This window comes from Platalea leucorodia (assembly GCF_965183815.1).
Source record: "Platalea leucorodia genome assembly, contig: HAP1_HAP1_SCAFFOLD_344, whole genome shotgun sequence".
NCBI classification, from domain to species: Eukaryota; Metazoa; Chordata; class Aves; order Pelecaniformes; family Threskiornithidae; genus Platalea; species Platalea leucorodia.
In genome coordinates this window covers 1-69,204 of record NW_028121234.1, presented here as the reverse complement: position 1 = coordinate 69,204, position 69,204 = coordinate 1, and the positions used below count along the sequence as shown (strand labels likewise).

At 53.3% G+C, this 69,204-nt stretch overlaps 1 protein-coding gene and 1 pseudogene across 2 annotated transcripts; both read right to left on the bottom strand.

Moving 5' to 3' along the window:
- Positions 1-28,210: 28,210 nt before the first annotated feature.
- On the bottom strand, positions 28,211-29,158 carry LOC309604097 (olfactory receptor 6E1-like; annotated as a pseudogene). Its single transcript has one exon. The product of its transcript is annotated as an olfactory receptor 6E1-like (transcript).
- Positions 29,159-40,777: 11,619 nt separating this feature from the next.
- On the bottom strand, positions 40,778-48,869 carry LOC309604096 (scavenger receptor cysteine-rich domain-containing protein SCART1-like; the record flags this gene model as incomplete). Its single annotated transcript, XM_082339013.1, has 5 exons — positions 40,778-40,862; positions 41,969-42,290; positions 42,377-42,680; positions 43,363-43,598; positions 48,539-48,869. 5 exons carry the CDS (start codon positions 48,867-48,869, stop codon positions 40,778-40,780), a joined length of 1,278 nt encoding a protein of 425 aa, XP_082195139.1.
- Positions 48,870-69,204: the final 20,335 nt, after the last annotated feature.

The window sequence follows — 69,204 nt, the reverse complement described above, 5'->3', positions numbered from 1 at the left end:
GAGTATGGAAGAGGAGGCAATGGGAGAAAGCAGGAGGAGGCAAAGGCAAGAGGCCGTGAGAGGAAGGAGTAGGAGGAAGAGGAAGAGAAGGAGGCAAAGGAGAAGGCAAAAGGGTGTCAGGTGAAGAAAAGAGGAAGAGGAGGAGGAGACTGAGGCAAGAGGAGGCAAGATGTGTGTTAAGTCCCGGCCTGATTGTCAGGCTCGGGGAAGGTTTGTAATTATCCAAAGGGCGAAATTAAGACCTAAACGTGGTCATATGCTGCCAATCAGACATTTCATTGGGTAAATATGAAAGAGTAAAGCGATAGGAAAGACAGGAAATATTAGGAGGAAATTAAGCAAGCATTCAGAGAGATAAGCAAAGGATAGTCACCACCATGGATCTAGCGGCGTCCCGTTGGTCCTGTCTTCAGTTTTTCGGTGGTGGATGGCCACACTTAGGTTTCGTTGTGCCGTCTTTTATCTGGTGTTGGAGAGGGAGTTTGCCCTCTCATTTCCGTTTGGTTACCCAGGGCAACATCACGTACCCAACACATGCACATCTACTGGTGGGGCAAGCGGCCTGACTGGATACCAGTTGGTGTCCTCTTCTTGGTGGTGCCCGATAAGCCAAAGAATGGCCTGCTGCTTCAGCAAGTTTGCAAAAGTTTCCTTGCCAGATGGTGCTACCTGAGAAGCCAAAGAATGGCCTGCTGCTTCAGCAAGTTTGCAAAAGTTTCCTTGCCAGATGGTGGTACCTGATAAGCCAAAGAGTGGTCTGCCCTTGGGTCTTGTCAGACAAAAGAGTGGTCTACTGTTCTGGTCTTATCAGATAAACACACACAAGCAAGCTTTGAGACAATTGTTCTTAACACTTCAGTCTGTTACACCACCCCGTGGCTCAACAATTGCTGTCTTGACTCGCAGATCTCTGCCTTCATGGCCCATGGTGGTGATAGAGGGAGAGGATAGTAAGGTAAGAAGAGAGCATTTGTTTACACAATTTTTACAACTAAAGGATTTGGTTGGTACACTGCACGGATATATTTAACATTGTCTGGTGATGGGGCAGCAACAAATTGCATGTTAGTCACAACATGTTGAATTAATTGAACAAAACATGGAATGATACATGGTAAAAATAATAGCATTGCTAATCCACACAACACATAGAACAAGATACGCTTAACCCAAGGGGTACCTGGAAGCCATGAAAAGGGATCAAAATTCCCAACCTTTCCAGGTCTGAACAGGAACATGGGCTAATTTTCTTATTCCAGAGGTTATTTGTTTAACAACTTGACCGTTATCATCAATTTTTAAACAGCAATTAGAATCATTTAATTTACCACAAACACCTCCTTCTTCAGCTAGCAGTTAGTCGAGAACCATACGATGTTGCAAAATTGCCTTTGCATTTGTGTGGTTTGATCTGCCAATAGGTCCAAGGCATGAGCGGTTTCATTGGTAATAATTTCTAAAATGGCTTGTAGTCAAATAGTGCGATGTAAATTACAAACAGGTTCTCGAGCACCGCTAATCACTTCATTGGGGTTCCAGGTGGCAGGCCCATAGTGTTGGATCACTCATTCTGGGAGCCACTCATCCTTTCCCCACGATTGGCTACTACCACCTGCTATAGCAGTATTAATAGATCGTTTGCTTCGTGTAAGATCATCATACAACCTAACACCCAAATTATTATCATCATTCTTGGGAAGCAGAAAAAACAGGGGACGAATTATTCCAACATAACATATTCCAGACCACTTTGCTGGTAACACTTTGTATGCATGGTGACCACACACCCAGCAGTGACCCTTTAAGGCTCGATGGCCAATAGCAAAAGGTCCTTTCCATTCTTTTGCTGATTTACCAGCATGTCCATTGGATTGGAAATATGTAGTGGTTTTTGGCCCCAAAGGATTACCATTTACATTACAATTCCAAGTGTTTGAATCATTCCTACACCACTTACACCTCCATGCTCCCGAATAGGGACTCCAGGTACAGTTGATGCCAGTGGCTTCCTCAAAGATAGTATTGTTTGTAGGAGACCAGAAATAAGGGAATCCAGACCCATATCTAGATGGGTCATACCACCCCCAGTGCACATGGCGGCCAAGTTTTGCCCTGCGATAGGTCCAGGTACAATTACTTATTCCTACAAAGATACCATTCTTTTGAGTTCGATTTAAACAAAACTGTCCCTGAGCTGGGTATTGTATGGGCCAGGGTGGTGGTGACTTTTCTTCCCAATAGGTATTGTTTTTTACTTCGCTGTAATTGCTCACCAGCCATTCAGGCAAAAGGGGGACGGAGATCCACGGCCAGCTTTCCAGGCCAAATGGTCCTCCACGCACCCAACAATTTGTAAGATTAAATGCTTGAGCCACAGAATGACCTAGAGTCACAAACTTGTTTTCCCATTCTCGGTTAACACTTAGGGAGCCAAAGGTTACCCTGGAACCAAGGGTGAAGAAAACTTGTCCAAAATAATTTCTGTGATGACGTACAATACATCCTAAAAATACCAACAAACCAAATGAACAGAATTAGAATTTGTGTGGGGGTCTTCAGTCGCAATTCAGGATATTGTTTTCCACGAGGTTTGCCTGCAATAAAAAAAAGAAACATTCTCGGCTCGTTTTTTTTTTTGGAACCGGAGGTAAAAGGTTACTATTAAAAGGATGGGAAGATCCATCAAGTGTTGATTTTGTATTCCTTCCCATGGGCATCTTTTGCTTTCCAGGCATATTTGTTTAACGGGGTTTCAAGCACTAATGGGACATTTCCCACAGTAGGGAGGCCCACTAAAACAGGTTGGCCAGGAAAATGGGAGGGATTTTTAGGGTGGTCAGGGCCTGTAGGGGCTGGAACTATGGTTGAGGCTTCTGGGCAGAATGCTGTAGGTTTTGGACATCCGTTTATTCCCCATCGGGTGTTAACATGGTAAACAGCTTTTTGCAAGCGTTCTGCCCACCCAGGTCCATGGGGTCTGAGGAAGCGTTTGAGAAGACCATTAGTTCTTTCCACTATCCCGTTAGCCTGTGGGTAGTAGGGAGTGTGAAAAATCCATGCAATTCCTTCTCCAGCTGCCCAATCTTGGACAGTTTTGGCAGTGAAGTGAGTGCCATTACCTGATTGAATTGACTGGGGCTTGGGAAAGGTGCTAAACCACCATTTTAAAGCTATTACTGTATTTTCCCTGGTTGCCCGAGCAAATGCTTTTGCTTGCACCAGCCCTGATATTATTTCTACTCCTACCAGGACATACATACATAATATTTTCCCTCAGATTTTCGAAAAGGACCAATGTAATCCACTTGCCAAGCTTCCCAAAGCTTTTTCCCTTGTCTAAGGTGTAGGGGGGTTTCTTCTAAGGGATGTCTGTCTAAGCGACTGCGGCATTGGCCACAGGCTGAAATGCAGGTTTGACAGTTTTCTCGAGTGACCGGCCAGCCTTTCACTTGAGCTTCCCGGTAAAGATCTTTGGCTCCAGTATGTCCCCTTTTTAGGTGCAGCCATTCTAAAAGTCATTCCCAGTCTTCTGTCACTGGTTCATTCTGCAAAGGGGCGAGTCGGGCTAACTCGTCGACTCTGCTATTCCATCGACTGGTTGGGGTGTCATCAGTTTGGTGAGAGGCTACCCACGCTACAGCAAAGTCTCCTTGTCTAGCAATAGCCAAAATGTCCTGCCACTTTTCCTTTTGCCACACGGGTATTCTGTTGACTTCCCACCCATTTTGTTCCCAAAACGGGAGCCACTCTGTGCATCCTTTAAAAACAGCAAAAGAGTCAGTGTAGATATAGACCGGAGGAGTAGACTGAGCTGCATTTTGAAAAACACTCCACACAGCCACCAGTTCTCCTACTTGCGCACTACCTTCTCCTTCAGTAATTATTTTTTGGTCAGTTTTTATTTGTAGCGCAACAGCACGATATTTCCAAACTTTACCCTCTCGCTTAGCAGAGGCATCAGTAAACCAGACATTTTGTAATTGTTCTGAAAATGGGGGGGCTACTTGCACAACAGCAGGAAGCTCATGCTCCTCTTGGTTTGGAACTATTTCCTCTTGGATGACTAGATTTCTAGCAGCACCTTCAGATACTTTAAAGATGTCACAATAATGTTCTATTTGTGCATACCATTTCCGCACTGAAGCTCTTTGTGCCACCCCGTCAGGGGGAGGTGTCCCAGTTAAAACAGCTTTAATGACCTTGAAAGGACCTCTAAGCACTATGGTTTGTCGAGGAATGGTGCGCTCTGCCTCTCGCAAGGCTAAGCTGACCACAAATAGTCCCTTTTCCCATACAGTATATCGCTTTTCTGCATCCTTAAAACTGCGGGAATAAAATCCAATGGGTCAAGTGGGTCCTTCGGGGCCTTTTTGCCAGAAGTGTATCGATAAACCCGACTGGGCAAATCCCCATTCAGTCTGAACTGGGTCAGTGGGATGGATTGGGCCAAGAGCCTGGTAATTAGCTGCCTCAAATACCAAAAGCTGTAAAGCCTCTTCGTGGACTGGAGTCCAGTCCCACGACACACCTTTTCGCAATAAATCATATAAGGGCCTAGCAATAATAGAAAAGTTTGGAATGTGTTTTCTCCAAAATACAAGGATTCCTAGCACATGCTGCAATTCCTTCTTTGACTCGGGCGTTTTTATCTGATCTAGTGTGGAGAGGGTATCCTGAGGAATACACGTCATTCCTCCTTTCCGCCAAATCCCTAGAAATTTAACTTCATTTGAAGGAGTCTGAATTTTCTCAGGTGGGATCTTTAACCCTAGGCTTTCTAAATGAATGATAATGTTATCCTGTGTTGTCTGGACCTTTTCCGTTTGACTCCCTGCAATTAGCACATCATCAATGTACTGATAACCTTTAACTCCTTCCTCTGATGGGATTAGTTCTAATTCTCCTGCTAAAGCGTGGTGGGCTAACGTGGGGGAATGTTTATATCCTTGAGGGAGCCCTGTAAAAGTAAACTGTTGCCCCTCCCAGGTAAAAGCAAACCGATCTTGGTCCTGCGGTTGCAGAGGGACCATAAAGAACATATCTTTAACATCAATAGTTGCCATAATAGGATGTGCTTGTTCCTGAATAGTGGCTATGAGTTCAGCAATGTTTGGTACAGCAGCTGTTAACGGGCCCGTGTTTGCATTGAGCCTTCGGTAATCGACTGTTAGTCTCCACTTCCCATTTGGTTTTTGGGACTGGCCATACAGGAGAATTAAAGGGAGAGTGAGTAGAAACTACAACCCCCTGTTCCTTTAATTCCTCCAGTACTGGGGAAATCCCCTCTCGTGCCCCCAGGGGCAAGGGATAGGGTTTAACATTTGTTAATCTTGAAGGGGGAAGTAAAGGTGCAGCTTGTAAAAGCCGTATGTTTATCAGTGGCACACCAAAAGACCAGCTTCCCCCTTTATTGTCTGTCCACACTTTACCCTTCAGGACATCAAGCCCTAAAAGATTAAGAGGGATCGGCCCCACAACCATTTCCACTGGAGTGGCTGTCTCCGCCCCTGGTAGCTGTAAATTGACCGTAGCCAGTGCCTGTGCTTGAACATTACTGAACGCATCTGCCACAAACATCGCTTAGACAATGATATACCTCCGCGCGCTGCATCTTCTGTCTTGATGGCTGAAATTTGAGCACCCGTATCCACTAAAAATGTAATGGGTACTCGTCTAAATCCTACAAGGCAGGTGATTAATAAATCACCTCAATGACCTATAGTGAGCTGTCTAATATACACCCACCCTTCGCACCCCCGCTCACTACAAACGGGCGAAGGAATTAGTTTCCCGTCAACCTTTGGGGGGCAGTCGAGTCAGTCAAATTAATTGGGGTGGGGGTGCACTAGGAACCGGACTCTCAAACATTTTTACTTTGGCTGCTGGCTTTTCCGGCCACTCTAAAACTAATTTTTCAAGCCTATCAGTTGGTAACCCATCCATAAGATCTCGAGGAACACCTTTCTGACACCCTATGGTCCATAAGCTAACACGCTTGTTTGAGATGTTTCTTCCGCCAGAAAGTTTAACGAAGGACACTCTTTTTTCATTTTCAAGATGTGAGGGAGTCTTCATTTCAGTACGTCTTAAACCCTTCAGGTCTGATTTTGGGGACGGGCTGCTAATTGGGCCATATTTTCGCCCGTAATTGATTAATTCTTGAGCAACCTCACCCCAAGTCCATACTTTAAAATTTTGGTTCCTGTGATCAGAAGTCGCCAGTCCAGCTAGTGCGGTTGAGACCTTTTCGCCCTGGGGCATTGCGTTAATTGTACTTTGTAATTGTATGCCCAGAGGTTTTAAAGATTCAGGGAGGCCCCTTATCAGGGGGGTCATTCGTTCAGGGTCCACCGGCATCATCATCGGGGACTCCTATTTGAGCTTTAGCTCACGATCATACATCATTTGCAAACACGCCGCTTTCTGTATATTTTCTACCAATTGATCAATTGATCCTGTGACAGCCAGAGGGTCTCCTCGTTCCAAGGGATTGAGGCCTCCAGCCCAGTAAGCTGCCCTTTGGGTTAGGGCCCAGGGAGCGCGGTGATCACCGGTAGTTAAAAACACTCTGGGCCCCCAATATCCTTCAGCTTCTTTTTCACTTAGTAATATCTGGTCCCCACCTGACAATGACACCCTCCATACATATTCTGTTTCGGATTCCTTAGGGGTACGGCCAAACTCCCTTTTTTAATTTAGCTAATTCTGTAGCGGTATACGGCACTTCTTTTGTAGTAATTTGAGGGGAGTCATCCTGGTCATTGTCATACGTGAATTCAGTTTTAACCAAAGGTCGGAGAGAGTAAGGAGGCATCTCTAATTTGTCTAATCTTAATTTCATCTCTTCTAACTCTTCGCAAGGATACACAATTTTCTTTTTGGGGGGCGAATGGCTGTCACCACTCTCGCCCGTGAGGAGTTGATCTTTAAGAGCAGATTGCAGATAGTCTGCCTGGGCTCTCTCCTGCTCTAATTGCTCTTTTAAGTTTTCAACTTGTCCTTGCAAAGATTGGACAAGGGCTTGTAAGCACTGTATGGTCTGAGACTCGGCACTACACTGCCGGTCTCTTGCCTCCACAGCTACAACTAAACTGGCACCCAAAACGGCGCATATAATTGATTTTCCTTTTCCGGCCCGAAGTTTAGCGTCCTTTTGCAGGGTGCTGATTCGGTCGGTAATACTTTGCAGATTATACCAATTATCTCGTGCCCAATCAATACCTTGTACTGAAGGGCGTGCATTATGTTTTTCCAAAAAGTTATACAGCACCTCCCTGTCCACAGGGATAGTGTTATCATCACCCATTTTCTACAACAGCACACTTCAAGCAGGTTTAGTATTCAACAAGTGAGGGTGGTCGTCCCAGGGAGGCAACACGTAAGAGTTAATTTTCACAAAGGTTTCACCCTCTACTTCCCTGAGAGGTGCACATGTAAGACAAGTAAGTTTAAAGGTAAGACAAATAAGAGGTGCGGCACTTTCACTCCAAGGGATCCTGTCCGTGATGCCAATAAAATGTTAAGTCCCGGTCTGATTGTCAGGCTCGGGGAAGGTTTGTAATGATCCCAGGGGTGAAATTAAGACACAAACGAGGTTATATGCCGCCAATCAGATGTTTTATTGGGTAAATATAAAAGAGTAAAGCGATAGGAAAGGCAGGAAATATTAGGAGGAAATTAAGCAAGCATCCAAAGAGAGAGAAGCAAAGGATAGTCACCACCATGGATCCAGCGGCGTCCCGTTGGTCCTGTCTTCAGTTTTTTCGGTGGTGGATGGCCACACTCAGGTTTCGTTGTGCCGTCTTTTATCTGATGTTGGAGAGGGAGTTTGCCCTCTCGTTTCCATTTGGTTACCCAGGGCAACATCACGTACCCAACACATGCACATCTACTGGTGGGGCAAGCGGCCTGACCAGATACCAGTTGGTGTCCTCTTCTTGGTGGTGCCCGATAAGCCAAAGAATGGCCTGCTGCTTCAGCAAGTTTGCAAAAGTTTCCTTGCCAGATGGTGGTACCTGATAAGCCAAAGAGTGGTCTGCCCTCGGGTCTTGTCAGACAAAAGAGTGGTCTACTGTTCTGGTCTTATCAGATAAACACACAAGCAAGCTTTGAGACAATTGTTCTTAACACTTCAGTCTCTTACAGTCCTTCCTGTCCCCTCTCTCCTGGCAAGACACCTAGGAGGAAGAAAATTCCTTTTTCTATGCTAGTTGCTTAAAGGAATTGTGAAGGAAGTCCAGAGAGGTGAAACATGAAGGTGTGTGTGCCTCTGAGTGTATTCGTACTCCCCAGATGTGCTCTGTGCCTTCTGAAAGGTGAGAAATGCCGCCGTCTAGATGGCAATGCTGCTCATGCTAGCAGGAATACTTCTGACTGCACAGGTGAGATACTCCACAGGCGAGCTTCTTTCATACTGTGTATTTGAAGGCACAGGCCAGAAAGGCCAGGAAGGGTAATGTAGAAGACCAGGAACATTTGCAATGAACCTATCCGAGGCAGGTGAGATGGATCTCACTGTGACAGTGGGAGTTGTTCCTGGAGTAACACAGAGAAAGTTCAGGGGTCTGTCAGGTGTCCACATCTGAGCTGGCCTCGTGCACTCCTCATACACACATGGGTGTTCAGAGACAGGAGCCCTTCCTTTGCAGACGTAGAGGCAGTGAATTGCAACAGTGGTAGTGCCTCCCTGGCCTCCTGTTGCCACTCCCAGAGGCTGGGAAGCACCTAAGCACTGCAGTGTATCACCCTGCTTTGCACGCCTTAGAGACGCCCCAAGGCATGTGGAATGGACACAGGAACCTCGGGCCAAGGCAGCGCATCCCAGTGCTGCAATCAGGTGGTTTCCCAGGGGACATTCCTCTCAATGTGAAGTGACCTCAAGACACTGTCTTTCCCACAAGCCTCCACAGCAACCCCAAGAATAGCTGATGACACTTGTGCTCGCTCAGGTTCATCTCACCACATGCACACCATGTCTTCAGACTCATCCCATAGAATGAAAAACCAATTTGGGCTAGAAGGCACCTTTAAAGATCATCTAGTCCAAACAGACTTCCATGGGCCGAGACATCTTCCACTAATAGCTCAAAGCCTCATCCCGCCTGACTTTGCACACTTCCAGGGATGGGGCAGCCACAACTTCTTCAGGCAACCTCTTCCAGTGTCTCACCACCCTCATCATAAATAAATTTCTTCCCCATGTCCAATCTAAATCTAGCATACTTCAGTTTAAAACCATTGCCCCTTGTCATGTCTCTACAGGCCTTCATATAAATTCTCTCTCCATTTTTCCTATAAGCCCTTTTTATATACTGAAAGGCCACAAGGAGGTCTCCTCAGACCCTTCTCTTCTCCAGGCTGAACACCACCAACTCTCTCAGCTTCTCTTCATAGGAGAGGTGTTTCAGCCCTCAGATCATTTTCGAGGCTCTCCTCTGGACTCGCTCCAACAGGTCCATATCTTTCTTGTACTGGGGAACTCAGAGCTGGACGCAGTGCTCCAGGTGGGGTCTCAGAAGAGTAGAGTAGAGGGGGAGAATCACCTCCCTCAACCTGCTGGCCATGCTTTTATTTAGGCCGCCCAGCATACAGCTGGGTCTCTGGGCTGCAAGAACACATTACTGGCCCGTGTCCAACTTTTCACCCACCAGTATCCCGAAGTCTTTCTCTGCAGGGCTGCTCTCAATCCATTCACCTCCCAGTCTTTACTGACAGGGGAGATTGCCCCGACCCAGGTGAATGGGCTTGCACTTGGCCTTGTTGAACTTCATGAGATTTGCACGGACCTCCTACTCAAGCCTGTCCAGGCATCCCTCCCCTCAAGTGAATCAACTGTCCCATGCAGCTTGGTGCCCTCTGCAATCTTGCTGAGGGTGCACTCAATCCCACTCTCTCTGTCATTGATGAAGATACTAAATAGTACTGGTCCCAGTACGGACCCTTGAGGGACACCCCTCGTTATTGTTTTCGACTTGGGCATTGAGCCATTGACTGTAACTGTTTGCATGCGGTCATCTAGCCATTTCCTTATCCAGCTAACAGTCCATCCATCAAACCCATACCTCTCCAGTTTAGCGGCAAGAATGTTGTCGGGGACCATATCAAATGACTTAGGTTAGCTCTGCCAAAGAAGTGCCCATTGCCTGTCACTGCGTGCAATCACAGGACTGCCACACAAAAGGCCTGTGACCAAGATGCGAGAGCAATCCTTCCTTACAGCAACGCAGGGGCTCAGAGAGAGAGTGTGGAATTTAAAAGAGAACGGCTCCAGAAAGACCAAGCGCTGGTGCTCCCTGGCAGTGCTGCTGTGCCAGGACTCTTTTCCCCTCCACCTCTGCACAGAGGCACTGCCACTGCGGCACCAGAAGAAGTCTCAGAAAAAGGATCTCAGATAAAGAAGTCGCTGCAGGCTTTTTTTTTTTTTTTTTTATTGCACAGAGAACATGGCTCTTTTTTCAACAGTCTTTTCAACACTCTCTGGGTAACACTAGAAAGGTAGATAAGGAATTAGAAATGGTATGAATAATGGCATTTCTTTCTGCACAACATTGCACTCTACGTTGGGTTAAAAACTGGCTGGACGGCCGAGCCCAGAGAGTGATGGTGAATGGAGTCAAATCCAGTTGGCGGCCGGTCACAAGCGGTGTTCCCCAGGTCTCAGTACTGGGGCCGGTCCTGTTCAACATCTTCATTGATGATCTGGATGAGGGGATCGAGTGCACCCTCAGTAGGTTTATAGATGACACCAAGTTGGGTGGAAGTGTTGATCTGCTGGAGGGTAGGAAGGGACTACAAAGGGATCTGGACAGCCTGGATCGTTGGCTGGGGCCAACTGTGCGAGATTCAACAAGGCTCAGTGCCGGGTCCTGCACTTGGGTCACAACAACCCCATGCAATGCTACAGGCTTGGGGAGGAACGGCTGGAGAGCTGCCTGGCGGAAAAGGACCTGGGGGTGTTGGTTGACAGCCGCCTGAACGTGAGCCAGCAGTGTGCCCAGGTGGCCAAGAGGGCCAATGGCATCCTGGCCTGTATCAGGAATAGTGTGGCCAGAAGGACATCGAGGTGCTGGAGCGTGTCCAGAGGAGGGCAATGAAGTTGGTGAAGGGTCTAGAGCACAAGTCTTACAAGGAGCGGCTGAGGGAACTGGGGTTGTTTAGTCTGGAGAAGAGGAGGCTGAGGGGAGACCTTATTGCTCTCTACAACTACCTGAAAGGAGGTTGTAGCAAGGTGGGGGTCGGTCTCTTCTCACCAGTAACAAGTGATAGGACGAGAGGAAACAGGCTCAAGCTGTGCCAGGGGAAGTTTAGGTTGGATATTAGGAAATATTTCTTCCCTGTAAGGGTAATCAGGCACTGGCACAGGCTGCCCAGGGAAGTGGTTGAGTCTCCATCCCTGGAGGTATTTAAAGAACGGATAGATACGGTGGTCGAAGACATGGTATAGATGGACTTGGCAGTGCTAGGTTAACGGTTGGACTCGAAGATCTTAAGGGTCTTTTCCAACCTTGACAATTCTATGATTCTATGACTCTATGATTATCACATGTAAAACAGAGCAAAAAAACCTCCACCACCACCACTAAAACCTCCAGAAGACAGGCTGAGCCTGTAATGAGCTACACTATGACCGATATGCATAAGATAATGGACAGTTTATTGCTTCAGAAAAACATCCAGTCATCAGTTTCCAAACTGCATCCTTGAGCTCCTGGTTCCTCATGCTGTCTGATCTGATCTGAATTCTCTCAGTGCCAGGAGGCACGCAAGGCGCGAACATCGTTCTTCCACTTCGATCGGTCTGTGGCTGCGTGCTCTGGAGTCCCAAGGGCCACAGCGCAGTCTTCTGTTGGTTTTTTCCTCAAGACATGACCGATCCAGTTCCATCTCCTCCTCCTCACTTCATTACTGATTTTCTCCATCTCTGCCATTTCGTTTTTTTTTTTTTGAAAGTTGATGCTCAGATGACAGAACTGCCATCATCAGATCAAGGGATAGGGAGGAGATAGAGAGGGGCTTCAGGTAGGCAAACATGGCAGTGCTGAGAAACAGGTATACCATGGCCAGGTGAGGGAGGCATGTGGAAAAGGCCTTGTGCTGTCCCTGCTCAGAGGGGATCCTCAGCACGGCCCTGAAGATCTGCACATAGGACAGCACAATGAAAACAAAACAGCCAAATGCTGCTAAGAGACTAACCACAAGAAGCCCCACTTCCCTGAGGTAGGCATCTGAGCAGGAGAGCTTGAGGATGTGGGGGATTTCACAGAAGAACTGGTCCATGGCATTGCCTTGGCAGAGGGGGAGTGAAAATGTGTTAGCTGTGTGCAGGAGAGCATAGAGAAACCCACTGCCCCAGGCAGCTGCTGCCATGTGGACACAAGCTCTGCTGCCCAGGAGGGTCCCATAGTGCAGGGGTTTGCAGATGGCAACGTAGCGGTCATAGGCCATGACAGTGAGGAGAAAATATTCTGCTGAAATGAAAAAGACAAATAGAAAAACCTGTGCAGCACATCCCAGGTAGGAGATGGCCCTGATGTCCCAGAGCGAATTGGCCATGGCTTTGCGGAGAATGATGGAGATGGAGCCCAGGTCGAGGAGGGAGAGGTTGAGGAGGAAGAAGTACATGGGGGTGTGGAGATGGTGGTTGCAGGCCACGGTGGTGATGATGAGGCCATTGCCCAGGAGGGCAGCCAGGTAGATGCCCAGGAAGAGCCAGAAGCACACGAGCTGCACCTCCCGCATATCTGCAAATGCCAGGAGGAGGAATTCAGTGATGGTGCTGGCGTTGGACATGTGCTGCTTCTGGGCATGGGAACCTGTCCAAGGAGGAAAAGGCAGTGAGAAGTTAAGGCGGAGTTCTCTGAGCAAAACCGACTCCAGTTCTCATGGAAACCCCCCAGGCTTCCTTGCCCCTTTCAGGTAGACCTTTGTCATGTCCCTTTTATGAGCTCTGCATGGTGTTGGCAGAGGGTGCCATTGGGAGCAGGGAGCTCTGCTGTGGACTCTTGAAGTGTCACTCCTGCCCTACAGCAATAGGTAAATAGGAACACAGGATGATCTCAGATTAAACCCACCTCTGATGCCAATGAGCTTTTCAGCATTGTTGTTCCCATTTCACCCGACAGCAGAGCAGAGCTGTGGGGATTTTGGTTTGTGTATTTTGTTCTAGTTGCCTCACCGCAACTGAGGAGTGTTTTTAGGCAGAAAGCTTTGGCATTCCTGTTGCACTCCAGGTGAAACCTTGTGGGTGCTGACAGGCAAAGGGAGTGTCCCTCAGTGCAGGGGATGGAGAGCTGGTCCGTCCATAAGCACTGGTCTCAGCTGCCCTTTCCTTGCAGCTCTTTGAGCTGAAGCATGATCACGCCCCCATGTTCCCCTGAGAGGAAACTGGACACTGCTGAGAGCAGAGGAATCCAGTTTCCAAGTGCAGCTCTCCAAACCCCTCCCTGCCATCTCATCGTACCAGAGGAGGATCTCAGCTCCCCCTCCCAGCCAGGGACATGCGGGGCTCACTGCAGCTGCCCATGCAGAGATGATGAGCAGCATTGCCATGGCCTTAGCACCAAATTTTCTTCTCCATGGAGATCCTCTCTGGGGCCATCAGAGATGCCAGGAGAGAGCTGTGCCCTTGTGGGAGGCAGCCTGCAGCCCAGCAGGACCCCCTGGGAAACCGTTGAAAATCCTAAAGATGGGTGTCCTGAAGTGAGGGTCAGCTCATTGCCAGCCCCACACATTGCAGTGCCCAGAGCCCCCAGATAAGGCGGGGACAACGGCAGCAATGACAGGAGAGGAAACACAGGGAAATGCCCCAATGCTCCTGCCAAGAGAGGAAGGACAGGGACAGACAGGCCCTCAGGTCTTTCTCCCTGTTGGGGGTCAGGCTGCCAAGAAGACTCATCTCCTGGGGCAGAGGCTGTGCTGGATGGGACAGGAAACCAGGGGATTGCTCTGGGAAAGTGTTTGCGCTGCAGGGGAGGTCAGGGAAGTGCCCAAATCCCCCCTCCCACAACAGTTCTGGCAGCAGCTCCCTCTCCCTCCCTGCCCATGGCTCTGCTGCCTGGAGCTGGCTCTGCCGGGAGCCGCTTCTCTGTCCACATGTGTCCTCCCTGTCTGTGCTCACAGACCCCATCCCACTCGCCGTGTTCTCCTCTCTGCCCCGCAGACACCTCCTGGCAGCAAGGCACTGCCCAGGGGCATCTCTGTATGTGCAGGGGCTCAGGAGAAACTCAGGGAAGTCCTCATAAGAACTGGGGTCTGAGTGTCTTCTCCAGAGCGGAGACATAAATTTCCATCTCCCACTGCCCACCCACTCACCCAAGAGGAGAAAATTCAAAGCACCGACTCCTTCCATTTAATGTAATCCCCATTTTGACCTTCCTCTTGAAAAGTCCCCTTGGAAACGCCCTGGGCGTAATCTGGAGCTGTGAGCAGCCCTGGTCCATGCAGCACCCTCTCAGCAGCAGGACCCTGCCTGCCCTGCCAGGAGTTGCTCCTTCCACACAGAGCTTCCCCCCACAGCGCCATGGGGAGCTCCCTGGGCAGGCTGAGTGCTGACCCTGGCAGGCGGCAGAGTCCCTGCCCTGGCACACAGCCCCCTGGGGTGCAGGGACCCTCCTCTGAACGACAGACCTGGGCACCCTGGCTGCACAACTGGCTTCAGAGCCCTGCAGCCATCCCCAGGAGAAGGCAGCCATCGTGCCCTGTCTCTCTGACCGTGCAGCAGGGAAGCCCTGCCCTGGAGTATGTCCTCCGTCTTCACACCAGGGAAGCCAAGACAGACATCCTGACAGGTCCTAGCAGTCATGGGATGTGCCAGCTCTGGAAGACCTGTCCAGGATACTCATCTGCATTGCCCTGCTGCCAGAGACTTACCGTGTCAAATGCTGTGAAGATTTCTCTGGGAACAAGCTCAGCTCTGTCCTCCCACCCCAGACTGCCTTGAACCTCTCTCCGCCTCACTCATCTCCCCTCGGTGCCTGCGGGCAGTGCCCTCAGCCCTGCTGCACTTTGTAGAGGAGCTGCTCCTGGGCAGAGCTGTCTCTCAGCAGTGCTGCCCACTTGCCATGAGCTCCCTGCATCCCAGGAGCCTGGGCCACCTGAGCAACAGAGGACCAGCCCAAGGCGGCACTTTGTCTCCACGCTCTGGGCTCCTTGCAGGTGTCCCTGGGGCTCCAGGGGAACCTACTGTGAAACAGGCTGAATGTTCCCTCCCTCAGCTGGGGAGAGACACTTCTTTCCTGCAGTGTCGTTTCTCCTATCTGAGGCAGAGTTAGGTCTAAAAATCACCTTTGTTGTCTTATTATTAGGCAGGACACCCAGACAAAGACAGGCAGGGATCTTCTTTACTCCTGCTGAGGGAAGGGATTCAGCTGAGTCAATTGAGGCATCTCATCCTGCGTTTCTATTGTTAGCGCTGGAAGGGGACTGAGCTCCCTCCCTTGCCTGTCACAAACCCACAGGACGTGGGATTCCTCTTGCCTCAGTTCAGGCGTGGGTTAAATAGGCACCTGCGTGTGAGTTCCTTGTCTCAGCTCCCATGGTAATTGCTGAAGATGTAGGTCAGGAGTTGGCTGTTCAGGTGAAATAGCTGGTGATGTTTGAGGTACCAGAGGTTGTCCGAGGCATGTGCAACACAGCTGCACCTGTCCCTATTTACTATTTCCTTGGCAGCCTGCGCTGCCATCTGACCAAATACTGTCCTGTATCACAGGGAGAGCTACGTTTCTCTGTCTTTTCCATCAGCTGGCTTGACTAGATCTCCATTGACTATAATGATGGTTTCCATCCCCATGTTGCCCAATCACATTCCGGACAGCACTGCAGACAGGTTCGGTGCCTTTGTGCAAGCCACTGACAGCCACCACTGCACTGTGGCAAGGTCTGTCCCTTCTCTATCCAGCAGATGTAGGGCAGTCCAGGAACACAAGGCACATCACACTGGGCTCTCCACTTGGGCGCCTACATTCTCAGGCTGCTGGTTTTGCTCTGCATCAACCTTTACTCACCCCCTTGATGATACAGCCAAGGAACAGACCAACAGTTTTCACAGTGGGCCTGTCAGCAGCACCTTGTCATTCACGGAGATCACCTTCACGTCCACTGAAGGCCCTCAGGGGCAGCAGAGGCACCACTGAAGTAAACCCATTTCTTTCCAGGGCTGCATTTCCCAGCCCTGTTTCTCTCTGTCCCTGGGACAGCAGGGTTTGCTCACTCTCTTGGCATCCAGTTTCAGCTTTATTTTTCCATCTGCTGTCCACTCTGGCATGTCTCTGCTCTGATGCACAGACGTGGTCTTGGACGCTTGGTACCAGGTTTCCCTAAGACAAGTCAGAGCTTGGCCTGGTGCTGCACCTGAGGTGCTACAGCCCAAAGGTGCACCGATGCCCTCAGCCAGAGGCATAGCCAGGATGAGCTGGAGCCTGTGCTTTTTGACATCGATGGAGTAACTGCCAAGGCGTGGTAGAACAAGTCACGCAGCTTGGCGTGCTGCAATGGAAGGGTACAGGCTTTTTAGGACAGACAGGATGAAAGGATCAGGAGTGGGGTTTCTCTCAAAGTGAAGAAGCTACTTGGATGTATGGGGATCCTGTATGGGGCCAGTGAAAACTCTGGTGAGCCCTTGTGAGTGAGGATCAGAGGAGGGGCCAGTAAAAGTGACATTGTGGTGGCAGATGAGGAACCTATGGTCAAGGTGAAGAAGTGGGCATAGTCTTTTCTAAGCACCCCAAGGAAGTCTCTGGATGGAGAAGCCTGGGCCTCACTGGGGATTTTAATGACCCTGGCAATTTCTGGAAGGGGAACACAGCAGCATGCAAACAGTCCAGGCAGTTTCTGGAGTTTCTTGGCACAACTTCTGAGCACAGCCGCCAGATGGGCCAACAAAGGTAATGCAAAGCTGGATCTGGTACTTGCCAGCAAGGAAGAGCTCATCAGAGATGTGAAGATCATTGTAAGTCTTGGCTGTCATTACCCTGAAATCATAGAAGCATAGAATCATAGAATTGTTTAGGTGGGAAAAGACCTTTAAGATCATCAAGTCCAGCTGTTAACCTAATACTGCAAAGCCCACCACTAAACCATGTCCCTAAGCACCACATTTACCCGTCTTTTAAATACCTCCAGGGATGGAGGCTCAACCACTTCCCCGGGCAGCCTGTTCCAGTGCCTGATTACTCTTCCAGGGAAGAAATTTTTCCTGTTATCCATTCTAAACATCCCCTCCTCAACTTGAGGTCATTTCCTCTCGTCCTATCACTTGTTACTTGGGAAAAGAGACTGACACCCACCTCACTACAACTGCCTTTCAGGTAGATGTAAAGAGTGGTAAGGTCTACCCTCAGCCTCCTTTTCTCCAGGCTGAACAACCCCAGCTCCCTCAGCCGCTGCTCACAGGACTTGTGCTCCAGACCCTTCACCAACCTCGTTGCCCTTCTTTGGACAAGCTCCAGCACCTCCATGTCCTTCTTTTAGTGACAGGCCCAAAACTGAACACAGGATTTGAGGTGCGGCCTCACCTGTGCCAAGTACAGGGGAACGATCACTGCTGGCCATACTATTTCTGATGCAAGCCAGGAAGCTGCTGGCCTTCTTGGCCACCTGGGCACACAGCTGGCTCATCTTCAGCTGGCTGTTGACCAACACACCCGGGTCCTTTTCCATCAGGCAGCTCTCCAGCCACTCTTCCCCCAGCCTGTAGCGTTGCTAGGGGTTGTTGTGACCCAAGCGCAGGACCCGGCACTGAGCCTTGTTGAACCTCATACAACTAGCCACGGGCCATCAATCCAGCCTGTCCAGATCCCTCTGTAGGGCCTTCCTACCCTCCATCAGATCAACACTCCTGCCCAACTTGGTATTGTTGGTTAGTTGATTCACTTGAGAGGGATGCCATCCAGAGGGACCTGGACAGGCATGAGTAGGAGGTCCGTGCAAACCTCATGAAGTTCAACAAGGCCAAGTGCAAGGCCATTCACCTGGGTCAGGGCAATCCCTGCTGTCAGTAAAGACTGGGAGGTGAATGGATTGAGAGCAGCCCTGCAGAGTGTCCTTGTTTCAGCTGGGATAGAGTTAATTTTCTTCTTAGTAGCTGGCAGAGTGCTGTGTTTTGGGTTTAGGATGAGAACAATGTTCATAACACACTCGTGTTTTGGTTCTTGCTAAGTAGTGCTAAGTTGTTGCTAAGTAATTGCTAAGTGGCTCTCACACTGGTCAAGGACTTTTCAGCTTCCCATGCTCTGCCCAGTGCACAAGAAGCTGGGAGGGGGCACAGCCAGGACGACTGACCCAGGCTGGCCAAAGGGCTATTCCATACCGTATGACGTCATGCTCAGTATAGAAACTGGGGTTAGAAGAAGGAAAGGGGGGACGTTCAGCATGATGGCATTTGTCTTCCCAAGTAACCGTTACGCGTGATGGAGCCCTGCTTTCCTGGAGATGGCTGAACACCTGCCTGCCGATGGGAAGTAGTGAATGAATTCCTTGCTTTGCTTTGCTTTGCTTGTGTGCGCGGCTTTTGCTTTACCTATTAAACTGTTCTAATTTATTTTACTTCAATTATTAAACTGTTCTTATCTCAACCCACGAGTTTTCTCCCTTTTACCCTTCCGATTCTCTCCCCCATCCCACCGGTGGGGGGGAGTGAGCGAGCGGCTGTGTGGTGCTTAGCTGCAGGCTGGGGTTAAACCACGACAGTGTAATTATTTTTACTGTTTGCGCTTCTCATGTGCCTACAGAAATATTTGGATTCCTCCCACTGCTAATGAGGAATGAACCTCTTCTCTCTCACAGAGCCCCTATAAATGGCTGTCTAAGAGTGGGTTAGTGTGGATGCTCTTATAGCATCTCTGTAATAAAATGGGATCACCCTAGTGCACTGCCTCTTCTAAATCTGGTGCAAAGAATAGCCCCAGAGATTTTCTTCCCAAAAGGGACTGTTTCTCTTTGGTTTCAGGAGCAAAAAGCTCATTGTGACATTGCGCCCTGTCAGAGACCAAGGCCTGGATGGTCAATGGGCACGGCATTACATACCCAGGCTGTCCCACAGGTGACATGCAGATGCTGTCCTTAAGGAGATGCATCTCAAGCTGACTGGAGAGCCTGAGGGATCTCCAGGGACAGCATGTGCTTGGGGCGTGAAGTGACTGGAGCCCCACAAAGTGGGAGATCTCCTAGGATGGAATCCCCCAAGAGAAAAGCATTAAATGCAGGTATCTTCAGGCAAACAAGGACTCTGTATTCCCAGGAGAGGCAGTGGGAACCCGCCAGGCACAGGGAAGGGAAGCTGGGGAGGGATTCAAGTCACCGTTAGTAAACTTAGCAGGATCTAGAGGTACACCAGGACACATCTACAGTCACTGGAAATGAACCATCGTCCCTACAAACACCCGACACATCCACAGACCCCGGGGAGGGGGATTAGCAGCAGTCATCCCCAGCTGGCTGGGTCTGCTTCCCACCTTGACCAGTATGGCCATGTGGAGTCGCCCCACGGGCACCACGGCCCACTTGCTCCGCAGAGCAACACCAGCAGCTCGGGGCCAGTGGGGAGCACGAGGAGGGCCATTCACCACCGTCCAGGGGTGAGCTGAGCTTTGAAATCTGCCCAGCCCCATCCTCCTGCCGGAATCTGTGTCTGTCCTGGGGGAATCATAGAATTATAGAATGGATTGGGTTGGAAGGGACCTTGAAAGATCGTCGAGCTCCAGCACTCCTGCTGGGAGTCCAACACCGACCAGGGACATCATCCACATGATCAGCTTGCTCCAAGTCCTGTCCAACCTGACCTTGAACGCTTCCAGTGATGGGGCAGCCACAGCTTCTCTGGGTAAGCTGTTCCAGTGTCTCAGTACCTCCATTATAAAAAAAGTCTTCCTTATGTTCAATCTAAATTTACCCTCTTTCAGTTTAAAAACATTGGCCCTGTTGCTACAGGCCTTGGCAAAAAGTCTCTTGCCATCTCCTTTATAAGCCCCCTTTATATATTGAAAGGTCGCAAAATGGTCTTCCCGGAGCCTTCTCTTCTCCAGGCTGAGCAACCCCAACTCTCTCAGCCTTTCTTCCTAGCAGAGGTGCTCCAGCCCTCGGATCATTTCCGTGGCCTCCGCTGGACCCGCTCCAACAGGTCCACGTCCTTCTTGCACAGGGGGCCCCACAGTTGGAAGCAGTGCTCCAGATGAGGTCTCACCAGAGCAGAGTACAGGGGCAGAATCCCCTCCCTCAACCTGCTGGCCACGCTTCTTTTGATGCAGCCCAGGCGACGCTTGGCTTCCTGGGCCGCAAGTGCACATTACTGGCTCATTGTCCAATTTTTCATCCACCAATATCCCCAAGCGCTGGTTGGCAGGGCTGCTCTCCATCCATTTATCCCTTAGTCTTTATTGGTGTTGGGGATTGCCCTGACCTCACACTTGGCCTTGTTGAACTTCATGAGGTTCACATGGGCTCTCTCCTCAAGCCTGGCTGGGTTTACACATGCCCAGACCCCAGCAGACCCTGGACTTTTCCCCACCCCTCCATCACAGCGATGACTTTGGGGACCCACGAGACATGCATGGAAGGATTTACCAGATGGCCAGCTGTGGTGGGTTGACCTTGGCTGGATGTCAGTCCCCACCAAGCTGCTCGATCACTGCCCCTCCTCAGCTGAACGGGGGAGAGAAAATGTGACGAGAGGCGCATGGATTGAGCTAAGGACAGGGAGATCAGTCAGCAACTACCATCACGGGCAAAACAGGCTTGTCTTGGAAAAAATAATTTAATTTATTGACTTTGACAATCAAATCAGAGTAGGATAATGGGAAATAAGGAGAAATCTAGAAACAACTTACCCCCACCCCTCCCTTCTTCCCAGGCTCAACTTCACTCACAATTTCTCCACCTCCTCCCACCAGCAGCGCAGGGGCACGGGGAATGGGGGTTGTGTTTAGTTCATCACACATTGTCTCTGCCACTCCTTCCTCCTCAGGGGGAGGACTCCTCACACTCCTCCCCTGCTCCAGTGTGGGGTCCCTCCCATGGCAGACAGTCCTCCATGAACTTCTCCAACGTGGGTTCTTCCCACAGGCTACAGTTCTTCATGAACTGCTCCAGCGTGGGCTTCCCATGGGGTCACGGCCTCCTTTGGACATCCCCCTGCTCTGGCGTGGTGTCCTCCGTGGGCTGCAGGCGGATATCTGCATCACCATGGACCTCCATGGGCTGCAGGTGAGTATCTGCTCCAGCGTGGACCTCCATGGGCTGCAGGAGGACAGCCTGCCTCACCATGGTCTTCGCCACAGAGGAATCTCTGCTCTGGTGCCTGGAGCACCTCCTCCCCTCCTTCTTCACTGACCTTGGTGTCTTCAGGGTTGTTCCCCTCACATTTTCTCACTCCTCTCTCTGGCTGCAGTTATGCAGTTTGGTGTTTTTTTTTTTCCCCCTTCTTAAATCTGTTATCCCAGAGGCGCTACCACCGTCACTGCTGGGCTCGGCCTTGGCCAGCGGCGGGTCAGTCTTGGAGCCGGCTGGCGTTGCCTCTGTTGGACATGGTTCTCACAGAAGCCACCTCTGTAGCCCCCCTGCTACCAAAACCTTGCTGGTGCCTGGTGGCCAAGACCCCTGCTTGCTCTAGTACCTGCACTGAGAACCCTCACTCACTCCAGTAGCTGCACTAGGACCCACACCAGTGCCTACACCCCCTGGTTGACTCCAGTAGCTCACACCCACCCCACCCACGTCAGCCCCCCAGTAGCTGGCACATAGTCCTTCCACTTCACATACACAGAGGACAGAGTGAGATCACACAGAGAGATCATTAAGAAAAGATTTAATAAGATATAAGAAGACAGGACAGACATCATCTGTGTCCTGCTACCAATTGCTTGTCTCCAGAGAGACTCTGATGTCATCAGGCTGACCGTCAAGATTGGAGGGGACGAATCCTCCAGGGAGACAGATAACACAACAGCCAAGGGCTAATTTATGGCAATGTGTCTACCTCACCGCAGTGCTGGTCAGTGTCCAGCTCAAGCTAGATTTGGAAGAAACTAACATACGGAGTTGGTATGTGAATAGGACTAGGAGTTAGTCATCTTACCCCCATAAATAGTGAGCAGCCCAAGAGCCCTTTGAGCTCTCCTGCATGGCAGCAGGCTGCATGCCAGGATCTCCCCTTGAGCAGGGACGCCTCTCAAGGTTACTCCTTGAGGTTGAGAGATTCCTTGCCGCAACAGATCCTCGGTAAGTGACTAACAGCATGCTAAACTTCGAAATCTTAGCTAAGTGATATAAAGGATTGATTGCACATATATAATCCTTTAGACATAAACCGTTGACCAATCTGGGACTAGGACTGGATCCAGCCGCACCTAGACTCCTCTTTGAGAAGGAGTTTAGAAAGCAAGGGGGTCCTCTCTTAGCCTCATGACTCAATGGGAGGGTCTCCCTGACAGTCTTGTCTGACCCTGTCCTCTAGGCAGCAAATAATCAAGTGTATCTTCCCATCGAATCTTGTTAAACCACTGTCGCATTTATTATCAAACTTTCTTATCAATAAACATATTGCTCTTACAAGTGCACTCTCACTCCAGCCGCGACAGAGCCCTCTGCAAATATTCACCTTCCTCTTCTTTCCTCTGGAGTGCTACCTTTGCCTCCTCATCTTCCTTCTCCAGCTTTTGACTTCTTTCTGCCTTTTCTCTCACGGCTTTCAGTTCATGCTTTGCCTCTTCCAGCTGGCTTTGAAGACGGACGTTCATTCTGATGGCAGAATTGTGCTCCTCTGCCGCTTGCACTGGTGAGTCTCGTGAGCTAGACATCCCAAGCAGCAGTATCTCAGTAAAACTCCTCTGAACCCTTCCTTCCCCACCCCACCTTACCTCAGCAAAGAAAGCTGTAGCTCTCACCTGCATTTTGTCAGGCTTGGCGACGTGACTACCTCCCGGGGGAGCTTGTTCCAATGCTCCGCTACCCTTTGGGTGAAGAACCTTTTCCTAATGTCCAACCTAAACCTCCCCTGCATATCTTCCTGCCGTTCCCTCGGGTTCTATCATTGGTCGTCAGGGAGAAGAGATCAGTACCTGCCCCTCCTCCGTCCCTTGTGAGGAAGCTGTAGACCGTGATGAGGTCTCCCCTCAGTCTCCTCTTCTCCAGGCTGAACAGACCAAGTGACTTCAGCCACTCCTCATATGGCTTCCCCTCTAAACCCTTTACCATCTTTGTGGCTCTCCTCTGGACACTCTCCAGTAGCTTTGTATTTTTTTTTGTACTGTGGCAACCAACACTGCACACAGTACTCAAGGTGAGGCCGCACCAGTGCAGAGTAGAGCGGGACAATCACCTCCCTTGCCCGGCTGGCAATACAGTGCTTGATGCACCCCAGGACACGGTTGGCCCTCCTGGCTGCCAAGGCACACTGTTGGCTCATGTTCAACTTGCCGTCGACCCAAACCCCCAGATCCCTCTCCGCGGGGCTGCTGTCCAGCCTCTCGTTCCCCAGTCTATATGTGCATCCAGGATTGCCATGTCCCAGGTGCAAAATCCAGCACTTGCCCTTGATAAATTTCATACAGTTGGTGCTTGCCCAGCTCTCTAATTTCTCCAGATCCCTCTGCAGGGCCTCTCTGCCCTCGAGAATGTCAACGGCTCCTCCCAATTTTGTGTCATTGGCAAACTTAGATAGTAGTCCTTCAAGTCCTGCATCCAAATAATTTATGAAGACATTAAAAAGCACTGGCCGCAACATGGATCCCTGGGGAACCCCGCTAGTGGCTGGTCACCAGCCCGATGTAACCGCATTTACTATAACCCTTTGAGCCCGACCCATCAGCCAATTGCTCACCCATTGCATTAGGTGTTTATCCAGCTGTATGCTGGACATTTTGTCCGGGAGGATACTGTGAGAGACAGTATCGAAGGCTTTACTGAAGTCCAAAAAGATGACATCAACTGGCTTCCCTTGGTCAGCTAGGTGGGTAACCTTGTCAGAGAAGGAAATCAAGTTTGTCAAGCAGGGCTTTCTCCTCGTCAACCCATGCTGGCTGGGACCAATGACTGCGTTGTCTTTCAGGTGTTTTTCAATAACTCCCAGAAGAATTTTCTCCCTCATTTTGCCGGGCACAGAGGTGAGACTGACAGGCCTGTGGTTACCAGGGTCATCCCTGTTGCCCTTCTTGAAGACTGGGACAACATTTGCCAGCTTCCAGTCAACTGAGACCTCCCCAGATTCCCAAAAGCATTGATAAATCATTGAGAGAGGTCTCGCTATGACATCAGCCAGCTCTTGAAGTACCCTCCGATGAATCCCGTCCGGCCCCATTGATTTATCCAGCTGGAGCAGCAAATCCCGCACAAGTTCGGGGTTGGTTGGGAGTTTGTCGTTCTTGCAGTCATGGTTCTCTAGCCCAGAGAACACTTCATCGGTGTTGAAGACGGAGGCGAAGGAAGCATTAAACGTCTCTGCTTTGTCTATGTCCCTGTTTGTGAGGTGACCCTGCTCATCAAGTAATGGGCCAATGTTATTTCCTGCCTGCCTTTTGCTATTTAGATATTTAAAAAAGCCCTTTTTATTGTCCTTGAGCTTTGAGCTTTGGTACTTTACCTTTAAGTACTGAAAGGCTGCAAGAGCATCACTTTTCCTTACATCAGACTTCTCCACTGAAGTCTGCAACTGGGTGTTACAGCTCCGTTGCACCATCTCCCACCTCATCTCCTTAGACAACTGGCTGCACACAGGCAGAGAAGGCTTTTTCCTATTTGCAAGCAAAGTAAAGCATGATAAAGTTTCAGAAACAATACAATACACTCCTCAAGCATATGCTACTTACAAGCTACCTGTAATGAGGTTGCCTTTCTACAAGGGATAATCTTATGAGAAATGTTTTAGATACATAGTTACAGAAAGTTAGAGATAAACATAATTAAAGAATTGGCTAAACAGCCACTTGTCCTACTGAAGGACAGGGAAGCTTTTAGTCCCTGAAGCTCAAAGCAGCAGCATAGGTGAGAGGTATCTGAATGAACAAAGAGTAAGGGGAGGAGAAAACTGGAGAAGAATGGAAAGGGCCTTTGTCTAGACAGTCTACTGGTAAGATGACTTTATTGTATCAGGAAATTGTAAATAAGATGACTTATTTACTGTATCAGGACAGGTGAAAATACACGAACAATTAGAGAAATTAAATACAGCATATAACAGGCAGAATAGTGGTAATGAAGTTACAGGGGAAGACTGATATTTCTGTGGAATATCCCTTTTGAAAGGTCATGGGATTGGTAGAGGTCTCTTGTGAGTGAGGACAAAGCAATGTTGCACCCATCTCTGAAAGAAGGCAAAGGAGCAACCCAGGGAACCCCAGGCTGTACAAGCTCACTTTGGTGAGGAGTAAGCCATCAATATCTCTTGGGTGGTATTTCTGGGACCTTTAAAGAGAAGAATGTGTCCAAAAGCAGTCAGCATGGACTTTCAAAGGGTAAAGCATGCCTCACCAGGCTGACTGCCTTCATGATGAAGTAACTGCATTTGTGCATGAGGGGACAATAGTGGATGTTGGTCACCTCAACTTCAGCAAGATTTGTGACGTGTTCTCCCTCACTATTCTTGTACCCAGGTTAGGACATTACGTTCTGGAAGGGCAGACAAACAGATGGGTGAAACACCAGTTGGATGATCGGGCTGAGAAAGCAGTGGTGAAGGGGTCATACCTTACCTGAAGGCCAGTGGGACATACTGGGGCATCATGGGGCAGCACAGGGAACACTCCTGGGCCCTGTGCAGTCTAACAGCTGTATCCATGACCCAGAGGAGGCAACTCTCACCATGTTCAGCAAGAACAAATGCCGGATTCTGCACCTTGGATGAAATAATGCTGGGCACAAGTATAGACTGGGAGAGGAGTGGCTGGAGAGCAGCCCTGCTGAGAGGGATCTGGGGGTGCTGGTTGGCAGGGGGCTCAACAGGAGTCAGCAGTGTGCCCTGGCAGCCAAGAGGGCAAACCGCACCCTGGGGTGCAGTATAACGAGGGGCTGAAAAGAGAGGATGTTGTGGTTTAACTCCAGTCTGCAACTAAGCACCACCCAGCCGCTCGCTCACCCTCCCTCCCACAGTGGGATGGGGGAGAGAATCAGAAAAAGAAAGTAAAACCCATGGGTTGAGGTAAAGACAGTTTAATATGACCGCAGAGGAAGGGGAAATAATAATAATAATAACAATAATAATAATAATAATAACAACAACAACAACAACAACAATAATAATAGTAGTAATAATAATAATAATAATAACAACAACAACAATAATAGTAGTAGTAGTAGTAATAATAATAATAATAATAATAATAATAATAATAATTAAAAAAGAATATACAAAACAAGTGATGCACAATCACCACCTGCTGACCAATGCCCAGCCCGTCCCTGAGCAGCGATTCCTACCCCTGGCCAACTCCCTCCAGTTTCTATACTGAGCATGACGTCATATGGTATGGAATAGCCCTTTGGCCAGTTTGGGTCATCTGTCTTGGCTGTACTCCCTCCCGGATTCTTGTGCACCTGGCAGAGCATGGGAAGCTGAAAAGCACTTGACTGGTGGAAGCACTACTTAGCAACAAGTAAAACATCAGTGTTTTATCAACATTGTTCTCATCCTAAATCCAAAACACAGAACTATACCAGCTACTAGGAAGAAAATTAATTCTATCCCAGCTGAAACCAGGACAAGGGATTATCCCGCTGTATTTAGCAGTGGTGCAGACTCACTTGGAGTACTGTGTGCAGTTCTGGGCCCCACAACTGAAGAGGGATGTAAGGTACTTGAATGTGTCCACAGGAGGGCACCAAAGCTGGTGAAAGGGCTGGAAGAAATGTCCTCCGAGGAGCTGCTGAGGACACTGGGCTTGTCTAGTTTGGAGAAAGGGAGGCGGAGGGGTGCCCTCATTGCCCTCTACAGCTTCCTGAGGAGGGGAAGTGGAGCGGGAGGTGTTGATTGCTTCTCCCTGGGATCCAGCGACAGGAAGCAGGGAAATGGTTCAAAGCTGCACCAGGGGAGGTTTAGACAGGACATTAGGAAGCATTGCTTTACCAAGAGGGTGATCAAACACTGGAACAGACTTCCTAGAGAAGTGGTTGATGCCCCATGCGTGTCAGTGTTTAAGAGGCATTTGGACAATGCCCTTAATAACATGATTTATCTTTTGGTCAGACCTGAAGTGGCCAGGTATTGGACAAAGTGATCATTGTAGGTCCCTTCCAAATGGACTATTCTATTCTATTCTCTTCTATTCTGTTCTATATATGTACCTGTACAGGGTGGATCCCTCCAGCAGCTGGGCTCAGATGCTCAGTCTCCTCAGTAGCTGCCCCCGATACCAGCCTCCCCAGGTGCACGCACCTGGACATATGAGTCCCCTGAGGCTCCAACCCCATTCCAGATGCTGCTACAGACCACCCCAGTCACACACACACGCACGCACGCACGCACGCACACACACAAACTCTTAAGTCCAGTCACTCTGGTCTCTCGGTTGCTGGCACTAATGACATACGGGCTGTCTGACCCCCTGGTCCTTCTCCAGTTGCTGCACTCACCCCCTTGTGCTCACATGTTCACGCAGAAGAGAGATTCCCCCCCACAGGAATGAGCCAGAAATTAAGTTTAATGAGGAGACAGGACAGACTGCACTGGTCGGGGTCCTCCCCTACACTTCCCGTAATAAGTCCTGTGCAATCCAAAAATGCTCTTCCCCTGCCTCCCATAATGTGTCCTACGCCCCTAGGCGACAATTCCCTTAGTCCAAATGGTGATCCAGAGAGCTGCTCGCAGTGACTCCTCTTGGTGGGTTTCACACCTGGACAACGGGGCTGACGGCTCTCCCAGGGCAGCCCTGGAAGGAGCTGGGACAAGATGTTCCTTCCTCAGGAGCCTGTCCTTTGGGTTCCCACCTGCCACTGTGCCTCTGTGCTCTTCTCGCTTTGTGGAGATGGGCTCTTGATGAGCTGGTGGCTCTCCCGTGATGGCTCTGGGAGCAGCTGGGGCAGGGTGTTGACTGAGTTACTCCTCCTGCCATCGGTAGTGCCTTCTTTGTGTGTGCAGATGAGCTTCTTCTCACTTAACCTAACACAACCCAACAAGAACACGCATCTCCTGAGGCATCGGTATTTGCAGGTTACATACCTATGCACTGGTATTATTTAGCATATTTAACATAGCAGCTCATTGGAATTGCTGTCCAGAAATGCATCAGGATTAGGGGAAAAGCTGTGTTGTTGCACGGGCAATGGCTTTGTTCGGGGCCAGTATCACAGTCTTGTTTCTAAGACTGTAGATGAATGGATTTAAGAGTGGGTACAGGACAGTGTTCAGCAAAGCCACAATTCTGTTTGTCTCAAGGGAAACACCTCTGGAAGGATGCACATAGAGAGCAATGCAGCTCCCATATGCAATGGCCAAGGTGGTGAGGTGGGAAGAACATGTAGTAAAAGCTTTTTTCCTCCCAGCAGCTGCTGGCAGGTGTAGAATACAGAAAAGGATGCCCATGTAAAATGCCAGAGTTAAACATAAGGAACCCAGTATGACAGCTGAGGATAAAACAGAGTCTGTTTTCCAAAGCAGGCTGGTGTCAGAGCAGGACAATGTGAACAAGGGGGAGTTGTCACAAAAAAAATGGTAGATCTTGTTTGAGCCACAGAAAGTCAGCTTGTAGAGGAGGACCAGATGGTAACTCAAGACTGTGATGCCAATGATCCAAGCAGCAACAACCAGGTGGATGCAGAGCTGAGGCTTCATGATGGCAACATAACGCAAAGGCTAGCAGATGGCAACGTAGCGGTCAAAGGACATGACAACAAGTAGAACAAACTCTATACAGCCCAGGGCAAAATAGAAACAGGACTGGGCAAAGCAGCTGATAAGTGAGATTGTTCTCCTAACAGAACTCAGGATTACAAACAATTTGACGCTTGTGGAGGATGTGAACCAGATTTCCAGGAAGGCCAGATTGCTGATGAAAAAGTACATGGGGGTTTGCAGGCGGTGATCCACATACACGAGGAAAATGATGGTTGCGTTCCCCATCATTGTTGTCAGGTATATGAGCAGAAGGAGCAGAGAGAGAAATAGCTGTAGGCTTTGATGAAGCCCTGAGAAACCCTCTAGGATGAACTCAGTAACTGCAGTTTCATTTTCTGCTCCCATGCTGAATTTCAGTTCACCCTGCCGAGACAGGAAGATGGCAAAACCCAAGTGTGATTATTTCACAGTCTGGACGAAAGGAATCCTTCCTTCTCTGCTTCTTTCCTTTCTTGCGGTCTTCCTCCTATATAGCACAGAGAGAGAGAGAGACCTTCAAGCCTTTCTCACGCCCTGATTTTTCTGTTTTACATTTCAGTTCAAGCCCTCAGAGAATTTGTTGTCATCTTTCTACCTTTCTCAAACTCTCCCAAAGGATTCTTTCTCCAGAACAGAAGATTTTAAAGAGGCTGCGAGCTATTTCACCCCATTCCTGGCAAATTCCACAGTCACTCAGACCTATTGCAAACATCTGTCACACCTATGTGCCAAACTCATCTCTCTTATCAAATAAATGAAATCAAATAAAATCAAATATATATGTTGAAAGCTATTCTTTCTGCTTTTCAGAGGTACTTGCCTTTTTGCGCTAGGAATCCCTGAGAGTCTCATGTTTTCAAAATAAGTAATATCCAGTATCTCTTTTGTAATCCCCTGCTTCCTTCCACACCTTCTTGCTCTCTGTTTCTTCAGGAGAGGGGGAGGGGGTGGAATAGGGACTAAGTATAACTTGTCTTCTTTTGTACTCTAAATAATGACTGAAAGGTACGATGACTCCACACGGTCTGTCACACAATCTCATCTGACATCCGTCTGCACCGAAACACGGTTGCTTCCAAACAGTTACTCATTGCTATTGCCATCAAATATCCTTACCTAAATGCAGAGCAAGAGACGAGCATCTGGAAGAGATTTGTAACCTTTCTTTTGCATGCCAATTATAGGCTGGGAGGAACGAGCCTCTAGCGTTTTCTCTTGTTTCCTTTGACTCTAGAGGGAGCCTGGGGAAAACCAGTTCTCACAGGCACCTGCAGCCAAGTAGATGAAACTCGCTATTCAAGTCTCAAATCACTGATTTATTAAGGGTTTGTTGTTTGTTTGGTTTTTTTTAATCAAAATAGACATCTAACAGAAGGAAGCACAAGAAAACTATATGCAATAAAGACTGACGTTTTTCCCTTCATCTTTGTATTTGTTTTTAGACATGGAAAGGAGCAGAGCAGATGACTCCAAAAGAAGGATGATTCCAAGTGCAAGGGGAGGAGAGGGAGAGGAAGAGATGGTGGGTTTGAAGCAGTGAAACAGATCTTCAAACAAAGCAGCTTCTCTTCAGGCCCCGCATTGTCAAGCATGCAGCCAGCATATGCCATAGTGAGTGAAGAAAGATAGGGTATGCAGGTGAAGGGTATCCAGGTGAAGAAGGCCTTAGTGTGGCTTTGCACAGAGGTTATCCTCAGGACAGTGCATATAATGTAGGCATAAACCACAGTAGTCAGTGTGAAGGAGCTCAGCAACACAGTGGAGAAGAGAGCAATGCTCATGTTTCATAGTAGCTGGTGCCCACGCGGGCTGCTCTCAGCAAAGGGATGATGCCGGAGAAGCAGCAGTCTCTACAGTGGGCACAGAGGGTCTAATGGCATACAGGATGGTGGGGCTGAGCATGGAGAGAGATGCCATTCCCCAGCAGCTAAAGATGAGCATGGGGCACAGCCAGGAGTTGGTAAGGACAGAGTCGTGTGAGGGGCTGCAAATGGCCCTGCAGCAGTCGAAACACATCACAACACATAGGTTAAACTCAGCTGTGCTGATGGAGAAGAAGGGACTTGTAAGCAGCTTCAGAGATATCTTGATCTCCAGCATGAGACTGACAAACATGTTAGGGGGAATGACCAGAGTGAACCAAATATCCAAGAAGGACAAGGTGCTGCGGAAGGGATGCCTGGGGGTGTGGCACTAGTGGTGGAGCCAAAGGATGGCAATGGTGACTGCATTCCCCATGACAGCGAGCAGAGAAATCACCAGCAGCAGTGTGAAAAGGAGGGTTTTCAACTCGTAAAGGACTGAAAAGGCCTTCAGGAAAAATATTCTCGCTCTGGTATGGTTGTGAGAATCCATTTTGGTACCCGGTCAGCTGAACGTGTGGCAAGGGTAACTAATATCGTGCTTGGTGAAATTTGTCTTGTTACCTTTGTCAACCTTCCTTTACCTTTTCTTAGTTTTCCTCGTCCTTCTTTCGTGGGCCTCAGAGCAGATGCATAATTTCTCCAGCATGGCAATCTGCTATACCTCCACTATCCTGCCCAGGCTGCTGGCCAGCTTCCTAACCAGGGACAGAACCGTTTCTGCTCAAGGTTGCATGACACAATTCTTTTTCTTTGCCTGTTGTGCAGGTACCGAGTGTCATCTGCTGGCCACCATGTCCTAGGATCGGTACTTGGCCATATGCCACCCCCTGCTCTATGCCAGCCTCATGCAGCAGAAGCTCTGTCTCCAGCTGGCGGCTGGGTCTTGGCTAGCAGGATTACTAATGTCTACCAGAGTCACCAGGCTACTTTCCAAGTTACACTTCTGTGGTCCCAATGCAATTGATCACTTCTTCTGTGACTTTGCCCCATTGCTGGAGCTCGCCTGCAGTGACACCACGGTGCTTAGACTGGTTACTTTCATCATCTGCTTTCTGGATGTGGTCTTCCCATTTGTGTTCACCTTGGTATCCTATATCTGCATCACAGCTGCGTTCCTGAGGATCCCAGCCACCACGGGGAGGCCTTCTCCACCTGCTCCTCTCACCTCAGCATGGTCACTGTTTTCTATGGTACCCTCATTATTGTCTGTATGATACCCAGAACAGCCTCACTGAGGCAGCTCAATAGAGTGCTATTCTTTTTCTACACCATCCTCACGCCCATGGCCAATCCACTCCTCTACAGCCTGCGGAACAGGCAAGTCAAGGGGGCTCTTGGAAATGCCCTCAGAAAGACTGTGGCCTGCATCGAGAGCTCCTACTAGTTGTGATCCACCAAGAATAAACAGGTTGTGGTTGTGTCAAGTGTGGACAACTCAGAAGTGCATATTTTGTGTACCAGGTATATCTTTAGAAGTGCAGAATCTGGGGACTGTTTGGGGAATGAGAAGCGGGAAAAGAGAACTTGTGTCTTAAGGAAATACAGGTCTGGTGCTGAAGAGTGTAAAAAACTTCCCTGGCTTGCTTCTTTCTTTAAAGTAAGCACAATTGTGGTCCTGCAAGTGGGAGCTGTTGAAATGCCACACCTGCCCAGGAGTGGCAGAAAACTTACTCTAAACAAGTTGTTTTCTCTTCCATTACCCAGTCAAGCTGAGGGTGGGGTTCCTGCGTGTCTGGGATTCCTCAGGACATCTTCATATTGACAGTGAGAAGGGGGAAGTTGAATCAAGCCCTTCCACTGGACATGTCTAAATCTGAGTAGATGAATCCCATCCCTCCTGTTCTCTGCGCTGTCTAGCAGAGGAGAACTGTGAAAGCTAGTCTGATAGGGCCAGCCCCTCTGAAAAAAAAAAAAAAAAAGTAGATCCTTCTTCAGAAGAAGGATACCTGAGCTGGGTCTCAGCTTCCCAAATTTTTTAACACAGAAATCATTACTTCCCACTTCTTTCCTTCTCCTAATCTGACGCCCCTCCAGCCCCCCTCCCCCAATGTAATTACTTATTTGTTTCCCACTGGCTGACTTAGATATTGCAACCTGAGTCCTCCTGTTTTCTTCTTTCTTGCAAAAGAGAGCGAGGTCATGCTCATGGGGCATGATTGAGAACATCCACCCCCAGCAGCGGGCTTTCCCCATTTCCTAGGCTGAGGCATGCGCACAAGATGGAAACGTCTCCATCGTCCCTGATTTGCGCAAGGGCCTTCAGCCCTGACATACTCCCACAACACACTTATTCCTCTGCCACCCACAGTCATAAATCCCTTCCCACTTCCAGGCTCAAATCATGGTTGCAAGAATTTGATGCACTTGAAGAACTGAGAAGTGAGAGTGACTGAAGAAGTGAGAAGACGCATTGAGCTTCTTGGATCTTCTTGGTGCTTATGGCAATGTTCCTGGCTCCCTCCAGATTTGATGGACTTGCTGTCTATAACGAGGGCTTTATGACAAGCTTTTATGAAATGTTTGGTTTTCTGTCATTCCTGTGTGTGGAAAGAGTAGCCACAATAAAAAAAGAAATATCCACCAAAACGGATGCTGAGTGAAGTGCCAGTAAGAACCAGGTGAGGCACCCCCCTGGCTGTGGCTTCCTGGCAAGAAGTCTGTCCTGAGAAGGGGATCCAGCCTCTGCCACTCTGGAGTGGGGAATCAGCAGCATCCATGCCACCTGGCAGAGACTGTCTGTCCAAGCAGAGTTACTGTCTTGTCAGCTTTGAGCGTGAGCTTGAAAATGCTTGGCTGCAGGGGTAGTGCCTGTGGGATTATCAGTGCTCCAAAAGAGCAGTCCTTCCAGGTCTTTCTTCAGCAAGAACGGGAGAGTCATTACTGAAGATGGGCTTTGGGGCCATGTGGACAAAGCAGAATCGATGAGCAGCCCATCCCCTTAACTCCACTCAACGACTCCAGAAGGTCACAGTGACTGTGCTCTGGTTTTGATTCCCCTAAACCCTCTCTGCTAGGCAGGGGCTCAGCAGGGAAAAATCTATGGCACTGGGCAACACAAGTACCCCAGCTGTACCACCCTGAGGACACCATCCCTGCGTGTGGTCCAACCATCAACCTCTGGGTTAAGAGCTGAGCACGCTCACCCACCCTGCCACAGGCACCCCAGCCAGGGCTGTCCCCGGACACGGCTTCGCTGTCAGGACAGACCTCAGTGCTGAAGGAATGGGAAGGTCCCTGAGCCCAACGCCCATCCCCAGCCCCATGGAGATGGAAGCCTGCTGTTCACCTCACCTGCAGGGCTGCTGGGGAACAGAGGGGTGCAGGGGGAGGCCCGGTGTCTGGAGGAGGGGGTATAAGATTTCTGCCTCCATGTGCCCTCCATGGCATGCCCTGGGATGCCATTGGAGGCTGGGGGCACACCAGTCCAGGGAGGGCATTTCCCTCACCCTGTTGCACATCTGCTGCTGCAGAGTTGGGGACAGATGTGGCATAGACGGCTGTTGCTCTGGGTGGCAGAGGAGGCTCCTCTCCATTGACCCATCCCGGAGTGGGCCAGAGTGTGGGAGCAGCACCTGCAGCAAGAGCCTCCTTCTTCCCCATTGCCCTGCAGAGACCTTGAAGGGCAGCGCTCTGCAGTGCAGCCCTGTGCCAGGATCAGGCCCCAACTTCCCCCATCTCAGAAGGATTCAAGTGCCCTTTACTGCAGAGAGTCCCTGGGCACCCAGGGGAATACAGGACTTGTCATGGGCACATCACGGGAGGAGAGTGCCTCCCATGCTGGCAGGGGTCAAGGGGATGTAGCTCAGTGGCAGAGCACCTGCTTTGCATGTGGGAGGTCCTGGGTTCAATCCCCAGCATCTCCAGGGGTACTTTTGCCCTGACTCCCCAGACTCAGGCAGGTGCAGGCTGGATCTCGGGCACTGGTCCTCTCCAGGCCCTGTGGGTCCACCCTGCCCACCCAGGGCTTGCCTGTGAGGTGAGGAGGGCTGTGGGAGGGCTGTGTGCGCTGCCTCTGCTGAGCCCCCTCTTGGAGGAGAAGCAGGCAGCTGTGCTGGACCTGAGCTCAGGTCACTGCCCTGCACCACAGACCCACCCCACCGCCCAGGGACAATGCTTGGCAGCAGAGTGTGGGGAGACTTCAGGGAGGGGAGAGGTGTCAGCAGCACACTAGGAATCATTTCTGGCTACACTGAGAGATGTGGTGTGAGGGTGCTGGTCCAGCCCAGGCGTCCTTTGGGATCAGGGCCACACTGCCCTGGTGGCTTTCCAGGGATAAGGGTCTGACATTGTCCTGTCTCCAGCTGGAGATCCCATACCACATGGGAAGCACTCCTCTGTGCCAGCAGGGAGGGCTGTCTGAGTTGGACGAGCCTGGGCAGGGCTGTGGGACTCCCAGCTTTGACATTTCTTATCCTGACCCTGTCTCCAAGTGCTTCTGCTTCCACCATCACCACTGGCTTAAGCAGAGCCTCAGCTCAGGGCATGTGGAGCTCCTGAGGTCAGACACAGCTCACAGACATGGGGCTGGTGCCCACCTCTTGTTCTTGGGGTGTTTGGTGTCTCTTTTGATGCTGCGCTGGTGGGATCAGGGAGGCACAGGCCTGTCCACAGCTGTGCAAAGGTGGGAAGGGGCAGATGGTGCCTTGGCTGGTCCCGCAGCTAAAACACCCGCAACCAAAACAGAGTGTGAGACACGGCCTTTCACTGCAGGGTGCTCAGCCCCGGGAACAGTGAGCCCAAACTTAGAGAAATAAGGCTGCTCTCCCGGGGGCTTTCCACAGCCGTGCTCTGCCCAGCGTGGGGCAGCAGTGCTGAGAGTCGGGGGTCTCACTGTGACCCCCCTCAGGTAGGTCCTCAGGAGCTGCAGGAGCAAGCACAGATCTGGGGCACAGTGACAATCCTGCTTTGCTGCATAGAATGGACCCAGCCCACAGGGCCAGACTGTTCACGTCCAAGAATGCCAGGGCTGGAGCTTATCCCAGTGGGAGTTTTCCAGGGGATGGAGGCTGTGCTTGCAATGCCCATGTTATGTCACCCATTACCGTGGGAGTCTCGCCCTGGGAACGCTGCTCTCCCATGGGGGCTGCCAGCAGGAAGGCTCCAGAGTATGGAGCAGAGGGATGTGTGAGCCTGGGCTTCCTCCAGATCCCTCCAGGGTCCCCCCAGGGGTGGAGGAGCTCCCAGCAGGGAATGGGGCAATGCGGAAGTGGGAGAGGATGTTGGTGACAGCCGCCTCCTGCCCTCTTCTCCTCTAGGGCCAGATCCTGCTGTTGGCAGCAGTACTGAGCTGCAGCAACTCCCCACAGGGAGCCAACCCACCTTCCAGCCTGCAGCAGAAGAGCCTTTTAGGGAAGAGCTGGAGGGGTGTGGAGACCCACCAGTGGGAGCAGGGAAGGCAGTCTAGGCTCCAGGTCCTGCCCAAGTGTGAAACCTTCTCCCCGCCTGTCTCCTGTGTAAGAAGTTTTTCTGCCCATGGGCGCAGGGGCTGGTGAAAGCCCCAGCCAAGGGAGAGGGACCCGGGCTCAGCTCCCAGCAGCACCTGTTTTAGGGGAGGGACACAAAATCTCCTCTGCCATGGAAACATGCCCACATGAGCATCCTCCTGCATGGGCCCTTCTCCAGGCCAGGGGCTAGACCACGGCTTTTGGCTGCAGCACACATCTCATGGGGATCCTTTCTCCATCCCCCGGCCCTCCAACAGCGCTGAGGGAAAGATGCCCCCATCCCCCCTGTACCTGCACACAAGTACTGCCCCGACACAAACCAAAACTGACACCCCTGGCGAGGCAGCAGGAGGGCAGGGGTGGGGGCTGGAGGGGAGCAGGAGGAGGGGGTCCCAGGGCTGCCATGGGGCCTTACAGCCCCTGCTCAGGAAGAAGGCAGCTCTGTGGCTGTGACAAGAGTGCTCGGGGGTCTGTGAGGGCCCAAGAGAGCAGGAACAGCCCATGGAGACTGGGGTCCTGGCAGAGCATGAGGAGAGGGAATTCCAGCCCCTCGTGTCCCGGAAAGTGGCTCTGCACCCTGTGCTGGGGCAGTGTGGAGCACAGCTGCCTCCTAACCTTTATGGGTGGTAAGCCATGGGCCATGATCCCCGTTGGGGCTGGCTGGGGTGTTCAGGGCACTGCGGCCACCTTAGGGCTCGCTTCTGTGGGGCAACAACCCAGGGCTTACCCTGACATGGCAGCTCTGTCATGGCCTCTGCACTGTGGGGCCAGTGTGGCCCAGGCAGGGCCTGGGGGAAAGAGCAGCTGGAAACCCCAGGGTGAGGAAATGGGTGCTCCCGCTGGGGGGCATCATGGCACCTATCAGAGAGCCATTTTGACTAGAAACTGCCTGTGGCCAGCAGGATGGAAATGGCTCTGTCAGCAGGATCATTCCCCAGGCACCAGGGGCTCTTGCAGCCCCACAGCCTGACCCCGAGCCTGCTGTCCCTGAGACGCACCCCTTCCCTACCACTGTGTCTTTGTTCTCTGCTCCCCCTGATCAGCCTCAGGGAGATGACCCGACACCTGGGCAGGCAAGCAGCAGCTCTGGGTCAAAGCCCCCAGAGACTTTTAATAAGAACCAATATGGATGCACAGTGTGAAAATGGGAATAAAAATAGAGGAAACTCCCAGCCATTTCTGCTGCCCGTGGTAAAGGGAGACGGTTCCCTGGTGCTCACAGCTCTCCCAGCTGCACAGGCCTCTCCTCCCTCCTGCCTGCACCCAGCTGCACAGCAGGGATGGGCTCTCCTGGCCTGGGGCTCAGGGACTGTTGGGCAACAAGCTCCGCTGTCACAGCCTTTGTGTCCTCACGGGGATGTGCCAGAGACACCTCTTCAGCATCATCATAGCCCATGCTCCCCAGGGACACGGACGAGGTGTCTCCTTCAGCTCCAGGGACCCCAGCACTTCTCCGGGAGTGCAGGCTGCCCCCTGAAAGCAGCAAGGCAGGGCATTGCAGTTCACCCCATGGGGTCTGTACATCACCTTCCTCCCCCCTCCTCACCACATTCAGCTCCTTCTCCCACCCCTAGTCCCTCCAAGGACTACTCCTGGGTCAGGTTCCCCCTTCCCAGGAGCTTTGGGTGTCAGTACGGTAGCGACGTGGGTGGCACCAGGGATGGCACCCCAGGAACCGGCAGCGCTATCTTTCCCTCTCACCTCCGAGTGCATCCCTGGGCCCTGCTCCCTCCGCTGGTGCCCTGGGCATTTCCCAAGCTCCCTGCCCGGGGCAGCATCATCCCCAGGGTCAGAAACCTCCCTGGCATCATCATAACCATCCACTGGGTCACCTCCGGGCAGGACAAGAACATCTGAAAGGAGAGGGCAGCTGGTGACAGTGAGAAGACACGTCCTGCAGAGCAGAGGATGGGAGGATGCGCAGGGACACAGGGCTGACACACTGGTGGTGGCAGCACCACAGGAAGCCCCCATGTCCTCCCCATCTCTGATGGTGACACCTTTAGTCCATCACATGGCTGCAGGGACATCAGCCCCTTCCTGCCTCCGTTACCTGGTGCTGATCCCACACCATCCTCCTCCTCGCTGTCCGCAGGGGAGGGCTGCAGCTTCGTCAGGGACTCCTCTGAATAGGAGCCTGGAGAGAAGCACAGCGGGTGTTAGGGAGCGAGCCCCACGGACCTGTCTCATGGTCAGTGCTGCTGGGGAAGGGGGACCCACAGAGCTGGGGCTGCATGGGGAGGAGGGCTGGGAATCACCCTGCTCCCCCTGGACAAACACCGTCTCAAAGGTGCTCCCAGAGCTGCCCTAGCGCAGCCCCTTCCCTCACTCCTCGGGTGTCACATGGGGTGCAGGGGCAGGAAGAGAGGGGCTGTCCAGCTGGGATGGGCCAAGCTGATTGGGAGGAAGCTCCTCGTCCGGGCCCAGGACCTGGATGCTCTCCCCACAGACCACACGGCCCCAGCGCTGCAGGGACCATGGGCTGGGAGGCTTCAGGGGATCAGCCCTGTGTTGGGGCCAGGGGAAAGGGTCCTGCAGATGGGCCTGCAGGGAGGACCCACACCCACCTGAGTGACCAAACCTTGCCTGCTTCTCCCACACTGGGCTGTAACCAATCTCCTCATACACGGCCTCGGGGAACAGCTCCTGAGCCCTCCTGGAGCCTGGGGACAGAGGCAGGGCTGGCACAGGGACAGGCAGAGGGGCAATGGGACCCCACTGTGCTCCCCCAAACCTGTTCCTTTGGCCAGCCCAGGACTGGTCTGACAGCACAGCCCCATTGCACTGTCCAGGCACGACCGCCACATCCCCAGTGAGGGCAACATTGCTGTGGAGATTATCTGGGGCAGCGTCACCCTTGCATCATCCTTTTGGAGACAGAGCTCATGCCCCTCTGGCCCCTGGGCCATTCTCTGCCTTGTCTGACCTTGGAGCAGCTGCCATGTTTCCTCGCCACCTGGAGCTGCCCCTTATCTGCCCCATGGGTCTATAGCAGGGCCCCTGCCCTGCCGGGGGATGGGCGAGGATGGGCAGGGCTGGGCAGAGGGACAGCTTGGGGACCTGACACCATGGAGATGGACTCTACTGCCCCATGCTCCTCCTGCCATCTGCCTTGCCCCAGAGCCCCCTCCAGCACTACCCAGAGCACTGCCAGCCTTGGCCATCTCCACTCTGCCATCTCTCTCCTCGCCCCATCACTACCTCCCCCCGCCTCTGGGCTCTCTCCACCCCTTGCTGCTGGTGCCCCATGGCCAGGCAGTCAATGGGGCGGTGCATAGGACAGGTGGCAGCACACAGTCTCATCCCCCCAGCTCTGCCTGTGCCCCTCAGTGACACCCCGCAGCACCCCACAGCCCTTCCAGGAGGCATGGTCCCGGGGACTGCTATGGAAGGACCCACCTCTGCGCCCAGCCCTGGCGCTTAGCACTTGCCCAGCCAGGAGGGCAAGGAGCAGGCAGAGAAGGGCCCCCAGGATGATGCAGATGATGACGGGCACTGAGACTCTCCTGCTGCTGGTCAAACGACCCTGGGAAGGATCTGCATGGGCAAGAACATGGAAGGGCAACACCAGGCCTGGGAGAGGTGGGGGCAGCACCAGTCCTGACTCCCATCACTCAAAGCAGCAGAGGGTGGAAGACCCCAGAGGTGAGTAATGGGGAAGCTTCCACCCTGCTGAGGAAATTACAGCCCTCCCCAACTCTCCCACCACCACCCCAGTGCCTCCTCCTGGGAGCTTCACACCCCAGCAAGGAGCCCCTTCCATCCAGCTGTGGGTCACAGCCTGGTGCTGGGGATACCCAGCCTCGGGCGGGAGGACGAGTTACCTGCTCGGGGTGGGGATGCTGCTGCCCTGGCTGGAGCTGCAGAGGAGGAAAAGGAGAGCTGGGCTGAGAGGACAGGTGTGTGGGTACTGGGGAGCCTCCTTCCCAACACGCCCTCTGTGTGTCTGGAGATGTCCTTGACACACCCCACCCAAATTGCCCCTCCAGTAGTGCTAGAAAGGGAGGCCGGGACAGGGCCCACGGCCTCTGCTCTGGGCGGCAGGCAGGATGGCACAGGCAGCCCAAGGGACAGCCCTGGGGCTGCAGGGCCCAGCAGGCAGTGGCCTGAGGACACCCAGCTCCACTGAGGCTGCTCCCCACCTGGCGCCAGGCTCCTGCAGTCTGCAGGAATGGTCTCGCTCCTGGGAGGTCAGGGGCAACGCTAGGACCAAGTGGGCGAACGGCCTTCTCTAGCTCCCTGCCAACACCTGAACAAGAGGTCCCGGCCCTGCCACTCACCTGAGCAGCGCACAGCAGCGTCTTCCTTATGCCGGCAAGCACCGCCATCCCCGGGCCGGGCCCAGCAGTGCTGCAGGGACAGCTCCGTCCCCCGGCACTCCACCTGCTCCAGCCAGATGGGGCCTTGCCCCATCCCAAATGCGGACTCATTCAGGGCAGACACCGCAGGGCCACAGCCCAGCTGCCTGCACGCCACCTCGGCATCCTGCATGTCCCAGGAGTCGTCGCACACCGTCCCCCAGGAGCCACGGTGCCAGACCTCCACTCTGCCCGAGCACCCGTCCTCGCCTCCCACGGCACGAATCTTCTCCCTGTCTGGAGAAGGCAAAGACCTCCCATGGCACCCAGACAGCAGGCAGAGCCCTGCCAGACAAGAAGGGTACACAGAGGAGCAGCTCAATACCTGTGCAGCTCGTGGCGTTGGGGCATGGGGCCAACGGGGCCGGGGACATTTCTGGGCGTCGCTCTGAAGAAAGAAACCCTGTAGGGAAGGGGGCTGGTTCAGGGGATCGTGCAGAACACAGCAAGGCTGAGCTCTACTTGTGCCTCCCTGTACCATCTTGGTCATGGCAGCATCTGAATCCCAGTCATTCAGGGGACACGCGCAGGTCTAGGGGGACCCTGACTGCTCAGCCCCTAAAGGTCCCTGGTTCACAGAGCAGCAGTAGTGTGTCTGTGGAGGGGAGGCTCTTCTGAACCCTGTCTGGTCTCTTCTGAGACCTCACCTGGAGATGCCTCTGCCTTCCCCAGGCTCGGCTGGCAACCTGGGTGGCAACTGCTGCTGGACGTGTGTGGCTGTGGTCACGTTTGTGCCACCGGCAGGAGTAGGGTCTGACACGGAAAGAAAAGCCCCTCCAAGCTCTTTTTCACATTTGGCTGTGCCCAGCGGGGAGCAGGAGCTGGGGTGACACTGGTGCCCGAGTGGCTCAGAGTTACCGTTGCAGGTGATGTGGATCTCGTCTCGCAGGTCTTCACATGACTGCGCGTCCCAGGGAGTGGAGCGACACTGCCAGAAGGAGCTGGTTTTCTCCCCACACTGCACGTTATCCAGCCATGCAGGGCCAGACAGCCTGCCATAGGGCAGCCGTGTTTCCAGGGATCCTCCATCCCCGCAGCCCAGCTCCTTGCATGCCAGCGACACCGTGTCGAGAGTCATCGAGTTGGAGCAAATGCTCCCCCACGTCCCGTTGTAGAAAACCTGCAGGCGCCCGGAGCAGCCGTCGCTGTTCTCCAGCCTCAGGGCCACGAACTCTGGAAGGAAAGGCACCAAGGGAGAACAGGCTGGTCTGGGGCTGTGGGAGAGGGGACGCCTCTGCACCCCCAGGCCCTCAGCCAGGCAGGGGCATGGCCAGCACATCCCTCTTGCACCCAGGAGCAGAGAGAAGTCCCTGATGCACTGACACCCCTGCCCTTCCCGCTAACACTGGGGAACAGCTGAGCTCCCCAGGGACCCCCAGTGGGACTGAGGGTGCTCGTGCATGGGTGTCTGCAGCATGGGCTCAGGCAGGAGTTCAGAGGCAGCCAGGGACACTTTGGACGTGCCAGGCTCTCCCCACATCCCAGCCTCCCCAGGAACCAGGGTCCCACCACAGACCTGAGCAGATGACTCCTGCGTCCTCTTTGTGCCCGCAGTCGTGCTGCCCCCAGGGCCTGGCAGGGCAGTCCCAGAGAGCAGCTTCATCCCCGGAGCAGTTCACGCCATCCAGCCAGATCTGCCCAGAGCCTTTCCCAAACCGAGCGGAGCCAGCCGCCTCCACTGCCCCTCCACAGCCCAGCTGGTGGCAAACGACGGCAGCATCAGACAGGTCCCAGCCATCGTCGCAGACGGTCCCCCAGCTGCCCTGGTGGTAGATCTCCACTCTTCCCGCGCAGCGCCCAGCTCCATTCACCAGCCGCACCTGCCGGCTCCCTGCAGTGGGGAGAAACTCCAGTTGCTGTCAGGGGCTGGCTGCCCACCCACCCCATCACCTGGGGGGCCTGTGCAGTGCCGCTCACCCCAGCAAATGACTCCCACATCCTCCGCAACCCCTGCCGCCAGTGCACTCTCGGGCAGGGAGGTGTTGCATTGGGTCAGGTTGGTCTCCTGCCCAGTGCACCGGACCCCTCGCAGCCCTACGGGGCCCGTCCCTCGCTCAGGCTTTGGGGGGTTGTAGGCTGTCTCTGCCTGTCCGCACTGCAGCTGCCGGCACACCACGTTGGCCTCCCGCACGTCCCACTGGTCATCCAGGACTCTGCCCCACGTCCCACGCTGGAAGATCTCCACTCGCCCGTCGCACCGGCTCCCTCCACCCACCAGCCGCAGGGATGCAAAGCCAGCTGAGCCTGGGGAGAGCAGAGATGCTACAGCCACTGGAGGCACCGGGGAACATGACACCCTTCAGGGAGGAGGGCAAGGGGGAATTCTCCAACCAAACAGGACAAGATTGAGCCTTGTGTTCACAAGAAGCAAGGGCAGAGCCCAGGCCCACTCTTCAGCTCACACCCAGGTCTGCTGCTGCTGGGGGCACCCAGGCAGCTCCTGCCTGGGTGGTGGGAGGAGGCTCTGCAGGGCGCTCTGTGGGCATGGGATGCGGTTGTCTGCAGCTCGAGGGATGGAGCAGAGCCCTGCAGCCCTGTCCTGGGCTCATCCCACAGCAGAAAAACACAGGAGCCCAGGCCTGGCAGTGGCACCAGGGCCTAAGCCGCTGCCCTGGGGGCACATCCCTGCCTCCGTTCAGTCCCCTGCTCTCCCACAGCAGAGCAGTCACTCTGAGCAGGCAAAGCCCTCCAGAAGGCTCCTGGGGAAGCAAGGGTTTCTCCAGGGAGAAGTTCAGCCTGGTACTGCCATGGGACCCCTGCTTCGGGTGGCTGTGTTGCACACAAAGGGCAAATGGAGTTAATGCATCACTTTCCCAGCACTCACCTGAGCAAATGACAGCGGCGTTATTCCCATGGGAGCACGGTGAGGCCCCCAGGGTGACCACTGGGCACTGTCCCAGGTGGGCTTCAGTCCCGTCACAGTGGAATGAGTCTCTCCAGACAGGGCCAGTCTCTCTCCCAAAATGTTCTCCTCCAGGAATGGACTCAGCAAACCCGCAGCTGAGTTGACGACAGAGAACATGGGCATCCGAGAGATCCCAGCGGGAGGCACAGAGGGTCCCCCAGGTCCCCAGCACCTGGACCTCAACCCTCCCTGCACACACCGTGCTGCCGTTCACCAGCCTGAACCCTGTGTACTCTGGGGACAGAGAAGGAGGACTGAGCGTGGATTGGTGCTCTTGTACCCTCAGTAGCTGGCGCAGAGGCCAGAGGGACAGCATGCCTTTCTTCTCCTGCAGTATTTTCATGCTGCAGACAACCCATCACCCCTCCTGTCCTCACACCTGGCCCAACACGGTCCTTGCTCTGTTCCCCGACCCCCGGCACAGCTCAGGTGTTCAACACCCCACCCTGAGTCCTTACGTGTACAGGTGACTATAGCGCTGTTCGCATGGGTGCAGGGCTGGTCCCTGGGAGACCCCCTGGGGCAGGAGGCGAGGAGGGATTCATTCCCCACACACTGCAACTCTCCATCCCACATGGGACTCATCCCTTCTCCAACGTGAGCTGCCCCAGCCACAGGCAGGGCCGCGCCACACTGCAACTCCCTGCAGACCACGTCAGCAGCTTTGGGACCAAAGTGGGAGCCACAGACAGTTTTCCACTGGTGCCCGTCATGGATCTCCACACGTCCTGAGCAGTGGCTCTTCCCTTCCACCAGCCGGACAAATCCTGGAAAAAAAAAAAAAAAAAACAACTGAGAACTCTCTGGCAGTTCCCACATCACCTCCAAGCAAGCCCTGACCAAATGGCCCAGTGCACATCCCAGGGCAATATGTTGGGGGAGCGTTGGTGACACAAACACATTCAGGTCCCCCTGCACTTCTTCTCTACACCATCACAGCACTCAAGGCTATGTGTCTGTCCCAGACCCACAGCAGACCCTGCCGACCATGTTAATGCCTTTGGGACCAAAGCATGAGTCACTGACAGGTTTCCAAGGGTCCCCATCATGGATCGCTATATGTCCTTAGAAGGACCCTCTGACCAGCCAGCCAGATCCCTCAGCAACCAAAGACCCCTGAGAGTTCCCACAGCCCTCTGGCACTCCCCTGACCACATCCCACCTCATCTCCAAGGTGGCCAAAGGCAAAAAGCCGCACGACCACCCCAGCTGCTCTCACAGGGTGCTGATGGCACAAAGAGAGCAGGGCCAGCCTGCCGCTCCTCAGAAATCAGCCCAGCCCTTGTGGGCTTGCTTCCCTCCCAAACCCACTGCCACAGGCACTGCTCAGACAAACTGCTGCTACCCCACAGACCTTGGGCTGCCTGGCACTGGTCCCTGGGCACTGCAGCACCCAGAGCACTTGGGGTCCAGGGAAATGAGCCCAGGCGCTCTTGGCTGCTGCAGCTCGCTCTGCCCCGCTGAGCTCAGGGCCAGGCATGAGGAACCTCTTGGTGCCACCAGAAACATGGCCTGTTCCCAGGGGGGTCTTGGGCTGTTGGGGCACTGCTGTTAGATGGGACATGTCACAGGGCACAAGTGTAGTGAGGCTGAACCTGCGGTCGGTGTCTGTGCCAGCCCCCTGCTCCAGCACCTGCCCAGGAAAAAGGTCCCCAGTCATGGCCAGAGTGCACCGCTGGATGCTCATGTCCCTGGCCAACAGCCGGGCAGAGGGCAGGAGAGTGGACAGAAGAGCAGCCCTGGGCTTACACAAGCTCCCAGTGCAAGGGCAGGCACAGAGGAGAGCCAGTCAATGCTGGCAAATCCAGAAGTGCAAGGCAGGCAGGGGCTGGGACAGACATAAGAGGCTGGGCAGCAGGTCAGCACTCCTGGATGGGGCCATGTCTGCACAGGCAGGCTCTCATGGGGTGACCCTGGGAGAGGAATGAGGTGCCACATGCCACCCTGCTCCGCAGACCAGGCCAAGTGCTCCTCCTCTCCGAGCAACCCCTTTGCTTCAGCCAAGGGACTTGTGCCTGCCAGGGAGCACAACCCCAAAGCAGCTACCATCCCATGCCCTTCCCCGGTACCGTGGGTGGCCACATGAGTCACTCTTGGTGCCCCTGGCATAGGGGGTCCTGGCCCTTGGCACTGCCAGGCAGGTCCTGGGTGAATAAGAGGAGAAAGATGGGAATCAACAGACAATGCAGGGCAGGGTGGGGGATTCATCTGGGCCAGCTCAAGGGCCAGGCAGGGTGTGGGCACCCTTGGGCAGGTTCCCACCGGAATTTCCTGAGGGGCCGGGGACACCAGCAATGACAGTCCAGCTTGGCAGTGCGACTGGCCACATTGGGCAATGCTCCGGTACCCAGTTGCTCCCTGAGGTCATAGCCAGGTCTCTTTCCCTGTCCCAGCCCCAGAAGTGAGGAATAGGTTGTCCCCTTACCTGAACACATCACTCCAGCGTCCAAACTATGATCACAGTCATGTTCACCCCATCCTCCGTGTGGGCAGTCAGAGAGGGCAGATTCGGTGCCATTACAGCCAACATCATCCATCCAAATGGGGCCAGATCCTTGCCCAAAGTGTCCATACTGAGGAGCTCCAACAGCAGACCCACAGTCCAGCTGCTTGCAAACCACTGCTGCATCATTCATGTCCCAGTAGTTACCACACACTGTCCCCCACTTGCCCTGTTGTTTCACCTCCACTCTCCCAGCACAGGGTTTGCCTCCATCCACCAGCCTCACCTCTGCAGCACCTTCAAACACTGACACAGGACCAGTCAGGACAGCACCGAGCCCCGGCACTGTGAGTCTGGGGGAACCCCTGCCCGGGTGGAGTCAGAGGTGCCAGGGTGGGAGCCCTCTCCCCTCCAGGCTGTCCCCGGGACACTGCAGGGGCCCCTTCTATCCCCATGGGCTGCGCAAGGCTGAGGATGCCCAGCTCCTGCCCTGCTGGGTCATTTGTGGCCCCACAGACTTTGGCACCTCCTTCCATCACAATGGCCCCCTGCAACCTGCCCCTGGCCCATGACCATCCAGGGCACCACCCCTCCCCAGACAGCACCCTGAGAAGAGACCTGCCCCCACCAGGGCTCCCCCAAGCCCACACTGCTGCTTCTCCCCAGGGCCCTGAGATCCCCTGCACCACAGCCTGCCCTGGGCATCTCCCAGCTCATCCTCCACCCGCAGTCCTTTCTGTGTCCCCTCTGGTGCAACATGATGATCCCAGTGAGCTCTCCCAACCCATGCCCCCTCTTTGTCCTTGGGCACCAGCCCAGCCCTGCCCTTGTCTAGGATTCCCCAGGAAGGTCACCTCTCTGCCAGCCTGTGGGAACAGACACCCCAGTTCCCTTGTCTCCACAGGCACAACCTGCCCCCCCTCAGGCTGGAGCTCTCCCCAGTGCTCAACACCCCACCCTGAGCTCTTACGTGTGCAGGTGGCAACAGCGCTGTTCGTGTGGGTGCAGGGCTGGTCCCTGGGAGACCCCCTGGGGCAGGAGGCGAGGAGGGATTCATTCCCCACACACTGCAACTCTCCATCCCACATGGGACTCATCCCTTCTCCAACGTGAGCTGCCCCAGCCACAGGCAGGGCCACGCCACACTGCAACTCCCTGCAGACCACGTCAGCAGCTTTGGGACCAAAGTGGGAGCCACAGACAGTTTTCCACTGGTGCCCGTCATGGATCTCCACACGTCCTGAGCAGTGGCTCTTCCCTTCCACCAGCCGGACAAATCCTGGAAAAAAACAAAATAACTGGGAGTTCCCAGAGCCCTCTGACAGATACATGGCCACATCCTACATCACCTCCAAGCAAGCCCTGACCAAATGGCCCATTGCACATCCCAGGGGAAGCTGTTGGGGGAGTGTTGGTGACACAAACACATCCAGGCCCCCCTGCACCCCTTCTCTACACCATCACGGCTCTAGAGGGTACGTGTCTGTCACAGCACCAGGCACCGCTCAGACAGCCTGCTGCTGCACAAGGCACCCTGTGCTGCCCGGCATGGTCCTCCCAGCACCGCAGTGGTGCAAGCAGTATGGGTCAGAGAGAACTGGCCCACATGATAATGACTGCTGCAGCCTGCTCACCCCCTCCAGAGCTTGGGACCAGGCAGGACCATCACCTTGATGCAGCCAGAAACGTACCCCTCTCCCGGGGGAGTTCTAGGGTGTTGGGAGGTTCCTGTTAGGGGCAGATGTCACAGAGCACAGCAATGGTGCGACTGTTACCATGGCTGCTGCCTGTCCAGACCCCTCCGATGCCTGCTCAGATAGGGTGTCCTCAGCCAGGCACACAGTGCTCTGCCCAGAGGTGCACAGGTCCCAGGCCAACAGCCAGGCAGAGGGACAGGAGACACGCATGTCCCCCTGGGCTCATGCTGGCTCAGAGGGTAACAGCAGGCACAGATCAGAGTCAGTAAATGATGCCAAAGCCTCTGTTTCATGAGGCAGTGTGGGGAACCATGGCCAGGCAGGCGAGGCTGGGCAGCAGGTCAGCGCTGCCTGCATGGGGCCATGCCCCTGTGGGGCTGTCACAGCCCCAGGGACCTCCCAGTACGAGCCTGTGCATGCCGTGATGCAGAAGGGAGCAGCCAGAGTCAAGCAGCTGCCAAGCTCCTAAGCCTCGCAGTGCTGGGCCACACAGTCGAGCCCTGGGGACAGGCAGCGAAGGGCTGTGTGCCACCCTGCTCCTCTCCCAGGGCCCAGCACTCATGCTCTCCAAAAAGCCCTTTTGATTCAGTTGAGGTACTCATGCCTGTCAAGGGGAATGACCTGGGGGACCAGCCATCTCACTCCATTCCTCCAAGGTGTGGAGTGCCAAGCAAGTCCCCCCTGGTTTCTCCAGCTCAGGGACCCTCAGCATTGTTGGCTGGGAACTGGCAGAATGGGTGGAGACCAGTGGAGATCAGTGGAAACCCTGGGGCAGGGATGGAGGATTCATCTGCAGCCCAAGACACTGACTGAAGAGGGGCTGAGACACTGTGGCAGGGTCAGTTCACCCTGCGGTAGGCTTCCTCTGGGCTTTTCCCAGGGCCTGGGAACACCAGCAATGACAGTCCCAGCTTGGCAGTGCAACTGGCCCCATTGGGCAATGCTCTGGTGCCCACTTGTTGCTCCCTGAGGGCACACCCAAGGTCCCTTCCCCCATCACATCCCCAATGGTGAAGAACAGGCTGTCCCCTTACCTGAACACATCACTCCAGCATCCCACCTATGATCACAGTTATTTTCACCCCATCCTCTGTGTGGGCAATCAGAGAGGGCAGATTCGGTGCCATTACAGCCAACATCATCCATCCAAATGGGGCCAGATCCTTGCCCAAAGTGTCCATACTGAGGAGCTCCAACAGCAGACCCACAGTCCAGCTGCTTGCAAACCACTGCCGCATCGTTCATGCTCCAGTAGTCACCACACACAGTCCCCCACTGGCCTTCGTGTCTCACCTCCACTCTCCCAGCACAGTGCCTGCCACCATTCACCAGCCTCACCTCCACAGCACCTTCAAACACAAACATGGGACCAGTCAGGCACAGCACCAAGCCCCAGCACTGTGGGTCTGGGAGAAGCCCCTGCCCAGGCCATGTCAGAGGTGCCAGGGTGGGAGCCCTCTCCCCTCCAGGCTGTCCCCAGGGCAGTGTGGGGGTCCCTTCTATCCCCATGCGCTGCACAAGGCTGGTTGTGTGCAGTTCTGGCCCTGCTGGGTCATTCGCCATCCCACCGCACAAGGCACCTTTTCCCACCCCAACGGCCACCTGCCCCCTGCCCACACACACCTGCACACTGTGCCCAGCCCTGCACAGGGCACCCTCTCTTCCCCAGCCCAGCTCCCCCTGGACAGCCCCTTCTACCCAGGCCTGCAGCTTCCCATGCAAACCGCCTGCCCCGGCACCATCCATACCCACCCCCACCCCCAGGGCTTTCTGTGTTCCCACCAAGACGATTTCGATGATCCCCCCACCCCATCCCCTCCTCGTCCCCGGTGTCAGCCCAGCCTCTGCACTGGGCCTGGCCCCCCAGGAAGGATGTCTCTCTACGCAGATGTCCCTGTCCCCTTCTCTCTGCGGGGCACAAACTGCCCTCATGGGGTCAGGGCTCCCCTGCAACAAGGGGGCAGTCAGCAGCACACAAACCCTCCGGGGTACCCCAGAGGCTGGCAGTGCCCTGGGCATCTCTGGGTGCTGCTGTCACCAGCTAGGCCACCACCGGCTCCAGAGGCACAGTGCTGGGCAACAGGGGGTCCCAAAAGGGTGCCCCAGGACAGGGCGTCTATGAATCCAGGCAGGCACAGGCTGCCTTCAAGACCGGAGCCCTGGAAAAGAAGGTACTCTCCCACCCAGACAGGCAGGCACAGGGTCCATGGACTTGAGCACCTTCTGACCCTCATCTCAGTAGCACCTGCAAAGCAACCTCATTCCCAGACAGATCCCGATGACCATGCTGGTACCCGGTGGCCCTGGGCTGTGGGACAATGGAACTGGCACTTACCCCTGCACAGCTGTACCCAGAGGAGCAGCCACAGCATCTGAGGGGACAGGAGTCCCTCTGTGCCCATCCGGAGCCTCCTGCCCTGCCAGCACATCCCTGCCGCGCCACACTCCTGGGGACTCATGGGGACAATGATGACGGGAGGGCAATATATCTCTGCAGATCCCAGCCCAGCTACAGGACGAGCCAATCAAAGCAGCAGGACCTTTTTGGACATTATCGGGAGCTATCTCCCCTCTGACACAGCCCAGCCCTCCAATGAACTTCTCCAGTGCCATTCATGACCATATATGAGAGACGGCTCTGCTGCAGGTGTCACGTCACTGTGGTGGGGGGCTGTCACAGGACAGCGCTGGTTGTGGGGGGGGGAAATGGGTTCTTCACCCCTTGAACCCTGCTGTGTTGACCAGGAGCACTGAGCATCTCTTATGCCAGGCACATCCAAGAGCCCAAGGTGAGAGTGTCCAGCCACCCCCGTGCCATGGGAACCACAGGGCTGGGACTGCACCGGAGGCTGTGTCAGGAAGGGAAGGAAGGAGCCCCTGACCCTGCCACAGACCCCGCTGTGCTGGGAGCAGCAGCTGGGAAAGGGCCTTAGCCCAGGCCAGAGCCCCATCCCAGGAGTGCTGGCTCACCCATCCTTCCCTGGAGAGCCCCAAGGAAGGTCCCTCATGTCCCTGCCCTGGCAGCAGACCCACAGCCCAGAGGCTCAGACATGTCCCTGACTCTCAGCCTGTCACCAAGGGGCCGTTATTCCCCACAGGCGGATCAGGAGCTCCAGCCTGCAGGTGTACAAACCACAGCCCCCGTGGCCTCGCAGCGCTCCCCGCGCTCCCCCCGCAGCGCCTGGGCAGGAAGCCTGTGGTTTCCTCCTGGCACCGTGCCCAGGCACATCCCTGCGGTGCCCCCGAGCCACCCCCACCCCGACTGCTCCAGCCAGGGCTGCAGGGGCTGCTCCTTCAGCCTCACAGACATGGGGCCCGGCAGCTCCCGGCCCCCGTGATGCCCTTGGGACAGCACACGGCCGCGCTGCACCGAGCCCCACAGCCATGGGGTGCCATTGGTGATGTGACCACTGCCACCCTCCTACTGCCACCTCTGTGCGCTCATGGGTTATACTGATGGTGACCTCACACCCTGCTCCTGCCAATGCTGCGTGTGCATGAGTTACACTGTCACATGTGTGTGCGGTGTATGGACTTCTGCTGATGATGGTTCTTTCAAAAAGTCGTATTTGGGCGTGGTCTAAACATTATTTTGGTGACATCAGAAGCACCTACATGAGCTATGTGCCAGATCCTGGCCTATGAGCTACTCAGCCACAGAGGATGTCATAGCATCTACCTCTGATGTTGGCCTGCTCCTGGCCTATCGGCCACTCAGGCACCAATGACCTCACAAGAACATGTACACCTATGTGCCATGTACTCGCTGTTGGGGTACTCAGCCTTCAGTGACCTCACAAGCACCTATCAGGGCCATGCACGTGGTCCTGGCCTATCAGCTATTCAGCCAAGAGTGACATCACAAGTACATACCCAAGCTATGTGTCTCCCTCTTGCCTATCAGCTACTCAGGCACCAGTGACCTGACCACCACGTATCCAACTACTTGCTATCCACTCGCCTATGCGATACGAAGGCACAAGTGACCTCACAAGCTCTGACACAAGCCACATGCATGCTTTTGGCCTATCAGCTACTCAGGCATCAGTAATCTCACAACCACTTACACAAGCCATGTGCCAGTTCTCAGCCAATCATCTGCTCAAGCACATACCAACCTATTTGCTATGTGCTGACATTCTGGAGTGACCTCATGTGTCAGCCCCCACCCCGTCACTTGCTCACTCCCCATCAACAGGATGGAGGAGGGAATGGGAAGGGCAAAAGCAAGAAAACACATCTCATGGGTCGAGATAAAGACAGTTTAATATGTGGAGGAGTAAGCACTCACAGCAGGAGATCGATGCCCAGACAATCTCTGAGTAAAGGATACTTTGGAGAACACACCCTCCTCCCCAATTTTATTGCTGACCATGACATCATATGGCATGGAATATGGTCAGTTAAGGTCATCTATCCTGGTTTTGTCCCCTCCCAGCCTCTTGCCACAGCCAGCCTCCTCGCTGTTGAGGCAGAGCAAGAAACAGAGGAGGCCTTGATGCTGTGCAAGCACTGCCCAGCAATAGCTACAATGTCGGCATGCTATCAAACCTGTTTTGGCCACCGAGGCAAAGCACAGCACCATAGGGGCTGCTAAGAAGAAAATTAACTTCATCCCAGCCAGACCCAGTACAATCTCCACCCCTTATTCCATACCATGTGCATCCTGCTCAGGTCCTACAGTATTCAATACATTTCCATCCACCACCACCACTCCCTTCCCCATCCTTTGACATGACATAGACACAGCATACTGGGTTTGCCTGGTCTGGCTCAGGTGGACCTGGACAAGTCCCAGCACACTCCTGACTTCTCCCCTCACTCAGTCAGCCAGAGCTTTTTGAAACGTTCAACCAGGTTATCAACCTCAGGACAAGGAATCACATGTATCACCAGCCCACACCCCACACTGGTCTTACAGGTAGCTGTCAGATCCCCCACAACCCTGGGGAAAGGGAGTTCCCCACCAGCACCCTTCCCCTCAAAATCCAGTTTGCTGTTCATGGGCTCATTGGCTCGTTCCTCTCGCTCACATGGTCTTTGCTCAGATCCTCTGTGGGTCTTCTCCATATGGTCCCCATGCACATATTCTTCTGAAGCTGGCATTTTGTCCTGGTTTTTTCATGTTCACAGACAGTGTTGCCTGTGTCTTGCAGCAGAGAGAAAATCTGAGAGTCTTCCCCAGTTCACCCCATGTGGCCATCCTGCTGGGCTGGCCTGGGATGCGGGAGCCTCCTAGGCCAGTTCACAGGACTGGGCTCTTCTCTGTATGCTGACAGGATTTGTGCCAAGGGCCCCTTGGTGGCCTCCTGGGAGGGGGCCATAGCCCTCGGGCATGTTCCAGCTTGGCTGTGTCCTCCCCACCCTCTTGAGGTTCCCCCCACCCCAGCCCATGTCTGGGCTGCTTCTGCAGCCTGGTAAAGTGGGGGACCCTGACCCACCCTTGTACTTTGCTTTCTATTCACATTTAAACTCTGATTATTCCAGTAGCTCTTATTAAAGAAGGTTTTATCCATTTGATACCTATGTTGCAATTGCTATATAGATTCAATTTCTCTGCATTTATAAATTTTTACATATATCTATATATAAATGCATACACATGTCTATGTGTATAGAAGTATATGTATTTAAAATACTGTCTCTAATCATAAATAAATAAAAATATAGTTATACTTATTTGTAGACTCAGTTTTAGGTATCTTTCTAAAAATGTATCTGTTGTACATAAATGTACATTTTTTTCTATCCCAGCACTTCCTTGTCCAAAGGAGGCAGGCAGCCAATCAAAGGGCTGCATAGGAACACATGGGTCTGACGGTGTCAAAGAAATGGCTGCCAGCCAACCACAGTGCAGTACGAGAATACGTGGGGAATCAGGCTGTCACAAGTGGCAGCCTCCCTGTACGTAATGACAGGGACGGTGGTGCCTGTGCTCCTGGCGTGTTCCAGGGCCATGACCCAAATGAGCACAAGGAAGGCTCGTGGTGAGGTAAAAATGCTCCTTTGAACCGCTGTCAGAGAACGGGTCACTGCGGTGTCAGAGCTTCAGTGTCTGTGCCTGACGTGAGAACTTTCCCGCCTCCACGTGCTTCCAGGCTGCACAACCCTTCTCCAAAAAACTGCTGCGGGACCCTCCTGGGTCTTGTGGGAAAATGTGCACGACTGTGCTGAGGATCCCCTGGGAGCAGGGACAGCACAAAGCCTTTTCTGCATGCCTCCTCCTCTGGCCGTGGTCTCCCTCTTTATCAGCACCTGAAGCCCCCCTCCATCTCGTCCCCATCCCTGGGTCTGGTGATGGCGGCTCTGTACTCAGTGGTGCCTCCAGCAGTGACCCCCTCATCTACAGCATGAGGAACCAGGAGCTCAAGGGTGGAATTAGGATTACATGCAAGTTTCTGCAATAGTGATCAACTCTCCATCTCTCTCCACAAACGACTCCCAGGATATCCCATCCAAAACTGGTGCTTTGGTGTATTATCATTATTTTTGACATTATCATTTAACTTTACCATTATTGTTACTTGTGGTTATTGTGTTCCTAGAGAAATGTCTGGATTTGTCTCACTTCCCCAGAGGCATGAACCTGCTCTGTCTCACCTGGAGCCTGGGTAAGAGCGTGTCTAACGCCAGGGCGGAGCTGACTGCCCCATAGCCTCTCTGTAATAAAACGGGATCTCCCCGGTGCAGTGGGGAGATGAGCAGCAGCCATCCCCATCCAGCTGGAGCTGCCCCACACCCTGAGCAGCAAGGCCAGTATGGAGTCGCCCTGTGACCCCAGGCACCACAGCCAAATCACCCTGCAGAGCAGCATCGCCAGCTCGGGACCCTGCAGGGGTGGTGGGGAGGGGGCGAGGAACGGCCAGGTAGATGGGAGGAGGGTTAGGGAGAGATCAGAGCAGAGATGACCTGGGCTGGAAATTGCCTCAGAGTCAAAAACACCAGCGTTCACCTAATCCAAGACAATGCCCAGGGTGTGGGTCCCCTAAAGCATGGTCATGGTGCAGAGCCAGAAGTCCTTGCTGTCCGGGAGCTCCACCAGGCCTGGGAAGCGGATGAAGAAGGACTGGTGCTCACGACTGCGCATCCCTTCGTGCCATCGCCCCTCCTCAAGGGTGGCATCGAAAGGGAGGCTGGGACCCTGTGTCAGGGCTTGCCCTGAAGGAAGCATGACTCAACCCAGAGTTCCCCTCAGTCCCTAGCCAGGCAGGGCTGTCACCCCAGTCAGTGCAATTGCTCTGGGGACCCAAGAGACACGCCGGGTGGGGAGATGCAGGGCAGCCAGGATTGACCGCAGCACTCCCGGTAGCCTCTCTGTAGCCAGAGCAGCTCTCCACAGCTGGGAGGAGACGCGCTGCTGCTTTCTCCATGGTCAGGGCTCTTTGGGGGCTGTAGCCACTGGCACTGCCTGCTGGGAAGCCCAGACCTAGTTCTGAGCCCCAGTGCCCTGCACCACAGCTCTTAGTACCTCCCCTCCCATGCCACCATCCTCTCTCAGAAGCACCACCAAGTGCATTACTCCCTGAGCAGGTATGCAGAGGAGCTGCTGGAGGTCTTCTCTGCTCACCCATTCTGCCTCCAGCTCTGCCTCAGTGTCAGCCCACAGGCACTGCCACATTCCCTCTCTGTTAGGTGCTGGGTGTCTCCACATGCCCTCCTCTGAGCTCATGCAGGGATCCCCAGGGTGTCTCTCTCCTTGGAGCTGTCCACCAATGCCTGGCGGTGCAGTCGCAGGGGATCCCGGTGTTGCCACGCTTGGAGAGAAGGTTGTGATTGTCCTTGGTCAGAGTAGGCATCAGGATCTGTCTAGCAGTCAGGAGGGAAAGAGGAGGGCAAGACACAACGAGGACAAGAAGCAGGAGGGGAATTTTCAAATGAGGTTTAAGGAAAAAAACCCACACCTTTATAGTTGCTTAGTGTTGGGTCTGGGGCCCAGAGATTTCCAAAACTCAAGTGGAGAAAACACTGACCAGCCTGATCTAATGGACAAGCTCTCCCTGCTCAGAGCAGATTGTGGCACTAGAGACCTCCATTGATTCCTTCTGACTCTTCTTCGTGGTATCTGTGGAGATTGCCTAGTCTAGTCTAGACTAGGGCACCTCCTGGGGTTGCCCAATACAGGCTGCAGCTGGGTTTGGAATATCTCCACGGATAGAGGCTCCACAACCTCTCTGGACAATCTGTTCCAGTGATGCACTGCTGACGCGGAAGTCACGGACACAGCACACGATCAATAGGATCAAGCAAAATGTCGGTTTATTACATACACAGCTGAGTTAATATACTTTCTTGCCTTCCTAATCATGCATAAACTTATCGCTAATTGGTTAACTATGTTTGGCAATATGCTGTTCATGCGCTACTAGCGATATTCTGATTCGTTCATAACAACAGTTCACACGCACCGCCCGCTTCTCCCATATCTTGTTTTCAACATTGCAAGCCAATAGTTTCTTCCTCTTAATCTGCTTGTTTCATGTCTTCCAAACCGCAGTCGACCTTTGCAGCATCCTTGAAGTCCTCTTGCGTTAAATGCAGATTAAGTCCACATAGTCTGAGTCTGGGTTGCTCACTACATGTCCTTGGCTTTTCAGATATCCCACAATGCACCACCCTCACAGGAGAAAAGTGTTTTCTTGTGTTGAGATGGAAGCTCCTGTGCTTCCGTTTCTACCCATTGTCTGTCACTGGGCACCACGGAGAAAAGTCTGGCTCCCTCTTCTTCATTCTCTCCCATCAGGTGTTGATACACATTGGTAAGATCTCCATGAGCCTTCCCTTCTCCAGGCTAAGAAGTCCCAGCTCTCTCAGCCTTTCCTCCTGAAGGATGCTTGTGTGCCTTCATCATCTTTGTGGCCCTTTGCTGGACTCGCTCCAGTAAGTCGATGTCTCTCTTGTACGGGGCAGCCCAGCACTGGACGTAGCGCTCCAGATGTGGCCTCACCAGTGCTGACTAGAGGGGCAGGATCACCTCTCCTGACTTGCTGGCAAACCTCTCCTGAATGCGGCCCAGGAGGCTGTCAGCCTGCTTTGCCACACAGCCACACTGCTGGCTCGTGGTCAGCTTGCTGTCCACCAGGACCCCCTGATCCTTCTCTAGAAACCTGCTTTCCAGCCAGCCGTCCCCCAGCCTGTCCTGGTCCATGGGGTCCTTCCTGCCCAGGGGCAGGACTCTGTGTTTCCCTTTGTTGAACTTCATGAGGTTCCTCTCTGCCCAGTTCTCCAGCCTGCCCAGGTCCTTCTGAGCAGCAGTGCAACCAGCCGGTGTATCAGCCACTCCTCCCAGTTTTAGATCATCCACAAACTTGCTCAGGATGCCCTTGGTCCCACCATAGAGAACTGTAATGAAAGGCTGAACAAAATGGGACCCAGTATCAACCCTTGGGCTACCCCACTGGTGATTATCCCCCAGCTGGACTTTGTGCCACTGGACACAACCCTCTGGGACTCAGTCAGTTTTCAGTCCCTCTCATTTTCCACTTAGCCAGTCCATACTTGCTCAGCTTGTGTATAGGGGTAGAATGGGAGACAGGCTGACAGCTCCCTGCATCCTCTTTCTTGCCCTGCTTCAAGATAAGGTTTCCATTTGCTGTCTTCCAGTCATCAGGAACCTCACCAAATCCCCTTGACCTTTCAAACCTGATTTCAAGTGGCCTTACAAGGACATCAGCCATCTTCCTCAGCACTCATGAGTGCATCCCCTCAGGTCCCAAGGACTTATGCACGTGCGGTTTGTTTCAATGTTCCCTAAGCTGAGACTCCTGCACCAAGGGTAAGTCTTCCTTGCTCCTTGCCTCTGGTCTTGGGGGCCTGGGATTCCTGAAGGTTGGTCTTAGCAGTAAACGCAGAGAGGAAGAAGGCATGGAGTACCTTGGCCCTCTCTGTGTTCTCTGTCACCAGGGTCCCACCCCATCTAGCAGGAGGCCCACATTTTCCCGAGCCTTCCTTTTGCTGCTGGCATCGTTGTTAAATCCTTTCTTGATGCCCTTCATGTCCAGATGGAATCACCAGATTGAGATTGAGATGGGCTTTGGCTTTCCTAACACCCTCTCTGAATGCTCGGGAGGTTCTTGGTGCCCTCCAGAAACCTCCTGAGTGTCTTGTGCCCTGCTGTGCTGCCCCTCCAGCAGATGTCCAGCTGGGTAACATCTGCCACGAGGACCAGGGCCTGCAAATGAGAAGCTGCTTCTACTTGTCTGAAGAAGGCCTCATCTGTTGCTTCTTCCTAATACAGTTGGTCCACAGCAGACACCAACTACATTACTCGTGGTAATGTTGCTCTGCCCACTAATCCTGATCCATCGGCTCTCATCTGGCTCCTCACCTGTCACTAGCAGAGCTCCATGCTTTCCTTCTGCTCGCCCACAGACAGGGCACCTTCCCCTCCTCACTGACCTGCCCCATCCTTCCTAAAGAGGCAGCTTCCATCCATGGCCCCGCTCCAGTGGTGTGAGCTATCTGACCACGTCCCTGATACCTAAGTGAGATTACAGCTCAAGAACTGCCCACAGATTCCTAATTCCTCCTGTTTGCTCCCCAAGCCGTCTGCATTCCTGTGCAGGCCCATCAGAGGTGTGCCCAGCCATGCTGATTCCCCGCTGAGACTGAGGGCTACTTGACAGGTGCCCACAAACAGCCCTGGTTGTACCCTTTGCTTCACCTCCAGCTTTCTGATTCCCTGTGTCCCCCCTCCCAGGTTCTTCCCTTTGGTCATCCTCAATCTCTCTCATTCAAGAAGCCCACCTCTGTTTTCCCTTTACCCGCTGGCCCTGGCTTTGCTTGCCTGTTGCCCTCCTTTGGTGTTTCTGGGCTGGCTGCATTGGGAATTCCTACCTTGGTCAGCAAGGCCGTTAAACTGCTACCTCCTTTTATTATCCATCATGGCCTTCAATTCCTCATGCTGTCATCTTGTTAGAGGCACCACAGGACAGGGTGAGCCACCTACATGCACACATGAACAGCTGACACAAGGAAGATTCAGTTCATGGGGACCCTGGGAAACTCTGGGATTTGGCCAACAGAAAGCTCATCAAGTTTGGCAAGGAGAAGTGGCCAGTCCTGCATCCAGGGCAGAATAACCCCATGTATCAGGGCAAGCTTGGAGCTGACCAGCTGAGGAGTGAGCCTGAGGAGAAGGCCGTGGTCACTACAAGGGATGCAATAGGAGCCAGTGGAGCATGCTGGCCATGAATAAGGCCAGCTGCACACGGGGCTGAAGTAGGATGAGCGAGACCACCCAGAGAAGGGGAGTTACCTTGACTCAGCGCTGTTGTGGCCACATCTGAAGTAATCTGTCCTGGTGTGGGGCTCCATGTTCTGCAGGAGTGGGGAGGAACTGGAGAAGGTCCAGAGGTGGCCTGCCAAGCTGGGCTGAAGGGGCTGAATCACATGGCTTGTGTGGAGAGACCGAGGGACCTGGGCTGCTTTGGCCTCCTGGCATAGAGGCCAAGGGCAAGGTTGTAGTAGCCTGCAATCGCTTGAAAGGTGGTTTCAGGGAGGATGAAGATTTCCTTTGTAGAGGAAACAGCATGAGGAAGGAAAGGCTTTGGAGCCTGAGCCTGGGCATGAGGAAGATGAAATGTCACTTGAAGGGTAGTGGTGTGGTACAACCGGTCACTGGTGGTGTTTGTCTGTGATCAGCCCGTGGCTTTCTGTTTCAGAGAGAGATATTGGTACAGGCAGGGACATGGGAGGATGAGAGCAAGGTGGGGAAGTGGATCGTGTGTCTACAGCCTGTAGGGAAACAGGCACAGGTGTGGGACAGTGTAGGACATCCTGGGGTGGAGATGGCCAACGACAACAGCCATACAAGAACTGTTTTTGACAGAGAGATAGGAAGGGATAGATATAAATGCCATGAAGGAGCTGATTAAAGAGTGAATTTGACTTCTGAAAGATGGGGCGAGTTTCTAAGTCCCTGAAGCTCAAAGCAGCGACGGGATAATTGGGAGGTATCTGAATGAACAAAAAGCAGGGGGAGGGGGAGAGCAATGGGAAGGGCAAATGTCCCGCTACCTCTGCTGAGAAGATGCCCTTAGACATGGCTATTTAATCAAGAGAAGTGGGAAGACCTGAAAGATAAGGGAGATTGAATACGCAGCGTAATATAATAGATAGAGCAGCCATAATGCAAGTACAGGAGATCAATATTTTTTCTCCTATGATTAATGCACTCCCTGCAGCTTCCCACTCTGGCATGATGGGAAAACCCTGCCATTATATTAAAAGTACTCAATTGTTTCAGCTGGTGAAAATGGGCTCCTATTTTTTTCTCAGTGTTGCAGATTTGTTCACCTTTCCGGGCAGACCTTGTTTGCCTGACCATAAAACATCCAGGGCGGCTTTTAGAGGCCTCGGTGTACCTGAGGTGTTTGCCTGGGGCTGGCAGCTCTCAGGCAGGACGTGTGGGAGAGCAGAGCCCCTCGGGATCTGCAGGCAGAGGCTGGGCAGGGGGTTCCCAGGGCACCTGCACTGGCAGGAGGTGTCTGTGTCCCTGTAGCTGAAGGCATTTGGGTCCTACATCCAACCACAATAAAATTTAAAAGCTGAAAAGTGGTTTTAAACATTTTCTTTGCTTTGCAGCTTTGTGTTTAATTCTTTGTTTTATGTTTGTTGACATTTTCTAAACATTTTTCTTTTCAGGCTAGCAGCATTTCAAAAAAAGGTCATTTTGTGTCTTGCCCAGAGCCCTGTGCCCCCAAGACAGTTCCTGCCCAGGACTGTCAGCGATACCCCTCAGTCTTTGCCGAGAGAGAGTCACACTGGGGTATCGGCCTCTTTTCACTGGCTAAGATGTTAGTTTAGGTGGTCACATACAGCACAGGAAGATTCTTGCCACATAAACATTTACTCTGTGGTTATCAGAGAAGGGGCCTGACACCATAGGATCAGTTCAAGTTGGAGGGGACCTCGGGAGTCCTGCAGTCCAACCTGCCAGAAAAAAAAGGGTCAGACCAGGTTGTTCATGGCTTGATCCAGTCTGAGTTTGGAAACCTCCAAGGACGGAGTCTGCACAGCATCTCTGGGTGACCTGCTCCAACGCTTGGCTCAGCTCACACTGAAACAGACTTTCCTTATCTCCAGGCTTAATCTTAATCTCTTTCACCTCCCACCCCCTGTCTTTTGTCCTCCCGCCATGCCCCATGGTGAAAAGCCTGTCTCTCTCTTCTCCATCAAGTCCTTGTAGGTACTAGCAGGCCACAGTGAGGTCCTCTCAGCCTTCATTTCCCCAGGCTGGACTAGCTCATCTCCCTCAGCCTCTCCTCAGGGGAAAGGTGCTCCAGTCCCTGACCACCTTGGAGGTCCTTTGCTTCAAGCAGAGGGATTCAAGCACTGAGCCCAGCAGGAGGCTGGATATGGCCAAACAGGACAATTCACCCATGAACTTGGGGTGTGATACCAGTGCTGGAAATGGCCAGGGAGAAAGGCTGGGGGGTTACAAATGCCCTGGGGCACCTGCCCCAACTCTCCATGGCACCAAAGGCACAGAGCAGCCTCGTCTCTCCTGTGTCTGCAAGTCTCAGCTCCCTTCCACGAGCCCTGGCTCTGCAGCACCAACCCCTGGTGTGAGACCTCACCCTGCAAGGTCAGACAGCTCAGCTAACTTCAGTGGCTTCCTCTCCTGAGCACTTCCCAGCCCAGCCCAGTCCCTCTCTGGCTCTCCCCATCACTTCTCACCCCCTACCCCTCTCCCCCCTGTCCAGCCCAGAAAAGCAGCCCATTCTGGGCTGACCCCATGGCAGTGCCCATTGATGGGTACTGCAGAGCTCTGCACACTCAACCCCACAGCGCCCGCCACCCTGAAGGTCACAGTAGCTCCTGGGAGGCAGAGAGGTGTCTCAGCCACCCGTCAGCCCCAGGGCTGAGGGCCAGCCATGGCATGAGGAGATGGAAGCCAGTGGCTGCTCCTGTCTCCAAGACATCCTTATTGACCACTGCCAGCAAGCCCCTGTGTGCCAGCCCCTCTCCCAGCAAAAGACTCCTGGCCCAGGGGATCCTCAGGCTGCTCCGGCTGCCTAAGAAATAGAAAAGCCTGCCCGAGCTGGTGCATTCAGAAATAGATTTCTCTTTGTCATTTATAACCCCCTGGAAGCACAGAGGTGCTTCTTTGCTCTTCTCCAGGCATGTCCCTGCCCCCAGAGAGCCTTTCACCAGGGAAGTTTGTCCATGCTGGCCTGGCGTGCTGCTCCTACCCCCTCCCTGTGCTCTCCACAGGGCCCCGAGCTGTTGGTACTGCTCTGCAGAGCGACCGGGCCGTGGTGCCTGAAAGCCATGGGACGATGCCCCAGGCAGATCCCTGTTGATCATTCACCATCTCCGGGGGAACTGGGCACCCACAGGTGAAGGCTCAGCCCAGGCCCATTCTCTAACACATTGCCCCATGCCCTCCTCCCTTCATCCCATGGAGAAGCCAAGCAACGCAGCACGGCATTGTGGGGGCAATTTCTTCAGCCTGACCTCAGCTTTGGCAGAAGAGCCCAACCTCCAGACACCAGCATTGAGGAAATCCCCTTTTATTCCAGAGATGTGACATGGGAGGCGAGCTGTACCATTGTGCCAGCCACATGTGAACAGGCCTCTGGGTCACACAGGCTGGGCTCAGGCCTCTGGTGGAGTGGAGTGGATGCAGGCATGGACAGACACGGTTATCACAGGCAAAATGACCAAAGCGCAGGAGGTTCCTGAGATGAATTTGAAATCACTTCTGAAGAGACACGAGCAGGTTAATGCTGCTGAAAAGAGCTGATTGAATCAGCTTCTTCAATGTGTCTTTAAGCTCCTGGTTCCTCATGCTGTAGATGAGGGGGTTCACTGCTGGAGGCACCACTGAGTACAGCACTGCCACCACCAGATCCAGGGATGGGGACGAGATGGAGGGAGGCTTCAGGTAGGCAAACATGGCAGTGCTGAGAAACAGGGAGACCACAGCCAGGTGAGGGAGGCACGTGGAAAAGGCTTTGTGCCGTCCCTGCTCAGAAGGGATCTTCAGCACAGCCCTGAAGATCTGCACATAGGACACCACAATGAAAACAAAACACCCAAATTCCACAACGATACTAACCACAATAACCCAAACTTCCTGAGGCAGGCATCTGAGCAGGAGAGCTTGAGGATGTGGGGGATTCCACACAAGAACTGGTCCATAGCATTGCCTTGGCAGAGTGGGAGTGAAAACGTATTGGCCGTGTGCAGCAGAGAAGTGAGTAAACCACCGCCCCAGGCAGCTGCTGCCATGTGGACACAAGCTCTGCTGCCCACGAGGGTCCTGTAGTGCAGGGGTTTGCAGATGGCAACATAGCGGTCATGATGGTGAGAAGAAAATATTCCTCTACCATCAAGAAGGGAAAGAAAAAGATCTGGGCAGCAAATCCTGAGTAGGAGATGGCCCTGGTGTCCCAGAGGGAATCGGCCATGGCTTTGGGAACAGTGGTGGAGATGGAGCCCAGGTCAAGGAGGGTGAGGTTGAGGAGGAAGAAATACATCGGGGTGTGGAGGTGTTGTTCACAGACTACGGCGGTGATGATGAGGCCATTGCCCAGGAGGGCAGCCAGGTAGATGCCAAGGAAGAGCCAGAAGTCCAAGAGCTGCAGCTCCCGTGTGTCCGTGAATGCCAGGAGGAGGAACTCAGTGATGGAGCTGGCATTGGACGTTTGCTGCCTCTGGGCATGGGGACCTGTGCAAGGAGGAAAAGGCATTGACAAGTTAGGGGAGACTTTTCTGAGCAAAACTAAAAGCCATTTCCTACAGACCCTCCCCTTGCTACACACAAACACGCATAAACACACACACATTTCCCTTTTCTAGGAGACCTTCCTTCAGCTCCATGGCTGAAGCTGTGCTTTGTGCTGGTTGAATGTGCCATGAGGAGCTGGGCCTCTGCCCTCTGGCTGCTGAGGTGTCAGCCCAACTCTGCAGCAGTGAGTTCATGGGAATGGTGGAAGCACGGTCCAGTCCTGGTGTTCAGCTTTGTCAGATGAAACCATCCCTAATGCAGAAGGGCTTGTCAGCATCTGCAGTCCCAGTGCTAAGGAATGAGGACTGCAGAAGGCAGACTGAAAGTTCTGTTTTTTTAAAAGAATTTTCCCCCTCTTATTTGAGGACTGTTTTGGGATGTCAGAAACCCTCAGTATTTCTGTTGCACTCAGGGAGAACAGAGCAAATCCTGCAAGGCAAGAGGATTGCCTTTGGATTAGAGCAGAGTGAGGGGAGCTGGTCTGTCCCTCAGCCCGAGAGGCCCTGGCCTTGCACCTTTCTGAGACTGAGGGCAATCACACTGCTGTGTTCCTGTGAAAAGCCAGCAGACACTGCTGAGAGCAGAGGGATCCAGTGCAGACCACTAAATGTCCCACCCTTTCTCAAGGTCTCAGCAGCCAACTTCCAGCCAAGGTCACACAGGGCTCATTTCACCAACCCAAGAGCATTTCCTTGGCCATTGCATCTCTGTGCTTCTCCATGGGGCTTCCAGGTAACACAAAGATGCTATGGGACAGATGTGCATTCTGGAGGGCAGCTCACAGCTTGGAAGGATACCTCAAGGAGATACCTCAGTTTTTTCATGATGGTATCTCGCTAAGGGCAAACCAGCTCATGCCCCAGCCCCACAGCCTGCATTGTCCACAGCCTCACAGATGAGAGGAAGGCTGGGACACTTGTTCCCAGGGACACACCTGCACGAAAGGCCCCACAAGATCAGTGTGTGACTCTGCAGCTGAAACTCCCACCCCCAGAGAGCCTGACAGCAAGACCAGGATAACAAGAGCAATCACACAGACAAGTGGAGAAAGAAGGAAAAATACAGTGAGGGTCTGGCTGAGGGAGGCCAGGGCAGAGGCACTGGGGCACTCAGACAGCGTTCCCCTTCCCCAGCTGTGCACGCCACCTCCCAGACACCACCATGGCCAGGCAGCTGCTCTCAGCCCCTGCGCTCTGCAGAGGGAACTGGGCCCGTGGCTGCAGAGCTGCACCACGGCTCTGCTGGAGCTCTGGCTGCAGAGGAGGTGGTTCACGCCTTGGAGCCCCCAGCCCTGAGGGCAGAGGCTTTGGTGGGTGGGAGAGGAGGCAAGGGGCCTTGCTCAGAGGCAGGGGCCTGCATTGGAGGGGATCGTACGGAGGTTTCTGAATTCTCCCTCCCACAACATTTCTGGTTTTACTTTCCTCTCATTCCCTCATCATATCCCTGCTGCCTGGAGATTTTCCTGCTGGGAGGTGTTTCCCTGCCCCATGTCTTTTCCTTGTCAGCGCTCACAGACCCCATGCCAACCTCGGTGCACTCCCCTTGGCCCTACAGAAACCTGCCTGTTTGCAGGGCACTGGCTGGGCACATGTTCCTGTCGGGAGGTTCAGAAGGGCAGGTCAGAACAGCCCTGAGGAGTGCAGCAGAGGTGGTGCTGGTGCTGCCCCTAGGCAGAGGAGGGGCTGAAGGCACTTTAGGAGGCTGTTAGATGACCTACTGGCGACTCCAAGTTACAGCTCAGCAGTCTCAATGACTTGTCCAAACTTGACAGGTCCTTTTCTATTTCTCTTTCCGTCCCCAACCCCACCCCTGCTCCTGTTCCCTGCCCTCAGAGTAGGGAACTGAAAACACAGACTTGGGAAATCTCTTTATAGCAAACTCTGCCTTGACCTTGCTCTTGAAACAGCCCCTTGGAAGTTTCCTGGTGGTGATCTGGAGCTGTGAGCAGCCCTGACCCACGCAGCACCCTCTTGACAAGAGAAGGACCCTGCCCTGCCAGAAGTTGTTCCTTCCACCCACAGCTTCTTTCCGCAGCGCCGTGGGGAGCTGCCAAGGGAGGCTGGGTGCTGACCCTGGCAGGCAGCAGAGTCCCTGCCCCGGCACACAGCCCCCTGGGGCACAGGGACCCTGCTCTGAAGGACAGCCCGGGCACCCCTGGCTGCACACACACATTCACCTCCCTGCAGCTGTCCCTGGGAGAAGGCAGCGGTGATGCCCTGTCCCTCTGAGGGTGCAGCAGGGAAGCCCTGCTGTGCAGCATGTCCTTCTCCTCTATGCTAGAGAAACTGGGGCAGTCGTCCTGACTCTGGGATGCACCAGCTTTTGGAGATTTTTCCACCAGCTGCAGACACATTGCCCTTCCTGCAGGTCCTTACCACGTAGAGTGCTGTGAAGATTTCTCCCCCAGTGAGCTCTCAACTTCCCTTACACCCCAGACTGCCTTTAAGCTCTCCCTGCCCTGCTCCTCTCCCCTTGGTGCCTGCAGGCAGTGCCCTCAGCCCTGCTGCGCTTTGCAGAGCTGCTGCTCCTGGGCAGAGCTGTCTCTCTGCAGCTCTGCCCACTTCCCATGAGCTCCCTGTGTCCCAGGAGTCCGGCCCAGCTCAGCAGCAGAGGCCCAGCCCAAGGTGGCAATTTCTCTGCCCCCTCTGTGCTCCCTTGATTTGTCCCTGGGGCTCCAGGGGAACCTGCTGTGAAACAGGCTGAAGGCATTGCTGATGTTCCCTCCCTCAGCTGGGGAGAGACACTTCTTTCCAGCAGTGCCATTTCCCTGCTGAGAGACAGTTAGGTCTAAATATCAACTTTTCTTGGCCCATCATTAGACAGGACATGAGACAGGGCTCTCCTTTACCCCTGCTGAAGGAAGGGATGCAACTGAGTCAGGCAAGGCATCCTCTCCATGGTTTGTAGTCCTGGGGCTGGCAGGGGACTCTGCTCCCTCCCATGCACACCACCAACCCACAGGAGGTGGGATTCCTCTTGCCTCTGTTCAGGTGGGCATTAAAGAGGCACCTGCATGTGAGCTCCTTGCCTCAGCTCCCATGGTAATTAATGGTGGTGGAGGCCAGGAGTGAGCTGTTCAGGTGCAAATGTGTGGTCACAGCTGAGGTGCTAGAGGTGGTCAAAGATAGGTGCAAGCAATAGAGAGGGATTGAAGATAGGTGCAGGCAGATGTAGAGACAGGACAACATCAGACACTGACAGCATCTTCTTGGAGGCTCTTGGGAGTTTTCTTTGGCCAACTAAAATGACAGCTGATGCCCAAATTAAGGGCAACGGAACCTGTCCCTACTCATTATGTTCAGGGTGGCCTATGGAGGTATTCCTATGATGGAATGGAGTCATGTGTCATAGGGAGAGCTCAGGCTCTCTCTTTCTCTTCTCCAGGAGCTGTATTTACTAGGTCTCCACTCACTGTGTTGACAGTTGCCTCATGTTCATCCCCACATTGCCTTACAGAATTCTGGGTGTCAACTCAATCTAATTTTCAAACCCAGGCCCACAGAGCAACCTGAGACGCCAGGACTGGCAGGGACAGCACAGCACCTACAGGAAAGCAATTCCCATTTAGGGCGGGTGTGTGACAGACACCCCTGACGGCATTGCAGCAAGTGGGATTTGGTGCCTGTGTGCTATTGGCTGATGCCACCAGTCAGAGGCATCAGCCATCAGGTGCCTTCAGAGAAGCAAGGTCTGTCCCTTCTCTACACAACAGCTGCCTGCATTGCATGAACACAAAGCACCCCACACCGGGGTCTTTACTCCCTCCCTTGGTGATTCAATCAAGGAACAGGCCAATCATGTTAACAGCGTGCCTGGATGCATCTTGTCTTCAAGGACAGCATAATCCAAGCACTGCCAGGGTTCATCTCAAAACTTAATTAAAGCTGCAAAGGGAATCCAAGGGCATTAAGATGAGTTGTTGCTACTTCAGGAAGAGCTAAGGAAGAGTCAGAAATACTGTGAGACCACTGCTAAATTTAGTAAGAGTAGGTGTAGATAGATCGGAGATACTCTGCATCCTCTTTGCCTCAGCAACCACCAGCGAGGTCTCCCGGGCCTCGGTGCTTTGAGGCAGGACGCTGAAGGAGGGCAACCAGCAGTGGATGGGGATCAAGCCAGGGGTTCCTTGAGCAAACTGCACCCTTACCAGTCCATGGGACTGGAGGGGCTGCATGCAAGGGTGCTGCGAGAGTGTTTTTCACCACTGGTTCATTGTAATTCGAGTAAGAAAGGCAGTCAGACTCTGCGAGGTATCATTTAACATGCTGTTCATAAGCACTAACACTATGAAGAGAGAATCATGCAGATCGTCTTAGGTCCCTTTTAGATGGTGGGAACCCCAGGTGGTGTAGCATTGAACAGGCCTCTGACCCACACATGGCATGCCGTGCGCACCCCACCCAGAGAAGCCATTCCCCTGTTTTGATCGTTCAAGCTACTGTAGGCATTTATTACAAAAGAAGAACTCTTTCCATCATCTCGACAGTCTAACAGAAGCGATGTTCTCATGAGAACTCCTTGCTGCATTGTTAGACACAGGCAAGGCCAGGCAGCAGGTGTAAGGGCAGTACTGAGCGGGAGCTGCCTGCAGGCTCCTCTGTGACAATGAGTTGCTGAAGTTGTCCTGCGGCCAAAGGCTCCGTTCTGCATGGCACAGGCGTGAAGGCCAGGCTGTACGTGCAGCGCAGCACAGCTCGCTGTCCAATGGTCTTCTGGTCAGGGTCACTGCTCAGGTTTCCCTGTTCGAAGTCTGCACTCCACCCTGGTGCCACAGCTGAGCTGTGGAGGAGGAGGAGGTGGATCAGAGCCAGGAGGAGCTGGAGCCCCATGGCTTGTCACACAACTGTGACAGTTTTGGATGAAATGAGATGTGGTGGGACAGCTTGCTCACGTGGGGTTCTGCAGTGGAGGAATACAGGCTCTGCTGGAGAGACAGGCAAGGAGGATGAGGATGGGGGATGCTCCCTGTGTTCTCTTCCTCTGGAGGAAGACAACCAGCAGCGGATGGGAATCAACTCAAGGGTTACTTGAGCAAACTCAAGCGAAAAGGAGATGGGTGTTTTGACCAGGTCCCTGAACACAAGTATTGGTATGCCATGACACCTGGGATTCCCCTTTTGGGTCCAGAGGAGCATGATGCCCCTTGAGGTGTCCTGGAATATCTCCTGACCCAGGTGATGCTTTAGGCTGAGAAGAGAATCAAAACACCACCTCTGACCGCAGTGATTTCACCTTCAGTGCCGACCTACAGGGCAGATGGAGGGACTTCAGACCTTCGAGGCATGCTGCTGAAGGATGAGGTCTTCAGAGATCCAAAAGGAAGATAATGGTGTTGTATCAGTGTCCATCACATAAATCTTTGGCCTGCTTTGTGCTTTTCACCAGTTTGGGATCTGTCCCTTGACATTTTTTTGATAAAAAAAATAAACTCCTCTTGCACACACTTGGAATAAGGATGAAAGAGAGCAGAAATGAATTAGGGGCAATATTGTCTAAGAGGTGTTACCATGAAATGGTAACAAAGAGCTCGCAATGAGAGAAAAACCACTGTTCTAAAAACGTCATGCCAGGGGCTAAATTCTGTTAAGTTATAGCTGTCTTGTCAAGTAAGAATGAAGGAGAGGAATAAAAGTAAAGAAATTAAGTATATCATCATCAAGAAGGAGAAGAGAAATTTCAGAGCATGCTACTGTTACTGTTTTTAGTGAAAATAGAAATAAGTCCATAATGCAGCCGCTAAGCCCCCAGCCAGCTGCTCGCTCGCTCCCCTCTCCTGAGGGATGTCCTGGTTTCAGCTGGGATAGCGCTAATTTTCTTCCTAGTAGCTGGTACAGTGCTGTGTTTTGGATTTAGGATGGGAATAATGTTGATAACACACTGATGTTTTCGTTGTTGCTAAGCAGTGCTTCCACCAGTCAAGGACTTTTCAGCTTCCCATGCTCTGCCCGGTGCACAAGAAGCTGGGAG